At 36.8% G+C, this 70,958-nt stretch overlaps 5 protein-coding genes, 1 long non-coding RNA gene and 1 other non-coding gene across 8 annotated transcripts; 2 read left to right on the top strand and 5 right to left on the bottom strand.

Moving 5' to 3' along the window:
- Positions 1–5,813: 5,813 nt before the first annotated feature.
- LOC135947089 (uncharacterized) lies at positions 5,814–7,083 on the bottom strand. Its single transcript, XR_010575584.1, has 2 exons — positions 6,797–7,083; positions 5,814–6,323 (listed from the first exon to the last, which is right to left on the bottom strand). It is a non-coding gene; the product is annotated as an uncharacterized LOC135947089 (long non-coding RNA).
- A 10,190-nt stretch (positions 7,084–17,273) lies between these two features.
- Lmx1a (LIM homeobox transcription factor 1 alpha) lies at positions 17,274–33,970 on the top strand. 2 transcript variants are annotated; one of them, XM_065495084.1, is made up of 7 exons: positions 17,274–17,434; positions 26,147–26,384; positions 29,624–29,844; positions 29,944–30,077; positions 31,048–31,237; positions 31,294–31,386; positions 33,456–33,970. In XM_065495084.1, exons 1-7 carry the CDS (start codon positions 17,365–17,367, stop codon positions 33,689–33,691), a joined length of 1,182 nt encoding a protein of 393 aa, XP_065351156.1. In that variant the 5' UTR covers positions 17,274–17,364; the 3' UTR covers positions 33,692–33,970. The 2 variants fall into 2 exon arrangements, with proteins under 2 accessions (XP_065351156.1, XP_065351157.1); XM_065495085.1 differs by having other exon boundaries at positions 31,306–31,386; positions 33,456–33,969.
- On the top strand, positions 33,343–33,415 carry TRNAV-AAC (transfer RNA valine (anticodon AAC)). Its single transcript has one exon. It is a non-coding gene; the product is annotated as a tRNA-Val (tRNA).
- Positions 33,971–36,024: 2,054 nt separating the features above from the next.
- LOC135946733 (U6 snRNA-associated Sm-like protein LSm2) lies at positions 36,025–36,750 on the bottom strand. Its single transcript, XM_065495086.1, has 4 exons — positions 36,607–36,750; positions 36,473–36,540; positions 36,327–36,417; positions 36,025–36,270 (listed from the first exon to the last, which is right to left on the bottom strand). Exons 1-4 carry the CDS (start codon positions 36,607–36,609, stop codon positions 36,142–36,144), a joined length of 291 nt encoding a protein of 96 aa, XP_065351158.1. The 5' UTR covers positions 36,610–36,750; the 3' UTR covers positions 36,025–36,141.
- A 285-nt stretch (positions 36,751–37,035) lies between these two features.
- LOC135945867 (uncharacterized) lies at positions 37,036–38,396 on the bottom strand. Its single transcript, XM_065493788.1, has 4 exons — positions 38,157–38,396; positions 37,882–38,103; positions 37,597–37,825; positions 37,036–37,540 (listed from the first exon to the last, which is right to left on the bottom strand). Exons 1-4 carry the CDS (start codon positions 38,312–38,314, stop codon positions 37,361–37,363), a joined length of 789 nt encoding a protein of 262 aa, XP_065349860.1. The 5' UTR covers positions 38,315–38,396; the 3' UTR covers positions 37,036–37,360.
- Positions 38,397–56,750: 18,354 nt separating this feature from the next.
- LOC135946392 (neprilysin-3-like) lies at positions 56,751–58,911 on the bottom strand. The gene is made up of 4 exons (XM_065494601.1): positions 58,869–58,911; positions 58,154–58,260; positions 57,171–57,335; positions 56,751–56,951 (listed from the first exon to the last, which is right to left on the bottom strand). The coding sequence occupies exons 1-4, from the start codon at positions 58,909–58,911 to the stop codon at positions 56,751–56,753; spliced, it is 516 nt and encodes a 171-aa protein (XP_065350673.1).
- A 7,073-nt stretch (positions 58,912–65,984) lies between these two features.
- Positions 65,985–67,078, bottom strand: LOC135946391 (small ribosomal subunit protein uS5-like). Its single transcript, XM_065494600.1, has 3 exons — positions 67,069–67,078; positions 66,923–67,023; positions 65,985–66,376 (listed from the first exon to the last, which is right to left on the bottom strand). The coding sequence occupies exons 1-3, from the start codon at positions 67,076–67,078 to the stop codon at positions 66,050–66,052; spliced, it is 438 nt and encodes a 145-aa protein (XP_065350672.1). The 3' UTR covers positions 65,985–66,049.
- Positions 67,079–70,958: the final 3,880 nt, after the last annotated feature.

Below are 70,958 nucleotides of genomic sequence, written 5' to 3'. Positions count from 1 at the left end.
ATGTTTGTTTACATCGTTCATACGCCCCGATTTCGGCTCGGCAAGACCGTTAACGAGTCGATTTCGGCGCCGAAAACTTCGGCAACTGGGTGCCGACGTTTTGCCCACAGGGTACGGCAAATGATTTCGTCGTAAACCCCATTATCTCGTGAAAATCAGTGGTAAATATGAAGTAGTTGTCAACGTAAAATGTTAAGTGCACTCTCAGCCGCAATCTTGTGTCCGTATCTTTTTATTTTAATGAAAATATTATTATTCTTTTTAAAATTGTCGTGACAACTGCGTGCCATTGACCGGTGAGGCGCCATGACCAGGCGCCTGGGCCGACAAGTAAACAACCATACCGTGTTTATGTATGAAATTGGACCTTTGACAATTCGTTCGCTGTGAAAACTACGTTAAACTTAAACATTGCTCGCTTGTTTTTTTAAGGAAATTAAAGGGACAAATTATTCATAAACATGGTGGTTGTTATCTTGTCGGCTCCGGCGCCTGGTCATGGCGCCTCGCCGGTCAGTGGCAAAATATTTAATAACATCAGGTTTAAAAATTCAAACGCGTGTATCGTGTGGCTGCGGAAAGGATCTAGTATAAGCCCGGCCAATTAAAGGTCTATCATACTGCTGGTATTTTTAGGTGGCCGATTTCTCTCGCCCTGATGACTTCATCGGGAACTTCTGGAGGACAGGGTCGACAACGGACAGAACAACCTGATCAACTGGGGTACGGAGAAGTGCCTCGTCAATCGTCAGGTGGACCCAGACGCAGCTGGTCTGGCCAAACTGCATATAAGGACAGCCTGATCAAGCTGGAGGACGTCTAAGCTGCAGCCGCTCAAGAAGATGTTATTCATCGTGCGTGCCTCGAGTTCGAGCACGACCTGGAAAAATGCCGCTCGACAAGCGGACCCAGAAGCAGCTGCTAAATGAATTTAGACTGGCACGCATGAATATTGTATTTTTGTAATATTAGTGCTGGTCTCAGAAGATTAATCAGTTTTATAATCTTCACAGGCTCATCTCGTCCTCTGCTACCCCCTGATTGGTATCCCGAGTCATGAGACGGGCCAAGATGCAGTCTGGCCAGACTGGGAGAATTTGGAGACCGAGAAGTTTTAATGAAGTCGGATTGCCTTTTACTGCTACTTGAGGTAAAATGTTAGACATTTCATATTCATGTCCTATGTATGTTTGTATTGATGTCTTATTTCATTTTAATATTTTAGATATAGCTTTTTCCTATCATTTTTCCCTGCTCTTGTGGTAAATAGTTTCTTAAATTTTTATTGTTTAATTTATTCTCGTGAAAATTAATTTTTAGCAAATGAGAATTATCATTACTATTTCAATTATTTTTAATTTTTCAAAGTATATACAAAGCAAATGCAAGGCTTCTTCAATGGCAATATTGGCGCATTTTTTTGTAAACTCTTGTACCTCTTCGTGCTGGTTTTGCTGCACGTTTGGCTCCTGCAGCAGTCTTGCACTTCTTTTCCTTTCTGTTTAATGCTCTCAACCTCAATCTTAGCCTCCTACTGGCAAACAGCTTTGCGATATCTCCACTAATGAACTGGTACTTCCTGTCCACATTCTGCATGAATCTGAAAGAATAATTTAAACATAGTTTTTAAACAAGTTATTTTCAATTTTTCTTACCTTGCGGTGACCATATCCTCTTTATCAACGTAATCCATGTGCATATCACGAAAGATCGACTTGGTCCATTTTAGTAACTGACATGTGAAGGAATGATGAAGCTGGTGCGACATTTTTCATGTATTTTACTCGAATCCAGCTGGGTACCTCTGAGGCTCTTTCGCGCTCGGTTCCGATTAGTTCTGGATATTTTCCTCCCAAACTACCTGCGATTTGCTCAGCCAGCAATCGCATGCCTAGCTGGTACTCCCGTCCAGTTGCTTCAGGGTATTGCATTTGTTGAACACCCACTTCTGTTTCATCTTCTCCATCTTCCTCGCTTTCATCCTCTTCATTTTCATCAGCTGCTCCTTCTCCATGACTTTCTTTATCAATCTCTATTTGATTTTCGTCACCTTCATCCTCCTCAGACAGAGATTCCTCATCCTGCTCGACTTCTTCGTCGCTTATTCCATGTTGGTCGCTAATGTTGCTGTTTTCATTTGCATGGCGCACTTTCTGGGCCTTGATTTCTCTCATCGCCTGAAAACAATTTGTTTTTATTAACCCTTTTTGTTTAGTTTTAATTCTTTTCGTTATTTTTTTTGTATATTTTTAAATTGAATTTGATATTAAAAAATGACTGGCTTACGTTTGATGTGAGGAACCTCATGCCTTGCATAGTGTGAACTTCAACGTTGACATTTGTTTTGTTGCTGTTCATTCTTTTTGTGTAGCCCAAGGCTAATCTTTTGACCCTTCTGGTACATTCTACATGGTCAGGGGTGTTATTTGGTCCAAACAGAGTCCTTATTAATCCAAAGAATCGTTCAAGACAATCTTGGTTTGTTCGGATTGTCCTGATGCTGCAGTCCTCATTTTGAAATTTGTGTTTCATTGCTTTGTACAATCCTTGCAATGACCTGACATCGGTCAGAATGGCGAATTGCCAAGCCATAGGGTTTGACCTTACTTTTCCATCTTTGGTCAGGACCCTAAGCTTGTGTGCAAACTGGAACACCTCTTCCAGGATCTTATTCTGCTCCTCTAATTCTTTTCCGTAAGGCTTAGCTTCTGGTGGTGGTTCAACGTTCACGCTTTCCTCTTGCTGCACTGCGACGTTGAAAATTTGGAAAAAGTTGTGCATAATTGCGCAGTACTTTGCGGTATACTGAAATAATAAATGGTTGTCAGTGGAATTTTTTAGGTTTCAAAATTATACATATTTTATTGATCTCTTGTTCTATTTAATATTCCCCAAAATTATTTTTAATTTTAAGAGGAATTAATTTTCAACTTCCACGAAAAGTATATTCCAAAGTTATGATTTACTTTAAACATTTGATGTTAGTGTTTTATTAACATATCATTACCTCATAATTTTTGTTTTTCAGATCACCACTGGCACCATTCAGCATGAGGGATTCCGCTGTAGCAGCAGAGAGCACCTTCACAGCCTTTGAAACTGACTGCCTTTCTGGTCCTCGAAGATGTAGATATTGCTGTTGCATGCTGGTGAGCCTCAAATCTTCTGAGTAAGTAGGGAGAGCTACCAACTCGTCCAAAGGAGCTCTGTTTGCCAGCTCATTGTTTTTATTCAATGGGCTGAGAGCTGCGCCAAAATCAAGCAAATGATTTCTTCCAAGTTTAGTCACGTGAGGGGGGTCCATGAACACAAAAACCTTCTCCCCATTGACTGGGTGAAGGAGATATGGTTTGGCATGACACACGCCATTTTTTTTCAAGAATGCGCAATTTTCAGGTCCAAGATCAGACACAATTGCTACAACTTGAAAACCCACTTCATGCAACGCGCTCAAAACTTTGTCGAACAGCTCGGTGTTCATTGGTGCCTGAAAGTTAAAGTAGACTGGACATTCCCATTCGTCATAAAGGCCTCGCACGTAGCAGACTTGCATCTGCTTGTATGGTCCCGTAATTTGGTCTTTTTGCTTTTCCCAGACTAGTCTGCTCTTGGTGGCAGCTTCATCAAAGCTCATCACGCAAATTCTTTGAACTTCAGTCATTTTTGGAGCAGAATATTGCATGAGCTTGAGAATTGGCTGGATTAGTCCTGGCTCCACTTCGATGTTTCGCAGAAATTCGTACACAGATGTTGGGCTTGGAATTGGGTAATGGAGTTGAGTTCGCAGAAATTCGTAACATTTGAAGCTCATTCCAAGCATGACAATGGCATACGAGAAGTCTTCTGCTGACCACTGTGCTCTCTTCTCTTGCAAAATTCTTGCCACTTGTGCCTTAGTGAACTTCTTCTTAATCAAGTCATTCAGTTTTTCTAATTCAGCATTCTTGATCTTGAGCTCTTTCTCTTTTTCTGTCAGATCTTTTTCTCTTTTGCACGCTAGTTTTTGATACTTTACTGCTTGTTTTTCTAGCGCCTTGATTTTTTTCTGTTGTAGTTTTAGCCTTTTGACTACATCCACCAGAAACTTCCTAGTCATTTTGAACTCAAAGTTATTTAAAAAAAAAATCAAAAAGCCATTCAGTTACCTGGACACTTTTTCACACGCATATCGGTGTGAAAATCCTGCGCTCTTAGTGGCGTAATTCGGTTTTGTTTGATTTTTGTAAACGATATTATTCAGCCTAATTTGAAAATTATCTTAATTAAAAAACTATTTTATGTTTCAGACACACACACATTACCATCTGTAAGCAGGGGATTCAACAGGCTCTAATATTTCTTGGTCCTTGGATTCATTGCTGGCTTCGGAAATAATATCCATTTTTTGGGCTGCATCACCAGAGGAACTGAAGGAAGTTTTAATAAATATCTCAATTGAAATTCAACAACTAATTCTGAAATTTACAGTTTATCCTGGCTTTCGAAAGGTATATGCGAATCCCTGACTACGTCAAGTTGAAGATTTCCAGTGCTGGTCTGTCCTCCATTTGACTCGTCATTTTGATTTTCTTCTTGCTCTTTGTTCAGGTTTGTGACCCTGGTATTTTTTTTAAAATAAAGTTATAAATTTAAAGCTTAATATTACTTAGTTTTGGACTTCCTCTCCATGAGTCTTTTGGCTCTACCCAATATTAATTCTCGACTTTTTATACCAGGAACAATGTCGGGCACTGCCCCAGGTTTCAGCAGCTTTACTTTTCTGGCTGCTTTAATTCCACTTTTGTTGAGCCTAGCAACGACATCCTGATTGTACTGGGCTATACTAAAATGTAGAGAGCAGAATCTCAAGTTAGATTTGTCCTTGATGTTTGATTCTGGACGGCCAGTTGACCAGATCCATTTTCTTCTTGTTTCGTCTGTTGCTACAGGTGGGATGGTAAAAAGGCGCACACCAACACATGGGGGAACCTTTGAAAATATTTTAAATTTGTACCATCGCAGTTTATTTACATCCTTAAATTCTAATATTATTCTTCCAGTAGGACCTATAAATTTTGCAAGTTTTTTATCGCCAGATTAACTCTTTAATTCCAATTTAGTAAATTTACCATATGTTTATTTAGTAGATATTTAACCGTTCTTAAATTTACATGTTTCTTGCGTTTCTTAATATTTATTTATCACTGCATAAATGGATGTCAAAATGTGACGTAAATTAAATAAATTTAATACCTGGTCAAATCCTTTGGCAGTAATGGGTGTGCTATCTTTTGTGTTGCAATGTGCAACACAGCAGGATGGCATATTTAGCCAGACATTTAGTCAAAAGATCTTAAGAATATGATTTAATTTAGTTGATTTGTTAAATTTGCAGTGGAGCCTATAACCCCCACTCTAATAATTTCCCGCCATTACGACTTGAAACAAATCTGTGCAAGTATATGCACGCAGATTCAGTTTATTACCTTGTCCTCAAATTCCATTGCTGCTTCAAGATGCAGAATTTCAATATTGATGGCGTCTAATGTTGTGTTCCATTTAAGCTTCTGCCACTTTTCAATAATTACAGAAAACACCATTTAAAAAGAAAATTTTTAATATTTATCGAGTCCTAATATTGAAACATTAAAAAAGAATTTATTTTCTTACTTTTAATTAATTCCATATTCAAGACGTAGTAATACAAATATTTTGTCGTTTTATATTTTGAGATTCCTTTTTAAAATTAAATATTGCATGAATTTATATTTTAATCAAGCAACCATATGAAAGGATAGAAAATATTGAATATTTAAGATTCAAACAAACTCAAAAAATCATTTGACCGTATTTTATTCTTTATATACAAGTTTTTTATAGACCAAATATTGTGCGGTTGTGATACTACTTTCATGCCAAGCTTATATCCTGTACATCCCAAAAACATGACAGAAGGAAAATACGCAGCATACAACTGATAAATCTACTCAGACCAGCACTATTATTAAAAAAATCAATCTTCTTGCGTGGCAGTCAAAAGGTTTTTCTAGATTAATAGGGCACCACCCTGAACGGGGATACTAAGTTGCATTTCAGTCCAGCACTGTGGGGGAATCATGGTGCAAAACTTGGTGCTGACAGCGATCAGGTTGGTTTGGCTAATTTTCATGTCTCCCAATGCGGATTAAATTCCTGCAGTTTGGCCAGACCAGCTGCGTCTGGGTCCACCTGACGATTGACGAGGCACTTCTCCGTACCCCAGTTGATCAGGTTGTTCTGTCCGTTGTCGACCCTGTCCTCCAGAAGTTCCCGATGAAGTCATCAGGGCGAGAGAAATCGGCCACCTAAAAATACCAGCAGTATGATAGACCTTTAATTAGCCGGGCTTATACTAGATCCTTTCCGCAGCCACACGATACACGCGTTTGAATTTTTAAACCTGATGTTATTAAATATTTTGCCACTGACCGGCGAGGCGCCATGACCAGGCGCCGGAGCCGACAAGATAACAACCACCATGTTTATGAATAATTTGTCCCTTTAATTTCCTTAAAAAAACAAGCGAGCAATGTTTAAGTTTAACGTAGTTTTCACAGCGAACGAATTGTCAAAGGTCCAATTTCATACATAAACACGGTGGTTGTTTACTTGTCGGCCCAGGCGCCTGGTCATGGCGCCTCACCGGTCAATGGCACGCAGTTGTCACGACAATTTTAAAAAGAATAATAATATTTTCATTAAAATAAAAAGATACGGACACAAGATTGCGGCTGAGAGTGCACTTAACATTTTACGTTGGCAACTACTTCATATTTACCACTGATTTTCACGAGATAATGGGGTTTACGACGAAATCATTTGCCGTACCCTGTGGGCAAAACGTCGGCACCCAGTTGCCGAAGTTTTCGGCGCCGAAATCGACTCGTTAACGGTCTTGCCGAGCCGAAATCGGGGCGTATGAACGATGTAAACAAACATCTGCAGGCTCACTGATGCACACGCCCCTCTTCACGTTTACGCTTAGTTTCGGCCGTATCCACGGCTGAATGGCTATAAAAATGCTTGTCGACGGATGCGAAGTCGATCATCCCAGTCCCCTTGGCCAATTACGTTGATGTTTCTGCCCAGAAGCCAATCGTTGCACTCAAACCTATACCTCGCCATACTAAAGGATAGGCACTAAGGGCCCTTAACAGCTTTCGCTCAGCGCCACGAGGTGGCGCTCGCGAACTTGTTTTTTCGGGCGCGCGAAGTATGACTCCGCTCGGCCCTGGATTAAAGTGGAATGATACTGGGCAACAATTGAAAATTATTTAAATTGTTGGATGCCTTAAACAATTGACCGATAAACAATTTGTTCAACAATTTGCAATGATAAAAAATGACCTTCCTACAATAAAAATTCAAATTTTGCCATTTTTCTCCAAAATTTAGAGTGCTTGAACATATTTTCTTGGCATTTATTTCGATTCCTCTCGTCGAGATCTGTCTAATTGTGCATGCCACTTATTGGGGAAACTCTTGCTTTTGAAAATAAATCGGATTTCAAGTAAGGAGACATCCAGTACCATTTGAAAAGCACGCTAACTTTCCAGCCAATTTTCTTAAAAAATTACAGTGCTTCTTTTAGGTCAATTTAGGCTTTAACTGAATCCTAAGGGACGAGTTTATGCATTGGCAACAAGCATTTCCCAGGCTTTTCCAGTATCTTTCCTCTTTAAGAATCATCAAAATCACAAAAAAACTCCTTTCTTCGTCCTTGTTGAAAGTAAACTGATTGTTGGAGCCAATTTTTAATTATTTAATTGTTCGGTATATCAATAATGCAACAAGAAAACCAATAATCAGGGTAACAGAGACTGTTTCTTTTGTCAGATCCTTGTATTTGACAGTGAAAATTTGGGTATTTGTTGAGCATTAAGCAGATGTAGCACAATTTCACCATGGTTTTATGGTGAACTGCCATTTTTTTGATAAAAAATTCATCTGATTTGGTTATTTTTTATTTTATATTCTAATTTTAAGTCAAAATCGAAACTTTCTCGTGTGGATAATCTGGTGGCGGCCCGGTTGGGACGGCTCAGTGATCTAAAAAGGCGTCTTTTGGCACGAATTTTGATCTTCTAGCTTCATTGTAACTCGAGATAATCTCAATTTTATTAGCTTCGAGCAGGGTTCGCCAAAAACTGGGCTTTTTGCGGTTTTTCTACACTTTTGCGCATTTTTCCGGAACACTTTGAATTTTTATTGAAGATACAAAATTTAGATTATTTACAAAATGAGTATAAAATTGACTAAAAGACTGAAAATTGTAACAGATCATCATAATTTTCCTAAATATCTGACTTTTTCGGCTTGAAATGTAACCTTTTCGGTGTTAAATTCGAAAAAAAACTAAAATTTGTGTTTTTTCTAGCTGTTTTTTGCGCAAAAAACCGGTGGTGCATTTTGCGCATCGCAATACACGCAAAAACTGGTGCCAAGAGGCTTATTTTCTTAGATTTCCCGGAAAAGCAGAATTACATTTTCGGTTATATCACCAAACAATAAAAATGGTGTAGAACAAAAAGTCGAAAAATTGCAGCCACCCAAAGGAGCCTTATTGATATCCAATCTTCAGCCCCACAAATCTAAATTTAATATTTTAAACCCCGTCGGCGTAGCAAATGTTGCATGCAGACGCCGAGGAGACTGCCGCTGGCTGCTTCTCGTCGGCGTCGCAGACGGTGCGGTCCAATAAATAGCCATTCTTACAGCGCAATCTGGCGACGAAAGCTGCAATATTCAAAATGCGAGCGAGCGAATAAGTGAGAGCAGCAGGAAAAATAATGTTGTCAGCGCAGACATATTAAAATCGCATAGGCCAGCATGATAGGAACATCACCGACACCTGCCGTGCATACGTAATAAAAGAACGCGGAGCCGGGGCACACACACACACACACACACACACACAGATCGAGTTGCTTTTTATCCCCGGCGAAAAGCTTTGCAAGAATGCGGCGTCAGGCACCCCCGGCCTCCCCCTGCCCGCCGCCCGCCGCCCCCTACCCACTCTTTCGGCGAAGGGGCTCGTAGCTAATCTGGCGGGCTGCGACAATATTGTTTCGGCAGGCGGCTTTGACGCCAACATGTGACCCCCCGCGGTGCAACGCTCGCCCCTGCTCTCGCGGCGCACAAAAATATATTATTATAAATAATGTGCCTCTTTTGTCTCCGCGAGCTGAAATTTTTAAAAATTCTTTCGTGGTCTGGTCTTATCAGCTGAAAAATAAAAAAAAAATCGAAAGGGAATGTGAACAACTTGGGATATAAGTCAATGGGAAAATTAATGAAGTGATTTCAGTACAAATCTGAATAGAAGGGATAAAAACTTCCACTGAAAATTAGGCTTAGACTTGATGATATGTAAACAATGATTCAGTCCAGTTTATTTATTTGTCCAAAAATTTAAGCTTCAAAGAGGTAAAAACTAAAAAACCTAATAAAAATTACTGTTGAAAATTGAAATTCAAAATAGATTGTTTAAAAAAATAAATTAAAGTCAATAACAGAAAGTTCGTTTTTAATTTACTTGCGTAATTTTTAAAGTTTAACCTTATGACTTTCAATAGCAAAATTTTCCAATTTTGACTTACGGAAAGAAATTTAAATTCAACGATAAAAACCTGCATAAGAAATTAAATATCTAGAAAAATTTTCTGAACATCTGGACACTGAAATAAATGGAAAATTCATAGTTTTCGGTTTCTCGAAATGTTCGCTGAATGTTTTTTTTTACAGATTTTCTAGTTATTGTTTTCCTTAGTAACAGTAATGGTCATTTTCGTCACGAGGTTTATGTTTCGTGCTTTATTACAAAGGTGTGTATTATTAATAGTCTAATTTAATTTACAAAATGAACCAAACTTACGTTACTGAAAATTGTTCCTAAATGTTTTATGAATTTTTTAAATTAAATTCGGTTTGTAATATAATTTTCACTAAATTTTAATTATATTATATTAATTAGCCAATTTTTGCATAGCAATATTAACCAACGTATTTTTATTTTATTTATTTTGCTTCTTCAAATTGATAACACCAAACACCAAACCGTCTTCAATGAAAAATTATTTTTTTTATATGAATATAATATATAATCAGTTTATATTTTTTGATGTTGAAAATACTGATTTTATCAGCGGGGTCCAGATGTGCGATAAAATTGGTTCGCACTGCGCAGATCCAAGATGGCGTCTGAATTTGGGAAGCAAAAAGCTCTCTTTGGATTGCCGTACGAGTGTCAAGAGTTTGTTTTTACGACCCAAAAGACACAATTACTACATTCTTGTCACAATATTGACCAAAACTTGATTATTTTCGCGCTTTTTCACGTGGCCGTTTTCGCGCCATACTCCACCGGACGCCATATCTGCGCGTCGCACCAATCTAGACCACCGCTGGGGGTTATCATAACTTAATGGTTGTCAAATATGGAAAGCCTTCCACCAGAGCTCCAAGTGCGCCCAAATTACACAAAAATTAAAATAAATTCGTGATGTTGCACAAACTTCTTTAAACCCTTCAGATTTGAGCAACAATGAAAATCTCCAAAACGTTTTGGATTTTATTCTAGAAACTATCGTTTGCACAAATTAATTATAATTGTTGACTGCAATTAACAAATGATCAAATTGTTGGTTTGAAAACCTTCCTCAAAAAGAAACATTTTAATTTCAGATTTTGTCAAATTTGATCGCTTGATTTCAATTCCTCCATATATATGATAGGAAAAAATTTTGCCTTTTAAAAGCAATATCTGAGAAAAAGGCAAGAATGGACTAACACAACCTGTTACAACTCATTTTTGCTTCTTCTTTTGCTTTATACAAATCTTGGCGTTTATCCTGCGATGACTTTTCTCTCGCCTGCTCACTTTTTCTTCTTTTCCTTTCGCAGTCATTCTTCTCTCTTTTGTTCGTTTGCTGGCGCTGGCTGGCTGTTGCTGCTCGCAGAGAGAAAGAGAGAGAGAGAGCAGCGCGCACTTCTCAAGTTGAATTTTACTTTTAATTAAGTTCAGCCATTAATCAAGAGCGCGCGCAAAAGGCGCTCAGCAGCAGCAGCAGCAGCAGCAGCAGCAGCAGGCTGCTAATGTTAATGGCAACAACCCCTTTTTTACATTAACAAAACGACGAGAGAAAAATGAGAAAACGAAATCGAGTGCCATACTTTCTAAACAGCGCCCTAAGTACCACCGATATCTCGAACAAGCGCCCTGCTGCCACCGACGAATAATAAATTTCCTCGCCTTGTTTATTTATTGCCTCGCCAAGAGAGAGAGAGAGAGAGAAAGAGAGAAAGAGCAGCTGAAAAAACCGAGAACGCCCGCCACTCCCAAGAGAGAGAGAGTGAAGAAATGTGTGTAGTTGTATAGTTCTTTTCACTTCTGATCCTCTCTCCAACGCACTAATAGACATCTTGAAGAGGGGATTTCATTGAAAATTATGGATATTAGTTAAAGACCTTCTTTGACGAAGTTTCTGAGCACACCAATCGATTCCTGAGGGTCGAATTAGGTAAAGTGGATATTTTTTCCCTACAAAAAGTGCAGCGCGACGTGTGAACCGTTTTTTCCCGCCAAAACAATTTGAATGCAAGGAGAGCGCATGCGTGAGAGCTGGTTTGAGCACTTGCAGACGAGACCGCCTGAATGAATGTCAGATCCAGCCAGTTCTCACGCATGCGCTCTCCTTGCATTCAAATTGTTTTGGCGGGAAAATAGGTTCGCACGTTGCGCTGCACGTTTTGGCCGGAAAAATATCCACTTAAACTAATTCAACTAATTTAATTAAAATGTTTAAAAATAGGAAATTTTTCATTATACTTTTAAACTGCATGGTGAAGTTTTTAAAAGAGTTTTTTTAAATAATTTTTATAATTATAAGCCTTGTGGCTAAATTTGGAAATTATTTAATTGTCATTATTTATATTGCTAAATTTTTTTAATCACTTTAAAATAGGCAAGTAAATACCTTTTATGCTACTGGTTTTATTTTCTATTTCATATATTTTTGTTTTTGCTAAACATTGGTACTGTCTTGAATAATAATTATAAACTTAAATAAATTACCAAATAAAACAAGACATTGCAGAAAAAAGAATGGTTACCATCCCACAAAAAACCCCCGTGAATATTAACTACACAAAAACATGAGAAACTAGATCCTGTTTAGGGAGACGAAGAAGACAAGTGCAGGCGGGCTCTCGAGAAGATTGAAATCGCGTGCATGTAATTTGTTTTGGAGGAAAGTCGAGTGCATGAAGTAGTTCGTTTCGCGCGCGTAATGAGATCAAATAGTGCTTCCTCTGCTCTCTGCTCTCTGCTCTTGGCGGCGCGGTAGCAAAAATTTTAATAATAAAACTTCAATGGCAAGCGTCGCGCAGGCAGACAATTTGCATAAATTAATATTCCAGATGGTGTGCTGACAAAGGCGAAGGTGTGCGCTGTTCTCCTTTGATGTGCCTCTTCGCTGCTCAAATAAAAGATGCGGAGAGAAGCTCGTCCTGCCTGCTTTCTTCATTTCTCATTTTCTTTTATCCGCCCGCCCGCCCGCCCGGCAGGCCTGGAAACAAACCGTTTGAGCGAGATAAAATATTTCGCTGCTTTTTATTTGCTTTCTCTGTGCTGCGCGCGGCTGCTTTCTCAATAGCTGCTCGCTCGCTCTCTCTCTCGTATTACCCGCTCGTAAAGTGCTTGTTTATGCAAACTGCTCGACATGTTTGTACGACAGACCGACTTCTAGTCTAACCACCCAGGGGCTCGCAGCCCGCGCGCCTACCAAACTGAGTGTTTAGCATGGGCGTCGGTCGCTCGTTCTCTCGCTCTCTCGTTCCGGATTGTCATGCAAATTCAGGCTCATCAGCCGCCTCAATAACCCGCCGGCACCGCCATCCCCGCGCCAAGGAATATATTTGCCCGACCGACGACACACGCTGTCGCATGTCACCGATTCACGCTTAGCTCTTTCCGCAAGAAGCTCATTGCTGTCGGGAATTTATACTTTTTATTCTATACACATGCAGAGTGTCTCGATAAGCTTCCCGGGGGAGCACCCTGGGGTGTGCGTCTGTGAGATGCATGCAAATTTACTTATTTTGAGAATAATCTAAATTTTTAAAATCGTGAAAGTAAAGGCATTGTGTATTTAAAAGGAAACGATTGAAAATTATTGACGTTTTCTTCTTGCTGATGAGGTCTGCGGTCCCGAAATGTCTAGTTTTACAGCAAAAAATATTTTCTTCGCAGAAATTTAACTTTGAGTAGACTATTAAAGTGGAATGATACAGGGCAACAATTGAAAATTATTTGAATGGTTGGATGCCATAAACAATTTTTTTAACAATTTGCACTAATAGAAAAGGACCTTCCTACAATAAAAATTCAAATTTTGCCAATTTTCTCCAAAATTTAGAGTGCTTGAACATATTTTCTTGGCATATTGCGATTCCTCTCGTCGAGATCTGTCCAATTGTGTATGCCACTTATTGGGGAAACTCTTGGTTTTGAAATTAAATCGGATTTCAAGTAAGGAGACAGCCATTACCATTTGAAAAGCACGGGAACTTTCCAGCCAATTTTGTCAAAAAATTACAGCGCTCCTTAGGTCAATTTAGGCTTTAACTGAATCCTAAGGGATGAGTTTATGCATTGGCAACAAGCATTTTCCAGGATTTTGCAGTATCATTCCTCTTTAAGCGCTAATCATTGAACAGGGAAAACCTTTTCGATTTTCGAGCTGGGTTCTCCCGGGAGAGGTCATAATTAACAATCATTCATTCATCTCCCTGTATAATATTAAACATTCGAAATAGTTGGCCCACTCAAGTGGATTTCTGCCGTTTGACAGACAAAGAGCGAGCGACTACTCGACTGGCCAATACATCCATACAAACGAATGAAACGTATGAATCATAGACGCTGGATGCATCCCATCGTATACACATATTATTATTTTCGTTTCGAGTGCTGTGCTTACAAACAATGCCGGCCGGCCGAGAGCCAATAATGCAGAGCGCAAAATGTGCCGCGCGGCGGCGGCGGCAGCGGCAGCTGAGTGTGACGTCACTGCTCTTTGAGCTGCACGTGCTACACATGCAACATATTGCACTTGCACACATATGCGGAGTGAAGTTATATATACGTACACACGCGGCGCATCTTTTGGGGGACACGTCCGTCGCGTGTGTGCCTGACTCAAGGAAAATACATACACAGAGCGACGAGGGAAACCCCCCAAACTCAGAGTCTGCGCTGCTGACCAAGCTGTCAGACAAGAATAATTATTGTTTCTTCAAGGAATACTTTTGGAAAATTTCTTGAATTAATCAAAAGATTGTAACAGCTTCGCGAATAAAATTATTAACATTGAATTTCCCGAGAAAATCAGCTGAAAAATAAATCTGACTTTTTCGCCAACAAGGAAATTTTCCTCATACATTAACGATTGGGATAAATCACCAAGAGAGGAAATATTACAGGGAATTTAAACTAAATATTTTTGATACCATTTCGAGTTTGTTCTTTAAATCGTCAAGAAGGCCAGTCTTAAATCAATCAAAGTACTGTCTGTGAATCTTCAAAGTTTATTTTTTCGCCGCCACTGACGCCACTATCGTAATTTCCACAAACTAAGGATATTTACTAGCTACACTTACTTAGAAAAATTTTATAAATTCTGACGTCATAGAGGGCAATGAAGATCAGCAGGGTTTTATTCAATCTTGCTCGTCTGATTTAAATAAACAAGCGCAAGGAAAATTCAACAAAGGGGACAGAAAATCAAAGCTTAGAGAGGAATGATACTGAAAAAGCCTGGAAAATGCTTGTTGCCAATGCATAAACTCGTCCCTTAGGATTCAGTTAAAGCCTAAATTAACCAAAGAAGCACTGTCATTTTTTGAGAAAATTGGCTGGAAAGTTAGCGTGCTTTTCAAATGGTAATGGCTGTCTCCTTACTTGAAATCCGATTTAATTTCAAAACCAAGAGTTTCCCCAATAAGTGGCATACACCGTTGGACAGATCTCGACGAGAGCATCGAAATATGCCAAGAAAATATGTTCAAGCACTCTAAATTTGGAGAAAATTGGCAAAATTTGAATTTTTATTGTAGGAAGGTCCTTTTTTATTATTGCAAATTGTTTATCGATCAATTGTTTGTGACATTCAACAATTCAAATAATTTTCAATTGTTGCCCTGTATCATTCCACTTTAAATAGGAAATATATGCAACAATATTTTCCAATAATTTCTAATATTTAAATTAATTAATTTAAAATTTGCAATTAGGAAAGGAAAAGAGAGAATAAGAGAGCAAAAAAACATTCAATTTTAGTAAATCAGCTAATTTGGCAGCCCTATGCACATTTGAAAATAGTTAAAAACATGCCACCCAAATTTTTAAATGTGGAGCAAAGCCTTCAATTTTTTAATTTGTATTTTAATCATAAATTCTATCTATATTCGGCATATTGGTTCAGTAAAAGTACATTTTTATTCAAAACATCTCTTTGGGGAAAGATTTTGCACGCGTCTAACCACACGACTGCATTTCCGCAGCGAATTTGCGGTCTGAATCGAAAATGACACCCATTATTTTGCCGCATTTCACGCAATTTCCCCGATTGCCGCCAATCATTATCTGAGTGAATGAACGCGTTCGCTGACGTAATAGCACATAACAAGCAAGGCCACGCGTGTCAGCTGATATGGGGGGCTGCTGATTTCGTGACGAAACGCACCTGCATCGCACTGGGGAAAGAATAAAAGAAAGAAAGGACGGAAAAAAATCAGAAATTCAAATTGCGGCGCGTGACTAACGAGGTAATGGAATTACACACACACTCGCTTCTATTTAAATCAATGGGGGTGTCGATTCACGATTAGCCACACTCACAGCAACAATTTTCCGCCCCCTGGCATAGTCAGTGCACGCTCTTTAAATGGACCGAGCAACAAAGCCGGCGAGAGCAAGAGCAGATGCACAGTCGAGAGACGAGAGAGAGTGCGTGGATATCATGTTTTTTGCAGTGCGTCCGCGTTTTGTTTACACTTGGAGGATTTAAATTGACTTTTCAACTCTTTCCTATTGTGCTGCTGCCATTTGAAAAGAGATCGAGGGTGTATCGTGTTCTACACGCCTTTCATTGACCGATTTAGAATATTTGATTTCATTCAATTCAAAACTGTAATATATTCGTCGTAAATGTACGAACCTTTTATTTAAATTATTAATTTTCCTAATTTTAAATATGGAAAAATTAGCGTTTAGTTTGAGATTGATTAAATGTAGGAGATAAAATATATGTCCGAAAAAAAGCAGGTCGAAAACTTAGAAGGGGACAAATAATACAATAAATTACTCCAAAATTGTCACAGTATTGATTTCTTTTATTTTTAGTTATAGAAATTATTCTTTTTGCACATTTGAGATTTTAAAAAATGATTTCTAAATTTTAAAATAATTTTAATTTAGATTAAAATCTTTCACAGTCGAAATATCTAGCAGGAGAGTCCTGGAAAAATAAAACTACACCTAAAAAACTGCAATTTAAGATCAATTTAAAATATTCTGGAGCGGATTTTCAGTTAAAACTTCAACTCTCCTTATTAAAAATGGCTACAAGGTCCTAAAATTAAATTGAAAAGGGTTTAATTAAGTCCCGAAAACATTTTCTTTATTTTAACTGGCAGTTATTTCCGGAAATTTCGGTTAAAAAACGCTGGAAATTCCCTCGTTTTGCCAAACCCTGAAAAATAATTAGTTTTCATCGCATAAATTTCCACCCTGGATCTGCAGCAAAAAGTTCAAGACTTAATTTTTCCTTATAATATTTATTAACCCCCAGACATCCTTCAGACATCTGGTGTAAGTTTGCAGGAATTAAAAGTCTATAATAGAGCGAGTGGCTGCCTGCCTGGGGCCGATGATTGCGTCCTTCTTGCGGCGCGAAGAAAAGGTGCAGGCGGCGGAAAATAAATATATAAAGCAAAGATGGAAAATAAGGAAAAGAAGAAGCGCGGCGGGAGAGTGCATGAGCGGAAAGGACTGATGAAGTGTCCGCGGCGCTGCTCGCTCTCTCTCGTCGTTTTGTGCGGGGCGCGCGAGGCGTGGCCTTCGGAGATGCGGCGGCGGCGCCGATTCGGCCCCGGCCACCCGCACCACCGCTCTCGGAGCCGCCGCACTGCCCCCGAAGGGGCGTGGCCTGGCCGCGGGGCCCTGCTCGGCTCCATGTGGCGGCAGTCGCTGTCGATGCTCACCCCGATCCACCCCGGGCACGTCCGCTCGTCGCACGTCCGCAGCTCCTATTGTGACTCGAACAGTGAAAAACATAGCCGCGACCCATGATAGAGCTGCACGCGGCCATGGTCCAGGACTCCGACAGCATCCACTCCACCCCGCCCAGGGCCACAGGTACGTCAGAAAAAATTACCAAAATTTAAAATTGTATTTGAGACAAAACTTTGTCGATCTGGCTAAAAATACAAGGAGTTTACTATTTGCTCGGGGAGATAAATCATTTTGGAAAGGTCCCAGCCAACTACCGGCTTGAAAAATGAAATTTTTGGAAACAATTCAGCTTTGGAGCACCGTGTAAAATCTTTAATGTATTATGGAAGGTCAGGGTTTTACAATTCTGCGGATTAGAACTATGGCAATGAGGCAAAATTTGATTTATTTAATTTTTATCCAATTTTCGCAAAGAAATATTTTGAAAAAAAGCTTATAAGCTCTCACAAAAGTTCACTCGTATGTGTCTTAGGGTTACTTTTTGAAGGGTTCTTTGTTAAAATGACAGCCCCAAGTGAAATGAATTTTTACCTATGTAATAACAGGATTCTGTAATTGTGTCAGAAAAAACCTAGTTATGGAAATCATATTTGAATTGATTTTACATGAAAAATTTAAATTAGCCAAAATATATATAAAAATTTCATAACTGGAAAAATAATTTAAATATTTTATTTGCAAAACACGTTGCATTATAATCGTTTTAAATAGCTATTATAATTATAGGAAATTAATAAATAATAATTTTGATTTAAAATTAAAATATTGAAATTCATAATAATAAAATTAAAATTTGCAAATTGTTTTCTGCGTGCAAACAAATTTAAATTAATAAAAGCTAGCTAACAATTTAAAATTAAAAATTTTTGAATTTTTGGATGCAATAAGCTGTTGATCGATAAACAATTTGTTCCACGATTTGCAATAACCCAAAATGAACCTTGCTAATATAGTAAAAATTCAATTTTTTTAAATTTTCTCCAAAATTTGCAGCGCTCGACCACATTTTCTTGGCAGATTTCGATTCCTCTGGTCGAGATCTGTCCAACAGCGTTTTAGGGAAACTCTTTGTTTTGAAATAAAATAGGATTTCAAGTAAGGAGACAGTCCTCACCATTTAAAAAGGGAATCAAAAGGGAATTGTGGCTAAAATAACCATGTCATTTTATTGGCATTTTTCCTGCCTCAGAGTTGAATTTCGTTTTCCCATGCCGAGATCTATCTAACGCAGTTTGTTATGACGGGGAAGCCCATTTCATAGCAAAAAGACAACTATATTTCTACTGTGGATTTAGTTCTGCGTCCTTTTAAAGTGCATACAAACCTTGCAGTCACTTCTTCTAATAAAATTTTAGCTCTGACTTCATCCTGAAGGAATTTTTTAATGCCATTAATGAACCTATCATAAAGGTTATCAGTACAAAAAATGGAAATTAATTTAATAACTGTTTAGGGCTGCATCTAGAAAATTTTCCAATTCTATTCCACCGATTTTCTTTTGCTAATTAAAATATATAATCGAGAGGGGTTAGTTTAAAAAGAACGGGAAATGAGCTTCGAAGCTAAATTTAGATGATTTCACTTAGCATAATCGATTATTTTATTTAAAAAAGCAAGTTTTAAATCTGGAATTATGTTGGTCCCCATTTCTAGTTCTGGAAAATTCAGAAAAAACCTAAAACATTAATTAAATAGTAGAAAATAATAAAATAAATCAAAATTTGTGCGTCTTAAAATGTTTTCCAGCTTAAAAAGCAATTTTGAAGAATATGATTGGTCTTTTGCTGTTTAAAATGAATTTAATGTGGCTCAAAAGTTGGAAAACCGTGTGGTTCGTGTTCACTTGGCGGCCAAAAGTATAAATCAGAGAGATATTATGCTTTGAAAAGCAGTGGATTGATACAACGTGACAATTGAAAATATTTTATTGTTGTTCAACTAGCAATTAATCAAATCTATAGTTTTAAAGAGGAATGATACTGCAAAAGCCTGGAAAATGTTTGTTGCCAATGCATAAACTCGTCCTTTAGGATTCAGTTAAAACCTAAATTGACCTAAGAAGCGCTGTAATTTTTAGAGAAAATTGGCTGGAAACGGAAAGGGCAGTCTCCTTACTTGAAATCCGATTTAATTTCAAGACCAAGAGTTTCCCCAATAAGTGGCATACACAATTGGACAGATCTCGACGAGAGGAATCGAAATATGCCAAGGAAATATGTTTAAGCTCTGTAAAGTTTGGAGAAAATTGGTAAAATTTGAATTTTTACTGTAGGAATGTCCTTTTTTATTATTGCAAATTGTTGAACAAATTGTTTATCGATCAATTGTTTGTGGCATCCAACAATTCAAATAATTTTCAATTGTTGCCCTGGATCATTCCACTTTAACCATGTGCAATAATAAAAAAGACCTTGCCAATTTTCTCAAATGCTTTGACCATATTTTCTTAGCAGATTTCGATCCTTTCTCGCCACCTTTTTGCGAAAACTCTTTGTTAAAAATAAATTAAATAAAATATCAAGTAAGGAGACAGCTTTCCTAATTTTTAAATTTACAGCCACATTTCTTGGGAATCCTCTTAAAATTAACGCCCCTAATCATTCGTTTTGAACAAAAATGTAACTGTTCAGTTTCACACAGAGAATTTCTGATGAAATTCATCAAAAGTTTGCAAAAGGAAATTTAAATAAAAAAAGTTTGGTTATAAAATGCCTCACTACAGAACTTTATAATCCCGCTCGTCCAGCCGAGTGTTTGAATTTGAACAGTCGTATAATTGGCAAACTTGGCAGAGGTCGAGACCAAGTTTTAAGTGAGAAATTGGGCTGGAGGGGGTGGAAAATGGCAAAGTGCGGCGCGCACGCATTTGCATAATGCGCCGAGTTGTGCGGTTTGCGTTAAAATTCAGCGTTTGCTTGCTTGCTTGGCTTGCTTGCGAACAACAAAATTATTCCAACGCATTTAAAACGAGGCTGCATCAGCTAGTTGACTCTGCTCTCACTCCATCAAGGTATTTGCTCAGCTAATGGCGTCTTGAAAAGAGTGTCGCCCGCCGTTCAGATCCGATCCGATTCGACGGGGCCGAGTTGCAGAGCGAGTGCTAATCACCGCGCGCGCCACTCCAACGCTCTCAACAAGCAGAAATGCTTTTAACACCGCCTTTTTGTGTGCTGATTAAAAGCTTTCGCCTCTCGATTCGCACTCCATTTGCATTCGCCATTTGCATAATGCATTTTGCTTCAAAAATAACGTCGCTGTTCTCTGCTGAACATTGATTTTTTTATTATTATTTTAGTTCAACATCAATTTTCTGCACTTTTTTATCACCTGGATGCGAAGATGCACAAGAATCATGGAATTTCAAGCAATTTAATCCTTATTTATTATTGTGGGGTTCCTGTTGACCCTAAGGCTTGTTTTTTAAGCGAAAAGTTGTGCAGAAAATCTGGAAAAATGACGTAGATGATTATTTTGGACCCTTAAATCGGATTTTAATGCTGAAGTTCTTCTCTTGGTATTTGATCCTTCTTTTCCAGCCCCATTTTCAATCAGAAACTTCAGAAAAATTTATACAAAATTCGATGGGCAGCAAATTTAAACCAATTGGGTAGTTTAAAGGAATGAATTAGGGTTAATATTTGAAAATATTTATAGTTTTTTGCATAAAATAAATTTTAAACGAAGAAATAGAATAAATTACTGAAGCAAGACACACAACGCACCAAATATGCATTTACAAGGGTTGATTTAGGGGGTAGTTTAAGGGCTGATTGCACCACTTTTCGATTTTATCCCTTCAATAACCAACCTATGATGGAATTACTTGTTTTTTATTTATATTTTCTTCAAGTATTTTTAATTCACGTGCAGTCAGCTGCTATATCAGCCCATAAACAACCCCTAAATCAGCCCTTGATGCATTTTTAGTTCATTATTGTCTGTTTTTTCAGTAATTTGTTCCATTTCTTCGCTTAAAATTTATTTAATGCAAAGAAAAATAAGATATATCCTCAAATTTCATCCCTTTAAACTACCCTTTCATAATAATTTCTTATTTTCGCTTGTTTTCATCATGATTTCATTCTCTTTTCATTAATAAAACATCGCACCAGAAGCCTGGACTAATTTTCTTGAGCCTTTTGAGACTTCAACCCCATAACCACCCCTAAATCAAACCCTACAAGCATTATTGACTAACTCGAACATTCGTTTTGACTGAATTATTGGTAAAATTTTTAGATAAAAAATAACAAGAAATTCTTTTTAAAGGGATGAATTTAACAAAATTCATAATATAGGAAACCAAAATTACATTTAGGGGTTGATTTAGAGGGAATTCAAGGTGTTGAAGGACGGAAAAAATTCAATTGTTGGTTTTATCGAACCCTATAACTCCAGGGTTTACTTCATGGAAAGAGGATACGTAAGTGGACCCAGTAAATAAAAACAAAATAAAATTTGTTTAAAGGATAAAAATTGAAATTTGAAGTCACATCCCTGTCCATTTTGACACTTGCTGGAAATTTATTTTGACCAGCATTGCATAAAACACAACATTTTTTGTAATATAACTATTTTAAAAACCAAAATGTACTTAAATTTACTTTCATGTGATTCACAAACACCTAATTTAAACATTGAAAGACACAAAAATAATAAGAAATTCATACATATTGTTTTTTGATTGTAAATAATTTAAATGACTGATTTTTTTTAATTTTTTATTTATACTATTTTTTTAAATATTTTGTTTTAATTAAATTGATTTTTTTTATTTACTTACTGGCTGTGTAACTTATGATAATATTATTAATATAAAATGATTTGAAATAGAAGTGAATATAATTAGACTGATTGAGGCGAATTTTTAAAATAATTCATGGAGAAAATTTAATTCTAAATTTAAAATGCATGTAATTTGCTAATTATTGCTACTGAAATTAACGACCCTAATGTTAAAAAGCGATCAAACAATTGAAATTATTCTCCTTCTCTCCATGGAAAAACATAATTTCTAAATACAAAATTCGCAATTATTCCTTTTCGAAAAGAAAAAATCTGGTTTGCTCAGCAGCAAATGCCTTTGTTTGCAAGTCAAACAGTTTGGCACTCGAGGAAACAAGCCTGGCTGTCTGCCTACTTTATTTAAACTCGAGTTTGTTGCACGGCTGACGTCAAGTGCAGGTACAAACTTTTAACCAGGTCTAATGAAGTGAGAGCTAAAATTTACGCGTGCCTACGTAACGCGGCCGGCGCTGCCGCACCGCCGTGCAGTGAACAGGCGCTCGAGAGCTCTCAACTTTCGGTTGAAAAATTAACAAGCGCGCGGAAAAGAGAAGCAAACGAAATAATGAATTGACCAAAAGTATTTGGAGCATCAATGACAATGTTTGGAATATTTGCTGTTGAGGAATTTTAATCTCATTTGTCAGTAACATACTACTTCAACTATTTTAGCTTGGTGGAATTTATTTTAGTTTTATTCTAGGATAAAAACGTTATTTACGCAGTGGAATATTCTGGATTCCTCAAATTTAGAAAACAATTGCTTTTGAGGGTGCGTACTCTGCGGGAAATTCGAAAGGGTGATTAATTTTCAATCAGCGGGGGTCAGATTCGTGCGACGCGCAGATATGGCGTCCTGTGGAATATGGCGCGAAAAACGGTCAGGTGAAAATGCGCGAAAAGAACCAAGTTCTGACGCATAATTGCATTGCTCTTAACTAATTGTGTCTTTTGGATCGTAAAAACAAACTCTTGACACTCGTACGCGAATCCAAAAAGAGTTTTTTGCTTCCTTCATTCAGACGCCATCTTGGATCTGCGCAGTGCTGCTGATTTAAATTATTTTCCTCTATTTTACCGATTTTTTTTGTCTAACCTTAACGCAATTAAATGGTTTAAAGCAAATAATTTATTTTTAAATTGTTTCAGATGCTAAAAAGCTCACAATTCATGCACATTTGATGGCCAAATCTATGAAACTGTCAAACAAAAAATTGTTTTGCCCATACCTCATTTGATTCTTTTATAAGTTAATTTATAAATTAAATAGATCACTTTCTTGAGTCCAAAATTCTAATTTCTGTTAGTTTTTTATCCACTGTAACTATTCTGATTGTTAGTTTTACTCTTAATGTGGATCCAATTAATTACAATCTGTTTTAAATTCATTTTCCAGTGGGGGAATTTCTGAAACACTGTATTTTGTACTCAAAAAATTATAATTTCTTCAAAATCCCTTGTTAGAAAATTTTAAATTGAAATTGTCCCTCAAAAACCATAAAGTATCCATGAGGATCTTTCTAAATTTAATTAAAACTCTGCATTCCTGTTTTTGTTGCAGCCGTAATAATTTTTTCAAAAATAAATAAACATCTTCCCTACAATGTTTGACGCGGCGTTTCGTGTCAGTTTGTAGTTTCTTCGCGGCGCACACACATTATACAGAGCACACGGCCCTGCTGCTGCTGTTGGTCCCGGCGGCGGTGGCGGCACTGAATTAATTAAGTGCCGAGCAAATGCAACAGTTGGCTGCGCGCGGGTTCAAAAGTCACGTAACTTTGAGCATACCGTGCAGCGTAACGAGCACCGCACGAGCCGCCGCCACATTGTCCGCACCGGCCATCACATTCCGCGCCCATTCAACCCAAAGAACAGTTGCAAACAGCCACCCACGCCAAACTACGCATTAATTTTTGCCCTATTTCTTCTTTTAAGGATAAAAATTAATCCTGAATTGGTTTAAAACAGCCAAAAATATTTAAAATCCTTAAAGAAAGTTTTTTTACAATTTTTGTCCAACTTACCAATGCTACAATTGGATTTCTGCGAATTAGAAATGGTAGAGCAAGTTTTTATTGCACATTTAATCCATAAATTTTTTTCTGCGTCGTATTTTTGTTTTTTATTCTGTGCTGTTGAATTGAAAAGCGATCTATTTCCAAACGGCGGAGGATTTCAGACGTTCTGATTGGCAACTGCAAGGAAATACCGCCGCCGGCCAATCAGAACATCCACGGTCCTCCGCCACGTGGAAATAGATCACTTTTCGACAGCGCATGAATGGCATAAATCGCTGTCCAGTCGCCTTCAAGGTACGGAAACTGTAATTTTTCAACTACATATTTACACCATCTGGTTTTTGGCCAAATAGTGCGCTTCCCATGTGAGATGAGAGGTTTCTTATATTTAAAAATAATTTTTAGGATGAAAAACACAAGGTTTAAACTTGAAGAATTGTTTTTAAAAATAAAAACAATATGAAACAAAATAAATTCCATAGAAATCTCCATTTAGAATAAATAAATTCATAAGAAACTCGTGTATAAACATACTGAAAATAGTTATAAATTATTTTAACAAAAAATGAGCACGTTTTACAACTCAAATTTATAAAATGCAACGATCATAAAGCAAAATAGATGCTGCTATGTGTTTATCGATCGACTTTGGCTGGCAGGGAGCGGCGGCACGGCACACATAATTCTCCGCGGTTATGCAACTCTTGCGTCGGCAATGCGCAGCCGGTTGCATAATGTGGAATTTTTTAGGCGCGGCGGAGCGAATTCCTTCGCCTCTCTCTCTCTCTCTCGGACTACATTCGTGTGAATGCGGTTGGTTGGTTGCGTATAAATACGCGCCCTTGCGACCGGCATACCAACACCGCGTCCGCCCGGGGGACACGAGCTATGACAAATATGCAAGTGCCGCCGAAATGCTAGGTTGCCGTTTGATTTTGAATGTGTGCTGCTCTCATTTTTGCGTGGAACAGACGCCGTCAATATTGAATAAACTTCAAGCTGCTTGAAAAATAATTTTTTAATTAAATTCCTTGGTTTTTTAAGAGCACCGTTCTGCGCTTTAAAAAAAGTGTCGGGTTTTAAAGGTTTTGTGATCTCAAATGGTGTTTTCAGACTCATCACCTAAGCCTAAAATGTAAAATGTTTTGCTGGGAGTCAAGTTTACCACAAGGCTTGAAAATTTAAAGAGGATTGATACTGCAAAAATCCGGGAAAACGCATGAACTTGTCCTTTAGAATCCAGTTGAAGCCAAAATTGAGCTAACTAGCACTTTCAATTTGTTTAAAAATGCTTTTCAAATGGTAAGAGGGTTGAAAGGAGATGGGATTAAACAACCCTTAAAACTTTAGCTAATTAGGGGAGGTTGAGACAAGTCTAACGGTGGTTAATTTTGGAAATTCCGATAATTAGAACTCGAGATTTGGCAGTGACAATATTTGCAAAAACTTTCGAATTTTCTTCGACATTTGACATCGCTAAATCTCGGGTTCTGATTGTGAGAATTGCAAAATCTACACACCGTTCGACTCGTCTCTACCTCCCCTAAATAGCCAATGGGATTTGGGGTAGATTTTTTTAATTTAAGATGGTTTTGATCGGTGAATAAATTTGTTGAAAGTGCTAAGTGACGTGATTTTTCTCGTTACTTTAATACATGGGGTGGAAGAGGGATGAGGGTTGGTCACCCTCATTGCCCTTTGACTACATAGGGTAGATTGAGACGAGTCGAACGATTGTTAGTTTTTGCAATTCTGAGGCTCAAAACGTGAGATTTGGAGGTGCAAAAATACAAAAAAAATCGATTTATTTCTAAAAAAATTTTTTGGTATATTGAAAATCCTGTTCATCCTGATTAAAATATTTCCGATTCTGTGTAAAAAAAAGGATTTTGATTTCCTATCTTGGGATGCGCTCCAATGGATATGCAAACAAGGGGAATTTTTACAAAATCAGCCCTGTATTCACTCTTTTATTGTATTTTTTTTATTCATTTGCAATTTCCTCGAATAAAATATGTTTATTTCTCTCCAGAAATGATCAGTGGTCCTGGGACGTTGGGCGGCCCGCCGCTGAAGACGCGGCAGAGCAGCGTGGACGGTGAGCGTCCGTGCGAGGGTTGCGGACGGCGCATCAACGATCGCTACCTGCTCAGCGTCGGCGAGAGTCTGTGGCACGAGCAGTGCGTCGCGTGCGCCGCCTGCGGAGTCATGCTGACCAACTCGTGCTACTGGCGCAACGCAAAACTCTACTGCAAGGATGATTACGACAGGTATGAGTTGCAATCAAGGGTGGAAAAGTGGTTATTTATTTTATTTAAATCAATACTTTGCTTGAGAAAACATTATTTGAAATAAAAATATTCAGTGGTTTTAAAATTTGAAAAATTATTTGGATTTTGGCAAGAATTTAAGGCTTTACAAGCTGAAAAACACCAAAATTAGACAATCATAAATTGTGTCAGAGACGTTTTTTTATTTTTTCACAAGCCAAAACAGAATAAAAGTATTATAATTATTTGTCGTACATTTTTTTGCTGGAAATTTATATTTACTTCTCCAATTAAGCTCTAATTTTAATAATTCAAGAGTTTAAATTGAAATTAAATCCTTGACCTTTTAGTTTTATAAATAACATATAGCTTTCTAGCTTGAATATTCTTGTGTTCAAAAATGGTAACAAAAAATATTCCAATGCTATCCGTAAAAATCGAAAAAATATCACCCGGGCCCTGGTTGCGATCAGAGTTGGTTTCCGCCTGTCAGAATTCAATATGGCGTCGAAATAATGGAGGCCAATCAGGAGACAATCCAACGGCCAATCAGAAGCGTCGAAAAAGGGGCGTGCCGACCTAATAATTTCATTCCCGCGTATTTTGTTACATTTCTATTAGCCTGAGGTGCCATCTAACGGTCGATTAGCCAATTACCGGGCTAATTAGCTGTTTGTAAATAAATAACAACAAAAATATTAATTAATTTCCAAGCCAATTTCATTTTACGTTTGTAATTTTCCCGCCGTATCTGCACGTCGCGTCAGTGCGAAATATCTTTGCTTTTTTATTTATTTTATTTTTCGCAAAATCTATAAATCCAGGTGTGAATCCATGAATATAAATATAAAAATCCAGCAAAGGCCCGTTTTTAATATCACGAGTTGTACAAAACGGAAACGCTTTATTGTGCCTCTTTTTGTCGACTTTATTTTTTTATATTTTCAAATTCAATGGCTCAGTCGAAGCGAGATTTTAACATTTTTTAATATAAAACGCGCGAGCGAGTGAGTGAGCGCGAGGAGGAAATGAAAGGAGAGCAGAGTGCGCACAGCAAGTAGTGGAGCTCGCTCCAAAGGATTTTTACATGAGTTAACTCTTCTTGGCGCGTATGTTCGCCTACGTAAAGCTATTCTCTGAGATTTTTAATATCGCACCTCCTTCACGGCTTTATATACACTTTCTCACAGTAACAATTAAACGGCTGCCTCTGCGATATTAAAAGGACGCACACAGGATTTATTCTTTTTTTTTGGAAGATGAGGAAAATGTCGTTGAAGCGAATCAAATGCGTTGGAAGTTGAAGACGAAACGAAAGCCATCCATTTCCAGCAATTGCAGGGTAAAAAAAAATCTGGATGCGTCAATATTGGCTCTGGTTGTTTGGCTGCCTTATTGAATTTTCAAAGATAAGGATAAATGGTATAAAAATGGCTCGAAGATTGACTTTACAGACATTGTCTATTTATAAAATTTCCCTGACTTCTGATAAAATTGATACTATTGTAAAAATAAAGATCCGACTCAAAAATTCACAGATAAGAAAAGTATGGACTTTACATAAATAATTAAAATTGCAGTTTCATGCAACTCATGCTAAATTGCAAACTTTAAAGTGGAATGATACTGGGCAACAATTGAAAACTATTTAAATTGTGGGATGCCTTAAACAATTGACCGATAAACAATTTGATCAACAATTTGCAATAATAAAAAAATGACATTCCTACAGTAAAAATTCAAATTTTGCCAATTTTCTCCAAAATTTCGAGTGCTTGAACATATTTTCTTGGCATTTTCCGATTCCTCTCGTCGAGATCTGTCCAATTGTGTATGCCACTTATTGGGGAAACTCTTGGTTTTGAAATTAAATCGGATTTCAAGTAAGGAGACAGCCATTACCATTTGAAAAGCACGCTAACTTTCCAGCCAATTTTCTCAAAAAATTACAGCGCTCCTTAGGTCAATTTAGGCTTTAACTGAATCCTAAGGGACAAGTTTATGCATTGGCAACAAGAATTTTCCAGGCTTTTCCAGTATCATTCCTTGCAATTTTTTGTATTTTCCTAAAACAAATGGATTTTCATACTTTGAAAAATTTCTCCCAGTGCAATTTTGAAGCAAGCGAAATAAAATAATTGTTCCAGCTGGAATTGCAGAAACAGTGTTGAATTTTTGCTGCTCACGAGAAATTTGACTGCAAAAATAATTCTCAATAAAGATAAAAATCCAGTTGTTTTAAATTGCTCGGTATTTTTTTTCCTCCCAAAAAGAGATACTAGACAGAACGACAAAAATGAAGCTTAAATTATGCGTTCAACCCCTATATTCATAAATTAAAAAAATAAATTCCTTTCAAGAAAAATAAGAAATTTCTTGGTATATGTAAATCATTTAAAACATAATTAGCATTTAATTAACTTGAGATGTGCAAAATTACCAAGGTGACAGTCACCCTTTTTTAATTTTTGTGTTAACTTAATGTATTAATTGCCATATATTGATGACACAAATTATTTTTTCCTTTTAAAGAGTGGGTTGATACAAATTTATAAAAAATTACAATATTATTAATATTTTACTTCCTTAGGTATTTATTTTTAAAAGGTTTTTTAATTTTAGCTGTTTAAAAAACAATTATTTCGTTGATTTTCCCAATATATTTTATTTATTTTTAATATTGAAGCATAAAAATTACTATAATATAGCATAATGATTTAGACAAAATATACATCCGAAGCGTAATACGCCTAGAGTTTATAAGATACAATTTATTTATCAAAATTTAAAATACGTTCTTAAAGCGAAACGAAATTTTAATTCCTGGTCTTTATAGATGGTTCGAAACAGGCCGACAATTTAAAATTAATTGAATTGTTGGATGCAATAAATTTTTTCTACAATTTGCAAAAAAGGATCTTACAGTAAAAATTCCAATTTTTCGGATTTTCTCCAAAATTTCCAGCGCTTGATCACATTTTCTTGGCAGATTTTAATTCCTCTCGTCGAGATCTGTCTAACCTTTTAAGAAAACTCTTTGTTGTGAAATAAAATAGGATTTCAAGTAAGGAGACATTTGAAAAACACTTTTCTAAAAAATTTACGCTGCTAATTAGATAAATTTTGGTTTCAACTGAATCCAAAGGCACTCCCAACAAGCATTTTCCACGATTTTGCAGTAAAATCTCTCTCCTTGTATTCCGCAGAGTTTTGATCCCTTTGTTGTGTTCTCTTTTCAGGATATTCGGAGTGAAATGTTCTGGTTGCGGGCAGAGGGTGCTGCCGCACGAGCTGGTGATGAAGGCGCAGAGCCACGTATTCCATTTGCGCTGCTTTGTATGCACTGTCTGTTGCCAGCAGCTGCAAAAGGGCGATCAATTCGTGATCAAGGCAGGACAGCTCTTCTGCAGGGCCGACTACGAAAAAGAGCTCTACATGATGCAGCAAGCCAGCCCCAGAGGTACCCGCGCGCGCGCTGAATCCAAATCAGCCCTCTTTTAATATTTATTTACTCTCAGCCATTGCAAATAATAATAATGTCTGTGTTTGTTCTCGGCAGACGGAATCTTGGACGAGAACAGCAGACCCAGGGACGGACGCAGGGGCCCCAAAAGGCCCAGGACGATACTCACCTCAGCGCAACGACGTCAGTTCAAAGCCTCGTTTGAAGTCAGCCCTAAACCCTGTCGCAAGGTGAGCAAAAAAGGTCGTCACATGAGCATTGGGGAGGATTTTATATTTAAAATGGGGTATAAATTAAAATATTAATAGTTTTCAGAAGTAAAAACTTTTGTTCTTTTAACAAGATGAAATTCCAAGTTTTATTTCATGGCGAATTTTTTCCAGGGGAACAAAATAGGATTTTTTTCAAAAAATTAGAAATTTAGCGTTTCTCTGAATTTCAAAATAATTCACCTATAGAAAATATTTAATTAAAGGTGCTGTACTTCAGTTTGTAGACGATGGTCTGGAATGTCTGTAGACTAATTTTGAGCTTTCTCGCGCCCATAGAAAAATTAAATTTCTTTTTTTTGGGTTTCCCAACTTACGACTCCGCAAGGCCGAAAATGGTTTAATTTTTGTTAAAATTCGACAGGTTGATGAATTTCAAGTCATAAGGTCTTAAAAGATAGGTCTCGCCGAGCCTTACCACCTAACCTACCCTGGCGACCTTTTTCAGGGTACCCAACCCTGAGATCGGTCCCGGGGCCACTTTTCGCTATTTTTCCGACGCCGCGTTGCCCCATTATTTGCCATAAAATCGCCCAGCACCAAACGTCAAGCTTGAAGCGCTCGTTTTTATAATATTTTTGATGAAATTTTGACATTATGAGAATCTGAGTAAATTTGGATTATGGTGAACGAGCAAAGTAAACTGAAAACTAATTATTTAAAAAAATTTCCATATTCCCAAAAATTTTTAACGATTTCCTGGAGCCTTTAAATTTTTACCTAATTTTAAAATCGATTCTAAAACAAAGGTTTTAGTTCAATCTCTAGATGAATTTAATTTTTGTATAAATAAAAAGCAAAAACCTCAGCAAAATACTGCTTGAAAGAGCTGTATATATTCCTCTTTGTTCGCTTGATCAAATTTTTCCTGCACTTTATGGAATTTCCTTTAAAAAAATAATTTCTAATCTTTCTCCAATTAAATTTTCAGGTGCGAGAAGCGTTAGCGAAAGATACAGGTCTCAGCGTGCGAGTTGTGCAGGTGTGGTTTCAAAACCAGCGGGCCAAGATGAAGAAAATCCAGCGAAAGGCGAAACAGGAGTCGGACAAACACCCGAAGAGCAAGGACAAGGACCAGGACGACAGCAGGATCAAGCAGGAAGACTCGCACTCGGACTCAGGTAGATTTTCTTGTCCCCCTGTTTTACGGTATGATTGGCATAATAAAATGAATCAGAACATTATTTAGGGATGGGACTGCGAGACCCGAGCGAGGCCTACACCCCCGGCAGCCAGCCGCTCAACCCCAATATGCCCTACTCACCAGATGGTAATGATCAAATTTGTAAATTCTTATTATTAATTCACCAGTTGGGTACGCAAGTAGTGTTCGAAGCCGCTAACAGATGGCACCACCGTATACTTTTGTAATTAATTTAATTTTTAGGCACTTCCGCTGCGATTTCAGACTCAATCCTGCTAATTGTGAATTCTTCACTTAATTTATTTTCTTTTGACGTGCTAAAAACTAAAAATGGTTAAGCCAATCGCCGTAGAATCTTTAAAAGAAATTTTGTGAAGTAATTAATCTTTTCCGACGTTTCTACGGCGATTGGCTGGACTGATTTTGGTTTTCAGCACGTCTGAAGAAGTAATTCTAGAAGCAGAAATGCACGCATCAGCAGGATTGAGTCTGAAATCACAGCGGAAATTATTTAAAATCGAAAAAACAACCTATTCGTTGGTTCAAACACTTAGGGCCTTTACACATAATCCATTTTAGAAAATATTGAGCCATAAAATTGTCATTCCCAAAATATTTTTAACTGAATTTTATTAAAGAGAAACTGTTAGAAGCTTTAAAATCATTAAATCGGTACTTTTCATGATTTATTTTTTACTTTTTTTAAATATTGTGATGCGGTGAGACTAGTTTTCATTTTTCAAAAAAGTTTTGTCACAATTTTGACAAGTCAGCACTCGTTTTCAGGACAGAAATTTAAATGCCCTAATGCAGGCCAAAAATAGGTCATGTAGATTTACTTTTAATCCATAAGTTGGGAGAGAGTTATGATTAATTTATTTTAACTTATGATGAACACATTGATAAAGAGATTTTACCCGATTAAAAAACCGGTGAGTATTTTTCCCTCAAAAATTATAATTTATACCAGCTTATGCTTTGGTTTTTTCCAATTGATTTGCATATTTGGCTCATTTAATTTTGTCTGCTGAAAACGAGTGCTCAACTTGTTCACATGGTGAGCAAATCAAGAAAAAATTTGATTTTCCCCCAAAATGACAATATTTAAAATAAAAATAGTAAAAAGAGCCAATTCCCTAATTCTAAAGCTTGCACAGAAATTCTTTCAGTAAATAATCAATTTAATTATTTTGGGAACGATATATTTCTAGCCTTGTCCCACAGGAACAGCAGTTTAAAAAATTAAATCCTAATAGTATTCCCACTAAACAAACGCTGTAAATCTATTGATTTTTAATTGTTCAAAATCTTCAATTTGATTTTTTTCGGTCCTTATAATTTTTATTTCAATTTGTGTCTAGACTGCAGTAAAGCGAATCTCACAACTAATTCTCTCTGTATTTTTATGAAGATTTCTAAAAGTTAAGGGACACGAGAGAACGGCATTATTTTTTTTTAAATTAACCAGTTTTGCATAAACCCTTAGTTATTGAAGCCGCCAACAGATGGCGCAACCACAGACTTTCTTAAAAGTTTTGTTTTAAGCGGTTTTAAGGCATTTTCGCTGCGATTTCAGACTCAATCTAGCTATTTTGCTTTTTTTTAATTAATTTGCTTTTTTTGACGTGCTGAAAACCAAAATCGGTTCAGCAATTCGCCGTAGAAACGTTGGAAAATATTTTTTTATTTCAAAAAATAGTTTTTCACGATTCTACGGCGATTGGCTGAGCGGATTTTGGTTTTCAGCACGTCAAAAAATAGCAAATTAATTGAAGAATGCACAGTAGCTAGATTGAGTCTTAAATCGCAGCGGAAGTGCCTTAAAATCGAATGTCTACGGTGGCGCCATCTGTTGGTGGCTTCGAACACTTAGGGTTTATGCAGTATTTTTCAGAAATTTCTCCTTGAGATTGGAATAATTTCCCTGCTTTTGAAATTTTCGTGAGAACTAGAAACGAAAAATAAAAACATAGATGTACTTTTCATTAGCTTTCATTAATTCCAACCCCCCTCTATATTTAAATCTACCCCCTGTAATAACCCGCGTTGAAAGTGACTTTCACTCCTTTGTTAATTTCAAGCGTTTCCGTGGTGTAGTGGTTATCACATCCGCCTAACACGCGGAAGGTCCCCGGTTCGATCCCGGGCGGAAACATTTTTGCTATTTTTTAACAAATTATCTTCCATGATTTCAGACAATTATCCGACGCACTCGGGCGAGAGCTTCGCCAGTTCGGACATTTCGCTGGACGGCAGTACAAACTTCGACCAACTGGACGAGACGGCGTCGGACAGTCTGAGTTTGCAGACCCTGGAGCCGGTGACGCACCAGACGTCGCTGGACATCCCGGGCATGACCTCGTTCGGGCCGGTGAACCCGATCGACAAGCTGTACTTGATGCAGAACTCGTACTTCAGCACCGAGCAGTGACACGAGGCCAACTTCTACGCGGCGCCCTTTTACAACAACAACTGAGATGCTTTATATTATTATAAATCAAACCTCTAGTCAGTGTAATAATATGGAGCATGTTTTTTGTGATATTTCTAAAATATAAATTATATATATATCTATATCAGAGTCAGCATAATTGAATAAATGATGTGACTGCGAACGGGCGAGTTTTCGGTTCGATCGGTGTTTCGACAGGATTTAGTCAGTGTATTCAGTCTCTCATCGCCACGCACATTTGCAGTCTAATTGTTCTTTTTCTAAGTGTAAAAATATAAGAAAGAAAGAGAAAACACTTGACGCTTGGATTTTTATTTATCTAACCTTCAGATAATTAATGAGACATTTTTAATTAATTTTTCATAATATTTTAAAAAGAATTCCAAACACAGGGTTTATTAACCACTTAATTTTTACCAATATCTTGCAAGAGAAATTAATTTTTATCCATTTTTCACCAATGAAAATCTTAAATTTGCGGTCTGAGTGGTCAAAATTTCCTCTACTCTGCAGATTTTTTTTTAAATTGCTATTTTCTGCCTCAATTTCTCTAAAAATCTATCTCTGACAATTTTTAAAGTCGAGGCAATGAGCTAATAATTAGAAAATTATTTAAAACTATGGTGCAAACATTGCCTGCAAGAAACTGGTTAATATTGACAAAAAAAAATGATTTTTACCACAGCACTGCCTTTTTTTAATGCGGATTTTTTGCAACCCTGGGAGTTTTCAGTGGTGAACTGGAAGTTACAGTTTGGCGGTGAATGATATGATAAATAATTGTCTTGTCAAATTAAAGCGAAAGGAGTCGAATTTGACTGACAAATAAATGACCTTTGGATGGATTGTTTGTGAAATCCCAATGCAAAAAACATCACTCCGTGTTTGGAATTCTTAAAAAATTATGTAAAATTTGATAAATTTTCTCATTTTACGTGTTTATACTATTAAATATTTCCCAAATCAACAGTTACTGAAAAAAGAACATGAGAATTTGTGGATTTAAAATTTCTGTCAAAAAATTTGATACTAAACTTGGCTAGCGCTTTTTTCGACAGCAAGTGGCCAAATTTCTAAAGAGATTAATTATGGAAAAATTGTTTCACATGTTCACATCTAACTAAATCAGCATTTTTAACCAAACAATTGTCTGAACTGCAAAAATTCCGGCAAAATTCTGCGATTTGCTTAAAAATCATAATTTTATCTCAAGCTAGAGCAAAATTTGAACCTTTAAATCTAAGTTTCACTGGACCATCATGCCATTGTTTATCCTTAGAGGAGTTCCAGATATACAAAGAGCCCAAATATAGCAAATTTCAAAAATTATTTATGCAAAAATTCTCGTTAAAAGCTCAATTTTGTTCATAAATCATCATTTTCACTAAATTTTCTGAGAGCAACAGTTTTTATGTTAAAACACTAAATCGAAATTATAAAAATTGGGCATAAATGACCCAAAGCCATATTAATTTGTGAGACATTGTTAAATATTAATTTTTTCAAGGAAAAAATTCATAGGTTTTGACGATTTTTAGTTTTGGACGCTTCGGATAAAATTAGAAAAATGTTTAGTTCCAGGCTCTGCAAGTTTTTAATGGTTAATTGTAGAGCAAAAGACTTAACTAAACACATCCTGACAGATGATAACATTTTCTGCTTTTACTGACTAAAACTTTGTTGCGTTTATTTTTATTATTGAAAAGTTAAAAAGGGAGAAATTTATTTAATCTAAATGAAAAAATTAATATAGCCACACGACCTGGAAGTCTTCTCAGGCTGTTAAAGGGCTTTTTGCAAAATGTTTAAAATCAAATCGTTCGTGCCAAGGAAAAAGGTCCTATTCAGAAAAGGCCATATCAAACTTGCCACTTTGTAGCAAAAGAACTCATTATTGTAGCAATGGCATCACTTGATTCTGACCACAGTCACCGTGATAAGCGTGACACCAGCTTCAATTTGAGTCCCATGATGTAAAAAAGTGAGTTCGTACAATTTTACTGTTGGCGATAAAGAATGTCGGACTTTAGCTACAACGATCAGACATCAGACTTTTTCCACGGCACGAACAAAATGACTTTTACGGAAAATAAAAAATTAATCCACCTCTATCACTATTGTCTAGTAGAGTCAACACACACATTGAATGAAAACTGGCTTCAAAATTAGTTAATGAATGATTTCCAGTGCTAAATCCTAAATCTCATTTTTGAATCTGCACAACTAACCAAAAATTTCATTGGTGATCCGAAATCATCGCTAAAGAGGATAAGTTAAATTCTGAATTGATTGTTTTGCAAATAAACGCAATGTTTTTCATGAAGTACTAACCCATTTTTTGACATGGCATTTTTAATTAAATCATAATGTTATACTTAATAATAAGAAGTCCTCTGGAACACAAATAAACAGAGAGCGAAAGGCCGAGGTTATGCCTTTGCCTGGGTCGCAGCCTCCTTTCTCGCAGCATCCTGCAAGAGTTGTGTGTCCACTTCGTCTGCTGGAAGCTGCACGTACCTCACCACTGAACCCCTGATGAAGCAGTTTTTGACTGACATCTGCAAACGTTGAAAAATGAGTGAAAAGAGCGACGGAAATCTCAAATAGAGCAAACCATGTGGGGGTATTTCTCAGGGTCTGTGACACTAATGTCTGTCAATTTGATGTTCAGGTACTGGTCTACAGAATGCAGCGTCCCGCATATGCTGCAATTGAGAGGGCAACAGTAATAAATACGGTTTTAATTCATAAAATGCGTACCTTAAATCGTTTTTCAATTCAACAACCACATCTTTGCCGACAAGGGACTTGAAAAATGAGTAAAAGAGCTGAAAATTGATTTAGAAAACATATTACAGTGTTGATTTATATTTGCTAAGTGCATTTTTTCCTACCATATTTGATTATATCAAGTTTTAAGCTAGTAATTCAAAAGGAATTGGTCAAATCCGCGATCTCAGTTGTGTTTTGTAAACATCAAACGCCGCGGCCGGAGGAGTCGGGGGGAGTGGTCGGCTGATAGCCACGCAAGTTGGTAACGTAACAGAAACGCCAGAAATTCTTTGTTAACCAAGAAGGAGAGTAAAGATCAGCAATAATAAACTTTTTTTGTAATTCTTCATGAAGAATTTTCGTATAGTGGTGATAGATTAATGCCAAAAAATCAAAAGGAGGAAAAAGAGTTCGAATTTTACTGAAGAAAAAAGTATCGCTTAATTAGTTTTGTTGGTAGATTTGCCACGCCCCCTCTTTTGCGACGCAATGCACAGAAACACCAACAGTGTATTTTTAGAGGCTATTTCATAAAGAGTGAAATTCGTTAATTAACGATTAAATTGTCGATGAATTTATTTATATCCATGCTTTTTCATTAGGTAAATAAATTGATCTCTCAACTAATTATCTTCCAGTCGTGCTTGAGACCTGTCAAAGAATTAAAAATATTCAAGTCGCAAAAGACTGTTTCAATAAAATTAAAATGTTATGCCAATATTCCCCAGACTCCATTGAGTTCATTTATACTTCTCCAAGCATTAAGGAAAATATGACAGCTTATTGTCTGATCGATCAATTTTTTATTGCGAACAAGAAAATGAAAAGATGACGAAGAGATTTTGATGCGAAGTAATAAATAAAGAAATAATTAATTCATCTTTCTGAAATTGTAGCATCGTCGAGATCAGGTAGCTCTGGAGCGTCTTCTTCTTCAGCCTTTATTTCTGGGTCTACTTCTTCGTCACTTTGCTCTTCGTCTTCAGCGTCACTTTCATCACTATCAATAACAGCAGCCAATTGCCTCCACGATGCAAGCTGCGTGTTTGCTTTGAGCTGCAAATTTAATTAATATAATTATTATTGCGTTTTTTTATGTAAAATCAGCTTACGAGTTTAGATTCTGTATTAATTTGTTTCTGCAGCAGCAAAGAGTCTCTTATAGGAATTTCCTGCGTGCTGTGATTTTCCACACTACTTCCCGAGCGTGGCGAAAGTCTTCTTTTGGCCTCTGAACTTCGGTGAGGCATAAATCTGTCAGTTACCGAAGCGTGTTCTTTTGGAGAGCCATATTTCGAACAAATTTGCTCCGCAAACGGGTCCATAATCTTCATATTTGTTCTGTAGAAAATGCAAAATTTAACATTTATCTCTTGGACACAATGAAAAACGCTTACTTTTGTTGCTTCAAATAATTTAAAAGAGGATCAGAAGATTTTTCCGGCAGCGCAGGTTTCACCTCCTCATCGCTGACGTTCCACTCGATTCTTTCTCCAAAATCGGCTTCTACCTTCTGGGCACCGGCGTTCTTCAGGTCCCTGTATTTCAGCTCCTCCTCAATACGATTAACCAGGCCTTTTATTTTCTCGCCTCCGTCAGCCAGCTTTGCCATCAAACTCCTGAACAAAAATTTTGATTATATCCGTGTTTAAAACCACAAAATTATGAATACTTTTGAAGGAGAATGTGTCTCTGTCTCTGGAGCAATTCGAGGAGCTGGGCGTCGCTCTTACTCCGTAAATCTTTCAAATCTCGGACTTGCTGCTGCCCCTCGCTCCGCCCTTGTCGCGAACTCTTTCCGAACGCATTAACGTTGCCGACGTTCAACATCACGACTTACGTGTAAGGAAAACTGCGGAAAAATTGGACAAAATGTGAGCAAGCAAAAGGCTCGATTGTTTACTTTGTTTTTGTTTGCAATTTCCCATGCAGCTGGACTGGTAGCCTCTCTTTCAGCAATGCTGCCAACCTAAATAGAGGAATGATAGTGATAGTGAATTTCCCCGCAAAATCCTGTCACACAAAGACAGATTTAAGGATTATTTTTCCAGTTAAAAAATACATAGCAAAAGCACTTAAAATTTTCGAGAAAAGTTAGCATTATTTTAAATGGAGAATTCTCACAGGAATTTTGCATTGGCGATTTTCACTGAAATTTCACGTTTTTCCCCAAAAAAGACTCAGGCTGTCAGATAGATCTTTGATGAGAAGATTTCAAATCCAAATCATGTAAGAAAACACTGTAAATTTTGGTGAAAAAATTGGCTAAACAATCTGATTAGTCAGCGCCCAGTGCTGCTGGTCAACAGCTTTTTCAGCTGGTCACACTTTCGCTTCTGGTCGCATTTCAGAAGGTGGCCGGCGCGCAACTCAATTATCATTTTAATTACGTTTTCATTATTGGAAAAATTTAAAATTTTCGCACATGGTAAACAATGAATCCGTCCTTGAAAATCAATAAAAAAATTCTTTGTATCATACGCAGTCTCTGATAGCCATAAGGGTCCGAGTTTTACCTCTGAAAATCATAGAAATTATTAAAATGTAAAAGATATATTTTGCTGAGAATATTTTTGAATAAATTAACTCAATTTTTGTTTATTTTATTTTTTCCCAAAAAATTTTTAAGTTTTCTAACGGCCAGCTAAAATTTTCAGACAAAAAAGTGATGCAAAAATAGTAAATTTCAAATAAATTTAATCAACTTTTTATTTTCAGGCAGTTTTTGACGCTACTATCTACTGGTGAATTTTAATCAGGCCAAACACAGACCCCTTTCGAAACTTTTGAAAATGAAAAATTAAAAAACTTTAAAGACCCCGAAAATCATTTATTTATTTATGCCTTCACGTAATTGAAACTAATTAAAAAATAGTCCCGAAAAAGTGTCAAATTCGAAGAAATAAATTCGAGCGGTGGCTTCTGAGGGGAGTTCAGTTTTTCATTTGTATGAATATCTATAATTACAACTTTTCTATGACTTTGAATCATAGTTTCACCGTCCTGTTTGGTCGAGAAAATTAATTTAGAACAAATTAATTTACAACAACTACAAAAGGGAATAAAAGTTTGAAGGTTGGCTCTTTATTTGGTTTTTAGTTTGAGCTTGATTTCTGAATGCAATTTTTTCATACATGAAATTTCGATAATTAGACTCGCACAGAAGCAGTCGCATCTAAATGTTGTCTCTCCGAACTGAATGGAGAAAATGCGTGCGAGAGCTGCGAGATCTCCGAGATCAATCCAAATGGATTTATATAAAATAAAATGACTGAACCCAATTCGGGATAAGAAAAAATTGTATTATTTGTCATTAGTTAATGTGAATGTCCAAATTATTGATTTATTATTGCGATTTTTGTCTTTTTATTATAATTCAATGCTAATCTGTGATTATTGCCACGACGAGTCCAAATTTCTGATTTTATTTGAGGCTCCCCGATAAACCCCTTTATATAATTTTTTTTTTCACTTTTTTACTATTAAAAATCCAAGAATGAAAAATGTTCCGTGTTGAATTAAATAATAGTTCTCTCTATATACTTGACCACAGGTATTATAATTAATTATATAATTTAATCCAGCTCATTGACTCGAATTGTTAAGGCTTTCTCAGGTGTGTTTCAAAGCAATGGAAGATATTTGAGTATTTCAGGGATCTATTACTGGCTGCCCAATGTCAGAGATGGCAAAAGGCAGGTGATTAGTTTAATGTTGAGTTCGAATATAACTCAACGGACTGGGAGGAACTCGACCACTTGCTGGAATTTTCGCACCATATAGCATTCCATAATTTTTAGGTTCAAAAATGTTCCGCGTTTCAATAACAGCAGACCTCCGTGCAGGAGGCGAAAAAAGGCGATGTTTTTAAATGGGACCCACATGCTGTGAGCTCATAGTATCCCACACGCACACAGGAAAGAGCTGAGCAGAGGTTCAAAACCAAATAATATTATTATTTACTCTTTATTGAAAAAAGTTTTCTCCGCTTAAGTATGCACTTCCTGCCAGTGGTAATTGAGCAGTTTTTTTCGGCGCACTCTGCTTCCTTTTCTGTTGCATTCAAGCAATAAGAATTGAGATTGATCATCAGTTTTATTCTTCTTCTATTAAAATTTAACAGAAGTTTTTCGTAAACTTTCCCTTTGGTGTCATGCTAACATTAATTTGTAACCCTGACACGGCCCTGAGGGTCGGATTGCGAAAAAAATGACCAAAATTGTCAAGTTTGGTGTCGTTTCACTGGTTTTGACCCATCACAGTTCAAATTTTGTCATAAATATTTTTAATGGGATAAGAAAATTATGTTTTTGGAAAATTTTGCATGCCAAACTATTTAGACGGTTTTTTAGACTATTTTCAGTGTGGTTTAAATAGCTTAAAATTACACGATTCGTGCTCATTTTATATTTTATTAAGGCCTTGAGCATGGCCCGCGCCGTAAGCGTGTATGTTTAACACAAAAAATGTGAACCCAAATAAGCGATTTCCTTGATTCTCTGAATTAAAGTGGAATGATACTGGGCAACAATTGAAAATTATTTAAATTGTTGGATGCATTAAACAATTTGTTCAAAAATTTAAAATAATAAAAAAGGAATAACCAGCCCGTTGGCTCGCATTGTTAAGGCACTCTCAGGAGTGTCAAAGCAATGTGAGGTATTTGAGCAGTTCGGAGATCTAATACTGGCTACCCAATGTCAGAGATGGCAAAAAGTGGTTAGTTTAGTGACTCGAATTGCTCAAATTGCTCGACGGGCTGGGAGGCGCACCGGCGCCGACTCGCTACTTGCTGGTTTGCACCTTTCCAGCATGCGTGATTTGGCTTCACGGGACGAATGTCTAGCGTTTCAATGCAGTCCTCGGTGCGGAGGCAAGTGGCCCTTGAGTGGGCTGGGTCCCTGTGCGGCCTGGTGCGCCCATGTTATCCGTTCGCGGTGTTATTGGGACCCGGGTTTCAGCATTCGTGCTAGTGCAGTGCGCGCCCTTCCCGGTCCTCGGACGGACAAGGATAAAAAGAGCAAAAAAAAAAAAAAAAAAAAAAAGGGCCTTCCAACAATAAAAATTCAAATTTTGCCAATTTTCTCCAAAATTTACAGTGCTTTAACATATGTTCTCGGCATATTCCGATTCCTCTCGTCGAGATCTGTCCAACGGTGTATGCCACTTATTGGGCAAACTCTTGGATTTGAAATTAAATCGGATTTCAAGTAAGGAGACAGCCATTACCATTTGAAAAGCACGGAAACTTTCCAGCCAATTCTCTCAAAAAATTACTGCACTCCTTAGGTCAATTTAGGCTTTGACTGAATCCTAAGGGACGAGTTTATGCATTGGCAACAAGAATTTTCCAAACTTTTGCAGTATCATTCCTTGTTAAATTTCATACAAAATGACATTGACTCTGCTATTGTTAAAACCCATCTGGTAGGTGGCATTCCGGGATTAACTGCTGATTCCGGACAAACGCGCGGCCCAGGCAAAGATCTTTGTTACCCGCTCTCTTTTCTTTCTTTGTCCACGCGCGTGTTTTTCCTTCCGCGTGTTTAATCTCCCTTGGGAGAGATTCTCCCCAGAAGCCGCATAACTCAAGGAGAGAGGTTAATGAGGCCGCGCGTCAACTTCTGCTGTGTCATTCCCCGCATTCCCCAATTTTCCTAATGGCTTTTCAAATATGCGAAATTCTGTTGCCTGTGTCTATGATCGTGACATGACTCGGCCTGATTTGCCCCAACATGCGCCTGCAGATCTAATAATAAAAGGCGCAGCCGCCGGACGCTCCGTCCGTCAGCTACCCAAGAACCTCACCGTTTTGATAAACTGTTCGTTGCGCCGACGGAGGGTGGTCTGGAACAATTTTTTCTCTCAGACCTATTTAGGTTTTAAAATGACATTTCCGGGCCACAGGAAGCAGCAAAAGGGTATTCTCAATTCAAACGAAAAAGGAAAGAAATACCAGCCTGTTGGCTCGCATTGTTAAGGTACTCTCAGGAGTGTGAAAGCAATGCGAGGTATTTGAGCAGTTGTGAGATCTAATACTGGCCACACAATATGTCAGAGATGGCAAAAAGTGGTTAGTTTAGTGACTCGAATTGCTCAAATTGCTCAACGGGCTGCTTTGCACCTTTCCAGCATGCGTGATTTGGCTTCACGGGACACGAATGTCTAGCGTTTCAATGCAGTCCTCGGTGCGGAGGCAAGTGGCCCTTGAGCGGGCTGGGTCCCTGTGCGGCCCGGTGCGCCCATGTTATCCGTTCGCGGTGTTATTCGCACCAGGGTTTCAGCATTCGTGCTAGTACAGTGCGCGCCCTTTTCCCGCTCCGAGAGGACAGGGATAAAAAGAGAAAAAAAAATCTTATAAGCTAAAAAAATGTGCATATTATTATTCTCGACCCCATGTGTTAAGTGGAAAGATCTTTGCTCCCAATAAAGATCATGCGAACAAAACTTAAGACGTATGGTCGTTGCACGCGGCGCCGTAAACTTGAGGATTGAATTGAAATGGGTCCAGTAGGCGCCAATATCCACCAGGCAGAATTTAATCCCGATAAGCGTCTCCATTATCAATTATAGGGCTGTGAATTTTAGACGGTTGGCTATTTTTTCTGATTGTGAGCATTAAATCATAGCAGTAGCATCAAAAATGAGCACGAATCATGCAATTTTTTGCTGTTTGAACCATACTTGAAATCATCTAAAACTGCCAAAGCCGTCTTAAATCGTCTAAAACCGACTATTCTGACTGTTTCATGGTAAAAAATTATCGAAAATGATAGTTTTAACTAAACATTAAAAACTAATTGATAATTTTTGCCCTTAAACTTTCAAAATAAAATAAAAATGAATTTTAAAATATTTTTCCAAATTTTCTTCTTTTATCTGTAAATTTAATTATTGCTTTCTTAGTCCTACAGTTTAAACTTTAATTCTAGCAATTTTTCAAAGAATAAGCAGAGAAATAGAATTTAAATAACAAAAAAAAGAAATAAAAAAGTTTTTTGGCGAGCGAATATTTTATAGCACAAAACGCAACTTACAGAGATTACCAGGGTTCGCCAATTTTGCAATTTTAAAAATCCTCCACTGTCTTTTGCTTATAAAACCAGCTGGAAAATCCAATAGTTTTTGGTTTTTCTGCATTTTCCTGTAAGACCCTGAAAAATTCATATTTCGCGTCAAAAAAGTCAGATATTTTTAAAATTCTCCATCTTTTGGTGAAAAATACTGATTTTCTAAATATCCCTATTTTTTAGTCTTAAGAATGTTTTACCTTCAATAAAAAAGCATGTGCTCATGTGTTGTGGTGTCGAACACCTGATATCGAATTGCAACAACATGCGCTTGCAGACCTAAGGCGCGCATTGAAAATAACGACACCAACTTTTTATTTTGCCTTAAAGTGTGTGTTTCAGTGTTATTAGAATGCAACAGTTACTGTTTTATAATTTTCGAATTACATTATTTTAACTTTGTGCACTGTGAGCCAATTTATTAGTCCAACACGGTTTCGTGTTTGTGCAGGTGAGGTAGGACGCTGTGCCGGCTCTTGGGTAGCGGCCGCGGCGGCCGGGGCGGCCGGCGACCGCGCGCTGCGCCTTTGTAAGCTCGTCCAGCGTCATAAGAATTTTCTATCTTCAATAAAAATGCATGTGTTTGTGGTGAAAAAGTTCGCAAAGCTTCATGAAAACTCGCAAAAAGACAGTTTTGTGCAATGAAGTTTGTTTTTCCGGACAAATGCGGGTTTTTGCGATCTCGGCGGCACACCTAATTGTTAAGTTGAGAGTTGTTGTAACTTTTCAGTTATGCAGACTTAAAAAGCACATGCGCCGGCTGCAAGCAAGCCACCAGCTGAAATCTTGTGGCTTGTGGCTACAAAATAAAATGAGTACCGGAATTATTAAAGAGGAATGATACTGAAAAAGCCTGGAAAATGCTTGTTGCCAATGCATAAACTCGTCCCTTAAGATTCAGTCAAAACCAAATTGACCTAAGAAGCGCTGTAATTTTTCGAGAAAATTGGCTGGAAGGTTGCCGTGCTTTTCAAATGGTAATGGCTGTCTCCTTACTTGAAATCCGATTTAATTTCAAAACCAAGAGTTTCCCCAATAAGTGGCAAAACACAATTGGACAAATCTCGACGAGAAGAATCGGAATATGCCAAGAAAATGTTTTCAGGCGCTGTAAATTTTGGAGAAAATTGGCAAAATTTGAATTTTTACCGTAGGAAGGTCCTTTTTTATTATTGCAAATTGTTGATCAAATTGTTTATCGATAAATTGCTAATCGCATCCAACAACTAATTGTCAACTGCTGCACTCTGTATCATTCCACTTTAAAAATTGTTGCGTATTAAATTTTTTAAAGCATTTACCAGAGTATTAATTCTTTTCCAGTCATTTTGCCTCAGTTTTGAAAGGTTTTTTTTTCAAAAATATCTTTTTTTCTATTCTCTTAGTGGAATTTCTTGAAAATAAAATATTTTGTTACAATTTTTTATCAGTAGCATAATTTAAGAAACGACGAATTAACTTGAATATTCCACCCGCATTAAATAAAAGCGGTTGTGAGGAGCAGCATTTCTTGCATTTCCATGCACTTGAAATATTCTAATAATAATATTACCGCGGCATATCCTGATTTTTCTCGGCTTTTGCGGTCTTGCATGCGGCTCTCGACGTTTGCGATTGGCCCCGGAGGCCCGGAATCTATCAATCTATCAATTTTTTGTGGGCCCTTCTGGCCACTGAGGGAATTAGAAAACAACAGCAGTAAGTTAAATAAGAGAGATGAATGATCGTGAGGCAGCCGGGCATCCGCCGCGCCCACGAATAAAAGAGACGAACGCTGCGTCAAATGTATGGAATTTGGCCGTCCGGATTATAATTAATAAATATATGTCCTCTGCTGCTTGTGCCAAGATGCGATTATTTTTTTTATCAAAATATTTCAACCAATTGATATGCATTATTCTTTATTATTTAATTACTTTTATTTTGGTTGTTTATGCGCCCATAGGATTAGATAAAATAACTTAATATTTTAATTTTTTCCCTAAAACTATACTTCATTCATAAATTTATCAAGTACGCTTCTTCAATTTTAGAATTTGAATTTAACTAAATTTGTTTTCAAATTTATATTTTTTCTAATCAGAGGGTTAAAAGGTGAATAAAACAAACAGTTATAATTTTCATGTTATTTACAAATATATTATAAAAAATATACAAAAAAGTACAACTCGTTTTTGACGCAGTGTCTTGCTAATATTTTTTCTTCAAACTTAAATTGCTGAAGCTCGCTGCCAATTCTGCTCTGCGGTCCGCCCTGGGGTCCGCCCTGGGGTCCGCCCTGGGGTCCCGCCTGGGGTCCGCCCTGGGATAGCGGGAATCTTCCACCAACGGGTAAAAGTTGGGTTTCTTTTCCCTATGCTTTTTCCCGTCTTCTATCTGCTGCTTGGATGGCTTTTCCAGCAGCTCTGACATGGGCCTCACACTGACGTATTTCTTTTCCTGTGAACAAAAATACAATTGATCTTAATTTAATTTGGATGTTTCAATTTTAATTTGGGAAATCGAATGGGAGGCGAGAAAATACAAAAAATACTCGCATGCTGTGTATGCAACCTGCTCGCCCGCCATTGCCGCAGTCGAGCATCAGGCACTAACAATAAAAGGTAGCTTTGCTCTCCTTACATCAGAGGACTAGCACATCCCGAACGCGAAAGAGAATAAATATACGGACAGACGATTACAATTTAAAAAAATTTGCACTCACCATGATTTTATACAAGCCGAAAGAACTGAGCGAAACTGAGTTGTGTTGGGTCTTCTAGGGTTTGTTGAGAAGTGTGCTCGTCCGACTTGTCCTCGTTCGATTTATACCCACCAATTGCTAACACCCCTTTTCCTGATCTCCTGCTCCTATTGGTCAACAACTACCCCCACATATTTTCGGGTGTTGATTTTGCCGCAACTAAGATCTCTACCGTCCTCCTTCCTTTTTTTAACATCTGCTCCGTACATCCCCGTGGGCTCCTCGTTTCCCAATTCACATTATCATGCACCGCTGACCGGATGTAGCATATTAATTGGGCCCAATGTGGCCATCTTTTACCCTCTCAGCACTGTTTTTTGAGAAAATTTGCTGGAAAGTTAGCGTACTTTTCAAATGGTAATGGCTGTCTCCTTACTTGAAATCCGATTTAATTTCAAAACCAAGAGTTTCCCCAATTACGCCGTTGGTCAGATCTCGACGAGAGGAATCGGAATATTATGCCAAGAAAATTATGTTCAAGCACTGTATATTTTGGAGATAATTGGCAAAATTTTAATTTTCACTGTAGGAAGGTATTTTTTTATTATTGCAAATTGTTGAACAAATTGTTTATGGCATCCAACAATTCCAATAATTTTCAACTGTTGCCCTGTATCATTCCACTTTAATTTATTTGTATGTTCAAACTGACTTAGGCATCTTTATACAATTCATTATAGTTATTAATTTTCGCATCGAGCTGCCTTGAACAATTACTCGGAAACAAAAATAAAATGCATTGCGCTTTATTAATTTATTTTCACTCTTTAAATAAACTGTGAAACGGCTGGGTTGTTTAAACATTAACCGTATAACAGTCGTTGAATGATAATATTTTTCTTTATGCTCAGATAACTTTCTGCTATGTTAGCAACGCGTGATAATAGCATTCACTGTTTCAATTTTTCGTCATGCATACTTAAGCTAAAAAAAGGAACTATCGCGACAATATTGATGCTTTAAAATTGCACATTCAAAAAATTTAATGCTTCATTTCAATTAGATTTTATTGAGAAAACATTAGGACTTAATACTGCAATATTAATTCATAATTAATCTCTTGAAGGAGGTTTTCCCTCAAAATAAAAGCAACAAATCGCGATCTCTATGAGAAGTAATATTTAGATAGAAATAGATGAAGAAGTGAAAAACGAAATATTTGATCGGTTCAGAGTTAAAAAAATCATCCTTTATTGTGGGTAGCAAAAACTGCTGTAACTCGGCGACGAAAACTGTAATTTTTGCTGCACTGATTTCTTAGGACGATAATTACGCATATAAAATCTATTTATGTAATTATAATGAATGATATTGCCAAAATTAATTAATCAATATATTTTTATTCATCTTAAAAACCTAAACCTTTTCAAAAAAAAATCGAACCGTTTAAAGAGTTTATAAAACACAATTTAACATAGGAAAATAATCTATTTCATTGCAAAGCTAACTTATATTTTGTTGAAAAATTCGCGAAAAGTTGATCCTGGACGGATTTCAGGTCGGGTACCCTAAGAAAAAGGTCGTCAGGGTAGGTCAGGTTTCAGGGCTGGTCGAGATGAATCGAAAGAGACTTCGCGGGTTGAAATCGGTCCAGCCGTTGAATTGATGCGAATTGATGGCCGTCGCTGTGCATACACGCTCGTATTCAGAAAGTACGAAAAAGAGAAAAATGCCAATTTTAATTTTTCTATGGGCACCAGAGAGCTTAAATTTGGTTTGCACACCGGCAGCATGAATGCCGATGCTGCGGATATGCAATGATCTCGATTCGGGTCGATCCGTGGGAAAATTGGCGAATTTTCCAATTTGGCGAATTTTCCAATTTGGCGTGTTGGTCTACCTTCGCCCGAGGCTCGACCGGCACCCTTGGAAACTTCGCCAAGGCGACCTACACGGCCATCGGCAAGACCTATGCCTACCTTACTCCAGACTTGTGGAAGGAAATGCCCCTGGCCACCGCCCCGTACCACGAGTACGCCGACTACTTGGCCAAGAACCACCGCGTCGTTGGCACTGGTCTCCAGTAAATTAAATGTGGCAAAATGGATCTTCTAATTAAACCTTGGAAACGGATCCACGACTGAAAATATAATCCAAACTGATTTTCATTTTACTGATTTATCCTTCAATTAAGAATTTATTATTTCTAATTTAGAGAGGTGGCTTATCCACCTCAAGTTAGACGTACGAACTCTGGAAAATAAAAATAATAATTACTCTTTCTGCCTGGTTAGACACACGCTGCTGGCGGCTTTGATATTTTAAATTCTCGAGAACGAATCACAAACGTTCCTCTTTCGCTAAATAATAAAGAGAAAGAAAATGAACATATTAAATCACCTGTTATGAAGAGGCAACAAATTCACCCATGCAACTTCTTTGTTAAATCAAAATCTGCGATCCTTCCTATATAAAAGTGCTCATTGAATCCACGCAATTCAACATCAACACACGGAACATGATATTTTTTTATCAAACCCAAAAATTGGCAACCGGGCTTTTTGATTATATATTATGCCACCCTGATTAATTAAATTGAATTTTAGGTGCTCTTTTTACTGCTTCTCGGTCGTTGGAGATAATTATTTAAAAAGGTTGACTCTGGATAAGAAAATCAATATTTCTTCCAGCAAAAATATCTTAAACAAAATCCTTCGTCCTGCTTTAGAAGCCTGAAAACTTGGTAATTATGGCAAATTTTACTATGAAAAAATACCAGATCTGATGTTTTAATGAAGTACGTTTAAAGGTACCTCTAATTAAGGAAATTTTACAATTTTAATCATCGCCCGTTTTTAATTGTCCTGAAAGAGATAGTTTTGTAAATGTCAATAGATTTGAAAAATTTAGAATGATATTCGGACAAGTTAAAAATATTTTTAAGCCTCTATTTTTACTTCCCTGACATGTTTATACGACGTGCACGCTGCATGCACTCGTCAAATTATCAGTGTTCGCAATTTTTGCCAGCCGGCTTTTGCCAGATGAAACCTAGCAATTTTCGCCAGGCTAAAATTGGCGTTTTTGAAATTAGTTGAATTTTAAGGCACAAAACGAGCTTCAATAAATAAAAGCGTTGAAAAATTAAATGCATCTTTATAATCTTGATAATTTTTAAATTCTTTTAATAACTTTACCAGCCGTTGGCTCGCATTGTTAAGTCATTCTCAGGTGTCAAAGCAATGGGAGTTTATTGAGCAGTTGGGAGATCTAATACTGGCCACCCAATGCGCCAGAGATGGCAAAAAGTGGTTAGTTTAGTGACTCGAAAAGCTCAAATTGCTCAACGGGCTGCTTTGCACCTTTCCAGCATTTTTGTGATTTGGCCTCACGGGAAAAATGTCTATTAGCGTTTCAATGCAGTCCTCGGTCCGGAGGCAAGTGGCCCTTCAGTGAAGGGCTGGGTCCCTGTGCGGCCTCTGGTGCGCCCATTCAATCCGTTCGCGGTGTTATTCGCACCAGGGTTTCAACATTCGTGCTAGTGCAGTGCGCGCCCTTCCCGCTCCGAGAGGACAGGGATAAAAAGTGCAAAAAAATAAAATCCATATTTATGGTCATCCATCATGACAATATTTTATCTTCTATATAGAAATGCATGTTTTTCGGAAAAAAGCGCAAAAAATATTTCTTTGCAATGCAGTGTTTTTTTTAAAAAAATGTAGGGTTTTTGCGAACCCTAGAATCAATTAATAGTAAAAATAAGTTACTGTCACCACCAACCAATTTTTAAAAGCTAGCATTCTTGCAAGATTGGAAAGCCGCTCGCGCCCGCCGTCTGCGGAAGAAAAAACAGCGTTTTTTGTTCCTATATGGCGCACGTGTTTTTGACTCAACTAATTTCTTAATACCTACAAGATGAACATTTTTCAGCATTACACTCCTCTGTATAACATCTTCATAAAATAAATTTTAATGCTATTTCGCCTTTGCTATAAATTTTGGATTGTAAAAAGTGTTCAACATTCAACCTTCTATAGATTGTTTTTATAACAGAATGTTGGCATTTTTATTTTATTAATACAGAAAAGAAGTAAACTAAAATTTTACGCGTGACATGCTTATTTAATTTAAAAATGGAATCTTTTAAATACCTTTTCAAGGACAAAATAATATACAAATTTCACCAATATATTAAGAAAGTGCGTGCTTCATTCTGATTGAAAATGCTTTTCCACTTTTTGTTGAATTTTTTTTTTTTCATCTAAATCTTAGAGTGATAAAAGCGTAGAAATTTTTCCTAAAAAATGTTAACTTTAACAAATCCCGGCCAGGATCAGAGTTGCATATTAATAAGTTTTATTTGCCTAATTTAACATAGATGTTGGAAGGGTTGGCAATACCGACTTTAGATTATTTTTCTTGGGAAAAATTATGACCGGACTGCGAAAAGAGTTTGAATCCTCCATTGTTAAGCTTTACAAAAAACATGCGGTTAACACCGTGATGCATTGAGTGATTTGTGTGTGGTCGCGAAGGTTTCAGGTCGCACACAACCACTGTCTAAATACTCATCTTGCACGGTTTAATCTCAAAATTCCACTCCACAACCCTTCGTTTTTTCCATTAGATGAAAACATACTCACAGGAAAAAAATCAAAGCCTAATTTTGATATATTTTTCACGAATATCAATTTTGAGGTTGTTATCGTGCCCAAGTGGACATCTCTTGCGAGTGGACGTCCCCGCCAAAGTGTGGAACCAAGTAAAAAAGCTTTCCAAACTCCAGCAGTATACGTTTGCAGAGTTTGAGGAGAGATTTTTTAGCAAAGCAAAAAATTGAAAAAAAAATGGAGAGATTACAGCTTTTCAACAATACTTTGCTGGTGAGAGAAATCAGTTTTTCAGGAAAATATCTATAAGAGTAGCATTTATAAGCTGGTCCTTTACTGGACGATTGTGAATTTACTCTAATGAGGATCACTTGCTCGCACAGAGGTTCCAACCTCATTACGCATCATATGTTGTATTTTTAATTTTTTTACTTTTAATATTTTTTATCGAGTTGCGGAGAGAAAAAATTTCGAAAGATGAATTACATAATTAGGGCTTTGAGTTTTAGATGATTCGTTAAGATGATATTGACTATATTTTTCTAAGCTTCAGACCATTGCGGCACTATCAACTGAGCACGAATCATGTGATTTTAAGCTCTTTAAACCACACTTAAAAGCGTCTCAAACCGTCTATATTTGCCAAAACCGTCTAAAACCGACTAAAATAGTTAAGTTTGAATTAATAAATTTTCCAAAAACAATTTTCTTTTGCCGTGAAAATTTTTCATAACAAAATTTGAGCTCTAATGGGTCAAAACCCAGTAAAATGACACCAAACTTGACCTCTGAACGCAATCAAAAGTTGCAGACTGAATTTGATTCTAAGAATTTAATTTTTCTATATTTTTTCATAAACTATGAAAAAAATATGGAACGCACCCTACTCCCGGGCCTCAAAATCTGGAATTTCTCCATTTCTTAACAAGTACTTAAATAAAATTTATCAAATAAAATCACTTCAAATTTTCAATCTCTTAAAATCCCGTCCAAATCGACCATTATTTTTTTTACAAAACTACTCGTTTTAACTAAAAACTACTATAAACTACTATAAAAACTAATATTTATTATTTATCTAAGTAACAATCGTGTATTATACTGGTGCAACCTCTGCATGCGATCACCAAAGTCGCCATCAAAATATTTAACATACAAATAAATTAAAGTGGAATGATAGTGGGCAACAGTTGAAAATTATTTGAATTGTTGGATGCCATAAACAATTGATCAATAAACATTTTGTTCAACAATATAAAAAAGGACCTTCCTATAGTCAAAATTCAAATTTTGCTAATTTTCTGCAAAATTTGCAGTGCTTGAACATAATAATTTTCTTGGCATATTCCGATTCCTCTCGTCGAGATCTGTCCAACGGTGTAGTTGGGGAAACTCTTGGTTTTGAAATTAAATCGGATTTCAAGTAAGGAGACAGCCATTACCATTTGAAAAGCACGCTAACTTTCCAGCCAATTTTCTCAAAAAATTAGAGTGCTTCTTAGGTCAATTTAGGTTTTAACTGAATCCTAAGGGACGAGTTTATGCATTGGCGACAAACATTTTCTAGGCTTTTGCATAGTATCATTCCTTTAAAATAATAAAATGTTTTCAATGAATGCTAAGTTTATGATATTTTTCGTGAAATTTCCTTTACGTTTTGTGAGAATATTTTTTTGATACTATGTTGACTCAAAAAGATTCAATACCCGCAAAATACATTCATCTGCATAAATATCATCATCTTGATATTTTTCATATACCATTAAAGGATCTTTGGATTTGTATTTTTCTCCACTGCCAGCAGCGTCAGAATACAAACCAAAACCGCAGATGCCCATAATTATATCAAATAACTTGTCATTTGACGAGAAGAATTTTACATTGGTAAGTTGAGGAAGAAAAACACTTGAACTCTTCACAAGGTCGAAAAGTAAATCCCTCAGCTTAGCGTCGTCATACGTATCTTCTTCGTGGTGCGTGTGTAATTGGAAAGTCTGCAGCTGGGTCAGGATTTCTTTGTTTTGAATCATCGCGATCACCTTTCTAATGCCAGCCTCATCGAATTCCCAACCATCAATCGATAGGATCTCTAACTTCGGTGCTATTAAGAGGCTTGACAAGTCCATATGTCCTTGAACTCTATCATTTAATTATAACATAACTATTTTTAGCGTGTTTCAAATCAGTTACCTTGAAATGTCGCGAAATTTCCATTCCAATTCCTTCAGATCAGCGAAAAATTCGATCTGCTTCGGCTCGATGTTAATATTCAGCAATGAAATCTTCTTCAGGTTGGGACACTGTTTGAAAATAGAATTAAAATCTACAAAGTACTCGCCATCTTCATGGGATAGAACGAGAGTTTGAAGATTTTCGCCATATGCTTGCCAAAACCTCTGCTGAACATTCAAGGGGAATTTCCCCATTTCGAGGAACCGAAGACACTTGATTTTAGAAAATCTGAGCAATGAATCAATATTTTTGTCTCTGCTATCGTCGTAGTGGCAATCAACCTTAAAACATTAAAAACGTCAATTTTTAATAAACTTATTTTTTTCTGTACAGTTACCATGAGATCGGTCACGTTTGGAAACATATCGGGAAGAGCGTCTATGTTAAATTCTGAATTTTCGACGTCAACATACAAGTGACGCAGGTTTGATGTTTCAGTGAATCCGAGTGATGATATTTTCTGCTCACGATCAGAGCAGAGATGGCGATATCTCCGGTAGATATACTTCCTCTCCCTTTCTTTACACGCATTGCAGTAAAACTGCACCACCTCAATTTTCGGGAGATTTTGAATGCATAAGGACCTCAACCAATTGAGCATGTCATATCCAGTTGATTCAAAAACAAATTCCTTCACGTTGAACAAGCTGCTTTTAATTTCTTCTGCTGAGGGATGAATATCCGCGTTTCTTAATCTGACATTGAGGAATTGCAGGTTCTGTAGATTTTTACACAGATTCAACATTTCGCTGAGCTGAAATGAGTATAACTCGACGAAAAGCCGGTTTAAATTTAGCATTTTGCTCATCATTTCAAGCATTTTCAGGGTGCGATGCTGTGGTTCAATTTTCATTTTGATCGCATGATTTCTCTGGATAATCAGCTGATTAATGTTTGGAGCCAGTGTTGCGGTGCAATCAAGCAATTCTTCTGTCTGGAATAATTAAATATTACAACTTATTTTCATTTGATTTTTGTAGAGAAACATGTTATCTAACCTTTTCAATTAAATAGTTAAATCCGTGATATCTATCAGGACAAAAGGATAAAATTCCATTCAGTTCGATGGAACGTGTTCTTGAACTAAGTAAAATTTGGAAGACCTCCATCAGTACTTTGAATTTCCTCTCTGACCTTAATCCCATGTTACATTTTCGTCTCAGCAGCTCTTGCAACAACTTTTCCCTCAAAACACGAGCTATCAATTTCTCATTTACATATCTAGAAAATACATAATTATCATAATAACTCACGCAATTTCCGCAGGCTTTCCTTCCTCTCTGGAAATTTAGTGTAGTACATCAATTTTCGAAATATATCTCGAACGGCCAGATTCTCCAACGATGATAAGCCACCTTTCTTTAATTTGATCGTTTGAAGCTTTGCTTTGGTCAAACGCAAAACCTCTTCTTCATCCATCGTCGGAAAAGCAAAGCTGAAAAAATCAGGATCACAAATTTGATATGATGGGCTCAAAGTTTTGAGCAAATTAAAATATTTTACCTTTTTTGTGGAAAACGAAAGCTTTTTGGTAGTAGAACGATGTCGAAAGTAACACCGCAGTATTGGAACTGTGTTAACTGATCGATCGCTAGCTTAAAAATAAAATATTTAATAAGTCATCTATGTGAAAACACTTCTATTTACAGAAAAGTTCTGTCAACGCCACAAAATTACTAAAAAGAGATAATTGAAAAAAAATTAATGGTGTTATTTTGTGGTCCCTGTTTTTCTTACAAGCATGCACTTAAAGTGGAATGATAGTGGGCAACAATTGAAAATTATTTAAATTGTCGGATGCCTTAAACAATTGACCGATAAACAATTTGTTCAACAATATAAAAAAGGACCTTCCTACAGTAAAAATTCAAATTTTGCCAATTTTCTCCAAAATTCACAGCGCTTGAACATATTTTCTTGGCATATTTCGATTCGTCTCGTCGAGATCTGTCCAAAACGGTGTGTTATTGGGGAAACTCATGCTTTTGAAAATAAATCGGATTTCAAGTAAGGAGACAGCCATTACCATTTGAAAAGCACGGCCACTTTCCAGCCAATTTTCTCAAAAAATAACAGTGCTTCTTAAATCAATTAAGGCTTTAACTGAATCCTTAGGGGCGAGGTTATGCATTGGCAAGAAGCATTTTCCAGGCGTTTCCAGTATCATTCCTCTTTAAGTAAAGTGAGTTCAAGTATTTGATTTTTAAGGATAATAATTAATATCCGATTTCACTTGTCATTTTTTGCCTTTTTTCGCTTTTTTTATAGTTTGATCAATTTGACTGCAATTTTGCAATTCGTAAATTTATATGAAATGCCTTATGCGGTTTTCCATCAAGTTTCATTTGATTGACAAGAATATAGATGTTCAATATAATTAAAACCAGGCTTCATCCTCGTTGTCAAAAGAATTCGAGTAGCCGGTCGCATTTTTCTAATATTTAAGAATATAGATGCCAGAAAACTGCAACGTAGAGATGTACGAGCCACGACGAGACGTCTCCCAGCAGACAGTGGTCTGGTTTTCTTCTTGGATCCGCGCCAATTCTTTAGGATTCCTCAAAAGCCACATTGACCATGAAACTTGCAGGGTCTTATTCTCAGAGTAGAATACATTTATTTGAATTAATTGCATTGATTTTGGCTCGAGAAGGAAATCTGGCAGAAAAGAAATTATGCAACCCGCAGAGTTAAAAAGCAATGCCAGTTGCATGCGAACTTTTCTCTTTGACCATTTATCTCAACTGAAAATTTAATTTTGCCTGGGAGAGTGGCCATCAACGCACCAAATGGTTTAAATCGTATGGATATCTAAGATAATCAATGCAGAAAGCAATAAAAAAAACTATCCTTTGTTTATGTTCCTTGAGGCAGCAATACGAAATTTAGGCCAAAAATTATCCTGGATCAAAAATACTGTTCAAACTGACTTACTTAAGGCATTTTTCAACTCACCGCGCAGCTGTTAATTTTCGGAACGAACTGCCTTGAACAATCAATCGGAATTAAAAATGAAATGCCCTGAGCTTTATTAATTTATTTTCCACTCTTGCGAAAAAAACTCAGAAACGGCTGGTTTGTATACACATTAACTGAATGACAATCGTGCGTGGAATGATAATACTTTGCTTTGTGCTTTGTTATATTATGTTACACGTGATAGCATTCGCCGTTTCATAATTTTCATCAATGTAAATTAAAAAAATTGAATTTTTGTGAAAATATTGTAGAGTTTTAAAATTGCACAGTGAATAAATTTAATGTTATCTAGTGGACTTATAATTTCAATTATAGATTTTATTGAGAAAAAATGAGGGCTCCTTAATACTGCAATAAGTAATTAAGCAGGCTCTTAGATAGGAGGTTTAACCCTCAAAATAAAAGCTACAAATCAAGGTCTCTATGAGAAGTAAAAGTAAAGGTAGCAATGGTAAAAAATTATGTGAAATTTTTGTTTCTATTTTCTTCTCAAGTAATTTAAAGAAAAAATACTCAGCAGTTAAAAATTGAATATTTGATCGGTAAAAAATTGGAATAAAAATCATCTTTTCCAATTTGCAAAAAATGTTGTTGTTTATTTGAGTGATTAATACAGAAGAATAATAAAAGGAAATCCCAATAGAGTTAAGTAAAACACTGCAATGTAAAAGTAAAGAAGAGCCGTGTGACGTTTACCAGACAGTGCACCTGCTCTTTGGGTTTGGGTTCATCTTGGTTCCGGGACGACAACCCCATACATCTGCGAACTCCTTCATATTTTTTAAGGACTCATTTACCCTGAATTTGGATGGGCTATGCTTGCCGTTCTTCTTCTCTTCAGTACGCAGGATCGTTTCTTCGGTGTATTGCACGGATTCGCTCGAGCACCAAACCTACAACAATAAAAGAATTAATTAAAATTGTGTATAAATTATTCCTGATTAACTCAAAAACGATCAAATGAAATATTAAGGATAAATAAATATAATGAGTAAAATTTTATGGCCACGGAATACAATAAAAAATTTGAGTTTATCTATTTCTCGAAACTTATAACAATAAAAAAATTAAGTTGGAGAAGATTTTGTTTTGAAAGAATTCTCGGTCCTTACATTTGCAAAAGCTAAGAAGAAAAGTTTTTTGTGGTCGTATTTTGGAAGGTTGACCAGCTTTTCGTAATTGGGCTCTTTTTTTTGGTATGCGTTAAAAGCAACACGCAATCCACCGCCGTCAGCCGTGTTTTCTTCCACACTCTCTTTTCCAACGCTGAGACTCCTCTAAAAATTATTAAAATCTTAAAAGTCTAAATTGCATACATTTGACCAAAAAGGTAAAATTATTATTTGCTTAACTACATTTCTAATCAATTAAAAAAATGCTTACATTTTCCATATCGCTGGTTCTAATGGTGACGAATTCCTTAAACGCATGAATGTATTGGTTTACTAAGCAATTTCTCCGTTTATCAAACGCTTTGATTGTACTGTCTGTCCAAAGTTCTTGTTTAACTTTATCAACGGAGTAACCTGAAACATTGTTTTGATTGCACAACGAATTCTGTGTCTGAATCGACCCTACTGTGTGCGTCGTGGAGGTGCGTCAGTTCATGATTTATTAAAAATCCCATGCCACCGTAATTCAGAGCACTGCCGGGTCAGAAGATAAATCAATTGATGTTTAATCCAAAAAATTGACTTACTCCATGTCTTGCTTGAAAATGGGTGGGTTGAACGTGGACAGCGCGATAACTATGAAAATATTGAAATTTCAATAAATATAATTAATATCATTTAAGTGCTCTTACAGATGCTGTTTGCGCCATTTGAAAATATGTATTTAGCATTCAATGTCAATGGATTAAAAATTTCATTATCTGATGGTGGTTTCCAAGAGGTCAAAAAACTTTCATCGTAGCCAACATATGACTTGAGATCTTTCGCCCGTTGTTTTGATCTTTCTTTACTTATGTTATCCATCCAATCGTTTTTATCTATCAAAATGGCCCACTCTTTCTTCATTGTGTCCAGAAGCGACTTAACCTGAAATCGGACGTAACAAAATACACGTTTATTTAAGAAATCATTTTAACACTTACGTCCTTGATGGAATTTTTCTGGGGATCCTTCCTGGCAAACGCGACTCCAAGCTCTAATTTGTAAACATTGGTTGTTTCAATCACACATTTCCTTTTGTTAACATTCCCTGTGAGAAAAATTTGTAGCATGAATTCACCAGTTGCATAAACCCTAAGTGTTCGAAGCCGCCAACAGATGGCGCCACCGAAGACTTTCGATTTTAAGGCACTTCCGCTGCGATTTCAGACTCAATCTAGCTATTTTGCTTTTTTTAATTAATTTGCTAGTTTTTGACGTGCTGAAAACCAAAAACGGTTCAGCCATTCGCCGTAGAAACGTTGGAAAATATTTTTTTATTTAAAAAAATAGTTTTTCACGATTCTACGGCGAATGGCTCAACCGATTTTGGTTTTCAGCACGTCAAAAATTAGCAAATTAATTAAAAAAAGCAAAATAGCTAGATTGAGTCTGAAATCGCAGCGGAAATGCCTTAAAACAAAATTTTTAAGAAAGTCTGTGGTTGCGTCATCTGTTGGCGGCTTCAATAACTAAGGGTTTATGCAACTGGTTAATTAAATTTAATTTTTAAAGGGAGTGCCCACCTTTTCCCAAGCATTTTCGGTAGCTAGTCGTTGCGTTTAAAAGATTTTCATTGTCTGTTGAGCTTTCAAGGATAGCTGAAAGACATGCATGGAAAATCACAAGAGAAGTGCACCGCTCTGGTATATATCTTACCTTGCACCGAATCGTAGACAAGGTCAAATGCCATGCCATCCATGTTTAATGAAATCATTTGGTCTTCTTTTTCAATGGAGGTCACTTTTACAGGGTGTTCTTTTATGAATCCCCCGCAGGCAAATTGATAGAAATCATTACAAGGGTTTACTTTTTCATCCATCCATTTCGTAATACGAGCCGCTAAAAAATTAATTAGAATCGCTTTCCTGAATAATTCTCATTTTCTCACATGCAGCTTTGCACGGCTCGCTTCTGCAAACTTTGATTTTGGCTTTGGTCCATTCAACTTGATTTACTTTAATCTTCGGTTCCAGCAAGATCTCTGAAAAAAAATATGCAACGTGATAGTAGCTATATTTTAAAACAGAACAATAACTATTTACCATCGGAAGAGCCGTGCAAAGTCAACTTTTCATCCGGCAACAACTTGGCATGCTGAAATCTTGGGTTTAATCGTTGGTCTGGCGAAAAGATAAAATTTTGAAATTCGATTTTTGCATTGAAAAATGAGCTGTTCACCTGTCACAACCAATGGTAGCAGACCCAGGAGTATGATACCGAGCATGGCCCTAAAACAAAACTTAAATACTGTATCTGCTTGAACGAATTAAATTTTTTCTCACCGGAGACGCATTTTTTCGATCCTTTCTCCTCTTGGAATCGATTGCGAGTGAGGTTTGCAATATCTCCGCAAAGAAACTTCCTTCAAGGATCAATTGGATCGTGCTTAATAGGATAAACATTTAAATCACCTCCACCATATCAGAGCGCAACAAGCTTCGATAATGATATGTATTTTGATGTGGTTCAGCTAAACAATTATAAAGAATGCTTATGTGCTCTGTAAAATTAGACGTAAACCTGTGAGTATAGCATTATTTTTGCTCTGGGTTAAAATGATTACATTTACATTTACTTGAAAATAATGAAACAGCTAATGCTATCACGTGTAACATAATATAACAAAGTACAAAGTAAAATATTATCATTCCACGATTGTCATACAGTTAATGTGTATATTACAACAGCCGTTTCTGAGTTTTTTTCAAGAGTAGAAAATAAATTAATAAAGCTCAGGGCATTTCATTTTCAGGATTCAGTTAAAGCTTAAATTGACCCAAGAAGCTCTGTAATTTTTTTAGATAATTGGCTGGAAAGTTAGCGTGCTTTTCAAATGGTAACGGCTGTCTCCTTACTTGAAATCCGATTTTATCTCAAAAGCAAGAGTTTCCCCAATAAGTGGCATACACCGTTGGACAGATCTCGACGAGAGGAATCGGAATATGCCAAGAAAATATGTTCAAGCACTAAAAATTTCGGAGAAAATTGGCAAAATTTGAATTTTTGTGTAGGAAGGTCAATTTTTTACTATTGCAAATTGTTGAACAAATTGTTTATCGACCGCAATTTATCTGCGATCATTTTGAGACCAATTTCGAGCCGATCCGATGGAAATCCTAGAAGCCTTAGGGATTTGAAATCTGAAAAACGTGGTTTTTTGCACGTTCGCCGTAAGACCAACACGCCAAATTGGAAAATTCGCCAATTTTCCCACGGATCGACCCGAATCGAGATCATTGCAAATCCGCAGCATCGGCATTCATGCTGCCGGTGTCCAAACCAAATTTAAGCTCTCTGCTGCCCATAGAAAAATTAAAATTGGGATTTTTCTCTTTTTCGTACTTTCTGAATACGAGCGTGTATGCACAGCGACGGCTATAAATTCGCATCAATTCAACGGCTGGACCGATTTGGACCCGCGAAGTCTCTTTCGATTCATCTCGACCAGCCCTGAAACCTGAGCTACCCTGACGACCTTTTTCTTAGGGTACCCGACCTGAAATCCGCCCAGGATCAACTTTTCGCGAATTTTTCAACAAAATATAAGTTAGCTTTGCAATGAAATATATTATTATCCTATGTTAAATTGTGTTTAATATACTCTTTAAACGGTTCGAATTTTTTGAAAAGGTTTAGGTTTTTAAGATGAATAAAAAATATATTGACTAATTAATTTTGGCAATATCATTCATTAAAATTACATAAATAGATGTTATATGCGTATAATTATCGTCCTAAGAAATCAGTGCAGCAAAAATTACAGTTTTTGTCGCCGAGTTACAGCAGTTTTTGCTACCCACAATAAAAGGATGATTTTTTTAGAATCACAGGAGAAAAGAGAAACTAAAATTTTGCATGATTTTTTTCATCTATTATTCTATCTATTATATTGCTTCATCTCATAGAGATCGCGATTTGTTGCTTTTATTTTGAGGGAAAACCTCCTTCAAGAGATTAATTATGAATTAATATTGCAATATTAAGGAGTCCTAATGTGCTCTCAATAAAATCTAATTGAATGAAGCATTAAATTTTTTGAATACGCAATTTTAAAACATCAATATTGTCACGATAGTTCCTTTTTTTAGCTTAAGTATGCATGACAAAAAATGAAACAGTGAATGCTATCACGCGTTGCTAACATGACAGAAAGTTATCTGAGCATAAAGAAAAATATTATCATTCAACGACTATTATACAGTTAATGTTTAAACAACCCAGCCGGTTCTCAGTTTATTTAAAGAGTGAAAAATAAATTAATAAAGCGCAATGCTTTTTATTTTTGTTTCCGATTAATTGTTCAAGGCAGCTCGATCCGACGCTAACTTTCCAGCAAATTTTCTCAAAAAACAGTGCTGAGAGGGTAAAAGATGGCCACATTGGGCCCAATTAATATGCTACATCCGGTCAGCGGTGATAATGAGAATTGGGAAACGAGGAGCCCACGGGGGATGTACGGAACAGATGTTAAAAAAAGGAAGGAGGATGGTAGAAATCTTAGTTGCGGCAAAATCAACACCCGATAATATGTGGGGGTAGTTGGTGACCAATAGGAGCAGGAGATCAGGAAGGGGTGTTAGCAATTGGTGGGTATAAATCGAACGAGGACAAGTCGGACGAGCACACTTCTCAACAAACCCTAGAAGACCCAACACAACTCAGTTGCGCTCAGTTCTTTCGGCTTGTATAAAATCATGGTGAGTGTAAATTTTTTTAAATTGTAATCGTCTGTCCGTATATTTATTCTCTTTCGCGTTCGGGATGTGCTAGTCCTCTGATGTAAGGAGAGCAAAGCTACCTTTTATTGTTAGTGCCTGATGCTCGACTGCGGCAATGGCGGGCGAGCAGGTTGCATACACAGCATGCGAGTATTTTTTGTATTTTCTCGCCTCCCATTCGATTTCCCAAATTAAAATTGAAATATCCAAATTAAATTAAGATCAATTGTATTTTTGTTCACAGGAAAAAAAATACGTCAGTGTGAGGCCCATGTCAGAGCTGCTGGAAAAGCCATCGAAGCAGCAGATAGAAGAAGGGAAAAAGCATAGGGAAAAGAAACCCAACTTTTACCCGTTGGTTGAAGATTCCCGCTATCCCAGGCAAGACCCCAGGGCGGACCCCAGGGTGGACCCCAGGGCGGACCCCAGGGCGGACCGCAGGGCGGACCGCAGAGCAGAATTGGCAGCGAGCTTCAGCAATTTAAGTTTGAAGAAAAAATATTAGCAAGACACTGCGGCAAAAACGAGTTGTACTTTTTTTGTATATTTTTTATAATATATTTGTAAATAACATGAAAATTAAGACTGTTTGTTTTATTCACCTTTTAACCCTCTGATTAGAAAAAATATAAATTTGAAAACAAATTTAGTTAAATTCAAATTCTAAAATTGAAGAAGCGTACTTGATAAATTTATGAATGAAGTATAGTTTTAGGGAAAAAATTAAAATATTAAGTTATTTTATCTAATCCTATGGGCGCATAAACAACCAAAATGAAAGTAATTAAATAATAAAGAATAATGTATATCAATTGGTTGAAATATTTTGATTAAAAAAATAATCGCATCTTGGCACAAGCAGCAGAGGACATATATTTATTAATTATAATCCGGACGGCCAAATTCCATACATTTGACGCAGCGTTTGTCTCTTTTATTCGTGGGCGCGGCTGCCCCGCTGCCTCTCACGATCATTCCTCTCTCTTATTTATTACTGCTGTTGCTTTCTAATTCCTTCAGTGGCCAGAAGGGCCCACAAACAATTGAAAGATTGATAGATTCCGGGGCCAATCGGAAACGTCGAGAAAAATCAGGATATGCTGCGGTAATATTATTATTAGAATATTTCAAGTGCGTGGAAATGCAAGAAATGCTGCTCCTCACAACCGCTTTTATTTAATGCGGGTGGAAACTTCATCGTTTCTTAAATTATGCTACTGATAAAAAATTGTAAAATATTTTATTTTCAAGAAATTCCACTAAGAGAATAGAAAAAAAATATATTTTTTGAAAAAAACCTTCCAAAACTGAAGCAAAATGACTGGAAAAGAATTAATACTCTGGTAAATGCTTTATAAAATTTAATACGCAACAATTTTTAAAGTGGAATGATACAGAGTGCAGCAGTTGACAATTAGTTGTTGGATGCGAATAGCAATTTATCGATAAACAATGTGTTCAACAATTTGTAATAATAAAAAAGGACCTTCATACAGTAAAAATTCAAATTTTGCCAATTTTCTCCAAAATTTACAGTGTTCGAAAACATTTTCTTGGCATATTCCGATTCTTCTCGTCGAGATTTGTCCAATTGTGTTTGCCACTTATTGGGGAAACTCTTGGTTTTGAAATTATTTCGGATTTCAAGTAAGGAGACAGCCATTACCATTTGAAAAGCACGCTAACTTTCCAGCCAATTTTCTAAAAAAATTACAGCGCTTCTTAGGTCAATTTATGCTTTAACTGAATCCTAAGGGACGAGTTTATGCATTCGCAACAAGCATTTTCCAGGCTTTTGCAGTATCATTCCTCTTTAATAATTCCGGTACTCATTTTATTTTGTAGCCACAAGCCACAAGATTTCAGTTGGTGGCTGGCTTGCGGCCGGCGCATGTGCTTTTTAAGTCTGCATAACTGAAAAGTTAGTTTATCACTTTAAGATTTAGATGAAAAAAAATTCAACAAAAAGTGGGAAAGCATTTTCAATCAGAATGAAGCACGCACTTTCTTAATATATTGGTGAAATTTGTATATTATTTTGTCCTTGAAAAGGTATTAAAAAGATTCCATTTTTAAACTAAATAAGCATGTCACGCGTAAAATTTTAGTTTACTTCTTTTCTGTATTAATAAAATAAAAATGCCAACATTCTGTTATAAAAACAATCTATAGAAGGTTTAATGTTGAACACTTTTTACAATCCAAAATTTATAGCAAAGGCGAAATAGCATTAAAATTTATTTTATGAAGATGTTATACAGAGGAGTGTAATGCTGAAAAATGTTCATCTTGTAGGTATTAAGAAATTAGTTGAGTCAAAAACACGTGCGCCATATAGGAACAAAAAACGCTGTTTTTTCTTCCGCAGACGGCGGGCGCGAGCGGCTTTCCAATCTTGCAAGAATGCTAGCTTTTAAAAATTGGTTGGTGGTGACAGTAACTTATTTTTACTATTAATTGATTCTAGGGTTCGCAAAAACCCTACATTTTTTTAAAAAAAACACTGCATTGCAAAGAAATATTTTTTGCGCTTTTTTCCGAAAAACATGCATTTCTATATAGAAGATAAAATATTGTCATGATGGATGACCATAAATATGGATTTTATTTTTTTTGCACTTTTTATCCCTGTCCGAGGACCGGGAAGGGCGCGCACTGCACTAGCACGAATGTTGAAACCCTGGTGCGAATAACACCGCGAACGGATTGAATGGGCGCACCAGAGGCCGCACATTTTAGGGACCCAGCCCACTCAAGGGCCACTTGCCTCCGCACCGAGCACTGCATTGAAACGCTAATAGACATTTTTCCCGTGAGGCCAAATCACAAAAATGCTGGAAAGGTGCAAAGCAGCCCGTTGAGAAATTTGAGCATTTCGACTCTCTAAAGTAACCACTTTTTGCCATCTCTGACGCATTGGGTGGCCAGTATTAGATCTCCCAACTGCTCAATAAACTCCCATTGCTTTGACACTCCTGAGAATGACTTAACAATGCGAGCCAACGGCTGGTAAAGTTATTAAAAGAATTTAAAAATTATCAAGATTATAAAGCTGCATTTAATTTTTCAACGCTTTTATTTATTGAAGCTCGTTTTGTGCCTTAAAATTCAAGTAATTTCAAAAACGCCAATTTTAGCCTGGCGAAAATTGCTAGGTTTCATCCGGCAAAAGCCGGCTGGCAAAAAATGCGAACACTGATAATTTGACGAGTGCATGCAGCGTGCACGTCGTATAAACATGTCAGGAAAGTAAAAATAGAGGCTTAAAAATATTTTTAACTTGTCCGAATATCATTCTAAATTTTTCAAATCTATTGACATTTACAAAACTATCTCTTTCAGGCCAATTAAAAACGTGCGATGATTAAAATTGTAAAATTTCCTTAATTAGAGGTACCTTTAAACGTACTTCATTAAAACATCAGATCTGCTATTTTTTCATAGTAAAATTTGCCATAATTACCAAGTTTTCAGGCTTCTAAAGCAGGACGAAGGATTTAGTTTAAGATATTTTTGCTGGAAGAAATATTGATTTTCTTATCCGAAGTCAACCTTTTTAAATAATTATCTCCAACGACCGAGAAGCAGTAAAAAGAGCACCTAAAATTCAATTTAATTAATCAGGGTGGCATAATATATAATCAAAAAGCCCGGTTGCCAATTTTTGGGTTTGATAAAAAAATATCATGTTCCGTGTGTTGATGTTGAATTGCGTGGATTCAATGAGCACTTTTATATAGGAAGGATCGCAGATTTTGATTTAACAAAGAAGTTGCATGGGTGAATTTGTTGCCTCTTCATAACAGGTGATTTAATGTGTTCATTTTCTTTCTCTTTATTATTTAGCGAAAGAGGAACGTTTGTGATTCGTTCTCGAGAATTTAAAACCTCGCAGCCGCCAGCAGCGTGTGCCTCACCAGGCAGAAAGAGTAATTATTATATTTTTTTTCCAGAGTTCGTACGTCTAACTTGAGGTGGATAAGCCACCTCTCTAAATTAGCAATAACAAATTCTTAATTGAAGGATAAATCAGTAAAATAAAAATCAGTTTCGATTATATTTTCAGTCGTGGATCCGTTTCCAAGGTTTAATTAGAAGATCTATTTTGCCACATTCAATTTACTGGAGACCAGTGCCAACGACGCGGTGGTTCTTGGCCAAGTAGTCGGCGTACTCGTGGTACGGGGCGGTGGCCAGGGGCATTTCCTTCCACAAGTCTGGAGTAAGGTAGGCATAGGTCTTGCCGATGGCCGTGTAGGTCGCCTTGGCGAAGTTTCCAAGGGTGCCGGTCGAGCCTCGGGCGGACGTGTAGCAATCCTCGATGCCAGCCATGTTCAGCAGCTTCTTGGGAACGGGGGCAGACACGATGCCGGTTCCGCGGGGCGTCGGGATCAGACGCACCAACACGGAGCCGCACTTGCCAGTCACCTGGAAATTAAAACAGAAAGGGAATCGTTAGTGATGTATTTTTGGTTGCACAATTTATTTAAATTTTAAATAGCACTGATTCACATCCCTATCTTTTCCTATGTTAAATTAAATTTCGTTAGCGGCTTCATGTCGAAAAAAGCGCACAAGAAATTATACTACAATATAAGTCGAAACCCAGACTGCGGGAAATAAACTGAAGAAATCGCTTTTGAAATGTTCCTTGAAAGAAAGCTTCTCCGAGGCCATGGTTTCGACTCAATTTGTAGATTTACTCGAAGTGCTTGCGTTCTCGACACCAATCAAGGCTAATTTTGTCCCTAACAAAAATTAATTTTACATGCAAAAATAGGGAATTGAATCTGCGATAAGAAATCATCAAATTATTAATAAAATTATCGCTCTCCAGTAACGTAGCAGATATTTAAGACCAATATCCACGGAATTAGCAGAGAACATTCACTCTTCGAGACCGTAAGCACCAAGCAGCCCTTCACAACTGATGGCAACTCTAGGAGTCTCGTAAAAAACCTTAAGATTTAAATCTCTCTCTTTAATAGTTACTTTGCAGGGCACGGTGTGGGGCTTGCCGATCTTGTTGCCCCAGTATCCTCGCCTCACGGGCACGACCGAGAGCTTGGCCAGGATGATGGCTCCGTCAAGCACTCGAAATTTTGGAGAAAATTGGCAAAATTTGAATTTTTTTGTACGAAGGTCCATTTTTTATTATTGCAAATTGTTGAACAAATTGTTAATCGATCAATTGTTTATGGCATTCAACAATTTAAATAATTTTCAATTGTTGCCCAGTATCATTCCACTTTAATCGTATCTAAATGTGTTATAAATTCTTATAATTTTGTTCTTTCGAGTAATTTTTTTCAAATTTCCAAATTTTGTTAAATATTTTTTTATGTTTGCAAAAAAGTAGGTTAGAAATGGTGCTCTCACTCAAACCGCTCTAAAATTTACCTAAAATTCAAAGCATTTATTTTATCACAACGCCATTTAACATAATTGTCATTTATGGCCATTCGGCCGGCCACTCCGTCGAGCGCGTTAAAATGAGATGGAAAGGACCTGCGAGATAAGTGAAAAAATTAAGCTTTCACTTTCGTTAAAACTTTGGCTAAAACTATTTAAAAAAGAAAATTCACTCACCCACCTGGTGGGCTTTCAATTCTGGTAGTTAAATCTCGAGAGTTAGCTGTGTGCTCTCATGATTTTTTCGTGGCATAGTTTAAAAAGCAACCACCAACCCACAACAAGGGTGCGAATTTCGCGCAGCGCGCAGAACAATCGGATTGACTGCATAGAAGTGAGTTTAACTCGGTTGCACCTCATTTAAATTGTTACGAGCGTACTGTCTGAAAATCACTCTCAATAATCAAGATGTAAAGCTGAAAATCCTGCCAAAAGGTCCGTTACTTGCAGGGTAATGCACCCTTTTCCTCACGTTATAACCATTTCCGGCCCGAGTTCGTTGCAGGCGGCCAGGGTTAAAGCTAAAAACATTGATTGACGCTTCGGCGAGTGCTCTCGGCATAAGACCCCACACGAGACAAAAATATGTCAAACATTTACTGCATTTTCCCGGTTTACGTAAACCTCTTTCTCTGTGGGTTATGCCGCTTCTCAGAGAGAATCTCTCCCAAGGGAGATTCACGCGTGAAAGAAAAATAGAAAAGAGGAACCGCGCGGTATGGACATACAGTAAACAAAAACAGGATATTGGCCGCAAGGGGTTGCATTCCATTAAATAACATACCTAGATGATTTTTAACGTTTCTCATTTTAAAAGAAAATTGTGGCGGTCAAGTGTAGCCGATTCTCCCCGACGTCGATTTGTAAAAAATTTATATTTAAAAAATATCAGCAATTAAGTTTAACTCATGAAATGTTAACTTAGTTTACTATCAGTAATTTTGCGGTAGAGGTATTTTCGATCAATAGAATAAAACCACACTTAAAAACGTCCAAATAGTTAAGTTTGGCGTGCAAAATTTTCCAAAACATACTTTTTTTATGCAGTGAAAAATATTCATGCAAAAATTTGAACTGGTGATGAGTCAAAACCCAGTGAAACGACACCAAACTTGACAATTTTGGGCATTTTTTCGCAATCTGACCCTCAGGGACATTTCAGGGTAAGAAATGAGGGTGGTTCAATTTCGATCGCTATACAGTGCGTTGAAATAAACACACAGGGCACGGAAAATCAATTTTTTTTAAATGACGGGCACATTTTTTAATTAAAGGTCGCGTGCTCGGGAGAACGGTTTCGAGCAGCTGTTTCCTTTGCACGGAATTTGATGGGTACAATTGTTTCCCTAAAGAAATTATAGGGACTCACTTTGAAAAATTTATTTCTCGTAAAAGGTTGCAAAATTTGTTAGTGGCTTTTGACCTACAACCTTTTCAGGGTGGGAAAAGTTGTTTAGGGGGAAAAACTAGGCTGGGTAGGCAAATTTTCAGGATGATATATCAACGCAATCAAAAGTTGCAGTCCGACTTTGATTCTAAAATTTTTCTTTACATATATATTTGGATATCTGGAATTTCTCCATTTCCGGGCAGTTACTCATTTTTGGAAAGTTCAAATAGGATCTAATTTGTTGGAAACCAATCAATTAATATTTTTAGAATGGGCTAAAAAGTACTACAATAAAATTTATCAATTCAAATCACTGCAAATTTTCAATGTCTGCGAAAATCGCGTCAAAATTAACCACTATTTTTTAATGAAACAGCTCGATTTAACTAAAAACTGCCTCTACTTTTCAATTCATCGTCAAACTAAATTTATCTGTAAATTGGCTCTGAAAAATACAATTATAATACATACACATATGCTAAACATGTAGTTGTGTGAATTATGAAATATATATATATATAGAAACGCGATTAATATTGAGAAATTAATCATAAATTTAAGTTTGCCCGACAAGCTTTTGGTACAGAAATTGGCAAGAGAAAAACTAGCTTTTGGGTATAACGCGATGATTTCTTCGCGGAGCAGCAGCAGGAGAACCGCCGCCAAACCGAGAGACGAGAGCTGCGTGATCCCTACCAGACGCGGGGGGAGTCTTGCTGAGTTCTGTATTTGTAGAACAAATTTTATTAATAATAAGAGCAATTAAATAAGTCAATACTAAAAATTATACCGATGGAATTTCTACTTTCATGTTTAAATATGAATAGTTTTAGTTTTGCGATGGCTTCAATATCAGTTTAAAATCTTTTGACTTGGTGATTGGAAAAATACAAATAATTAAATTAGTTATTGCATCAGCATATTTTTTGCTACCTTTAATGCTGAGTGACCCCATAATCTCAGGTCTAAACCGATAAAAATATCATTTTATTTATTAAAGTATTTACATTGTATTTAACGATGCTTGCAATGATATTATCAAAAATCCAGAGAGGTGTGGGGGTGATGGGGTGGGTTGGTTTTGGGGAGGAGGCGGAGCCTTTGCGGCAGCTATAAATCGGAGGGAGAGGAAGTTGAACGAAGCACTTCCCAGAAAGAGCCCAGAAGACCAAACAACTGAATCTTCCTGCTCAGCATCAGCAGCCCTTTGTGACTCAGCTAATCCGTTCGGCGTTCGGCAATCCTTTTTCATATTTCGATCATTTAAATATCAGGTATGTGTTACATTTTTTAAAATTGTATTCGACCATTCAGTATATATCCGTTCTTGGTCGCGTTTGGATATGTTCAGCAGAGAAAAAAATTAATCACTAAATTCAGAGAATCGATTAAATCGCTTATTGGGTTTAAATATTTAATTTGTGTTAAATAACACACACGGCCTTGCTCGCGGCATCTGTGCACTAACTTGGAAATTATCATAACAATTCCTCAATAAATACAATTAGAAATAGAAATAAACTTCGATAAAAAAACACCTAAAATCTGAGCTGCAGAGCAGGTTGCATAATCTGCAAGGCGCTATTCCTTGCGAGTATATTTTTTATTGAAACATTCACGCCTCTTGGAGATTCGCATCCCTGAAAATAATGCTTTAATTGGCCTCCGATTCGATTTCCCTAATTAAAATTTAAACATTCAAATTAAATTAAAAGATCTATTATTTTTCTGTTCACAGAGACAAGCATGATTCGACCACGCCCAATCGGAGAACTGCTGGCAAATCCAACCAAGGAGCAGTTGGAGCAAGCGAAGAGAGAGAGGGCTCAGTGGCCCAATTATGTCCCCTTAGTTAAAGATCCCCGGTACTCCAGGGAGAACCCAAGGGAGAACCCCAAGGAGGTCCCCAGAAAGGACCCTAGAAAGGACCCCAGGGAGGAGCAGCGGCGAAATGAAGCTCAATTGGTAAACAGCTTCAGCAATTTAAATTTGAAGAAGAAATAGCAAGGCACTGCGACAAACACGAGCTGTGGTTTATGTATATTTTTATAATATATTTGTAAATAACATTAAATTAAGACTGTTTGTTTTACTCAACCCTCTAATTAGAAAAGATATACAATTGAAAATAAATTTAGAGTTAAATTCAAATTCTAAAAATGAAGAAGCGTACTTGATAAATTTTTGAAGCATAGTTTTAGGGAACAAAATTAAATATTAAGTTGT

This window comes from Cloeon dipterum, chromosome X, assembly GCF_949628265.1.
Source record: "Cloeon dipterum chromosome X, ieCloDipt1.1, whole genome shotgun sequence".
Classification (NCBI taxonomy): Eukaryota; Metazoa; Arthropoda; class Insecta; order Ephemeroptera; family Baetidae; genus Cloeon; species Cloeon dipterum.
The sequence above is the reverse complement of the archived record's forward strand: the minus strand, read 5'-3'. Positions and strand labels throughout refer to the sequence as shown.

Coding starts and splice junctions, on each gene's coding strand:
- Lmx1a (XM_065495084.1), top strand. CDS start 17,365: ATGATAGAGCTGCACGCGGCCATGGTCCAGGACTCCGACAGCATCCAC. Junction 29,845..29,943: donor GCAGCAAGCCAGCCCCAGAG/GTACCCGCGCGC, acceptor TGTTCTCGGCAG/ACGGAATCTTGGACGAGAAC. Junction 30,078..31,047: donor GCCCTAAACCCTGTCGCAAG/GTGAGCAAAAAA, acceptor TTAAATTTTCAG/GTGCGAGAAGCGTTAGCGAA.
- LOC135946733 (XM_065495086.1), bottom strand. Junction 36,418..36,472: donor GAATTGAAAAACGATTTAAG/GTACGCATTTTA, acceptor TCTCAATTGCAG/CATATGCGGGACGCTGCATT. Junction 36,271..36,326: donor CTGAGAAATACCCCCACATG/GTTTGCTCTATT, acceptor CAACGTTTGCAG/ATGTCAGTCAAAAACTGCTT.
- LOC135946391 (XM_065494600.1), bottom strand. Junction 66,377..66,922: donor CCCACACCGTGCCCTGCAAA/GTAACTATTAAA, acceptor TAACGATTCCCT/TTCTGTTTTAATTTCCAGGT.
- LOC135946392 (XM_065494601.1), bottom strand. CDS start 58,911: ATGGATGGCATGGCATTTGACCTTGTCTACGATTCGGTGCAAG. Junction 58,261..58,868: donor TGTCTACGATTCGGTGCAAG/GTAAGATATATA, acceptor TTTTTCTCACAG/GGAATGTTAACAAAAGGAAA. Junction 56,952..57,170: donor TCTTCTTAGCTTTTGCAAAT/GTAAGGACCGAG, acceptor TTATTGTTGTAG/GTTTGGTGCTCGAGCGAATC.
- LOC135945867 (XM_065493788.1), bottom strand. CDS start 38,314: ATGTTGAACGTCGGCAACGTTAATGCGTTCGGAAAGAGTTCGCGACAA. Junction 37,826..37,881: donor AATTATTTGAAGCAACAAAA/GTAAGCGTTTTT, acceptor CATTTTCTACAG/AACAAATATGAAGATTATGG. Junction 37,541..37,596: donor TTAATACAGAATCTAAACTC/GTAAGCTGATTT, acceptor TTAAATTTGCAG/CTCAAAGCAAACACGCAGCT.